At 40.3% G+C, this 72089-nt stretch overlaps 1 protein-coding gene across 2 annotated transcripts; it reads right to left on the bottom strand.

Annotated features, from left to right (window-relative positions):
* Positions 1-15919: 15919 nt before the first annotated feature.
* Positions 15920-47338, bottom strand: CD28 (CD28 molecule). 2 transcript variants are annotated; one of them, XM_078071223.1, is made up of 5 exons: positions 47251-47338; positions 43026-43036; positions 26921-27269; positions 26555-26679; positions 15920-20725 (listed from the first exon to the last, which is right to left on the bottom strand). In XM_078071223.1, the coding sequence occupies exons 1-5, from the start codon at positions 47336-47338 to the stop codon at positions 20597-20599; spliced, it is 702 nt and encodes a 233-aa protein (XP_077927349.1). In that variant the 3' UTR covers positions 15920-20596. The 2 variants fall into 2 exon arrangements, with proteins under 2 accessions (XP_077927349.1, XP_035929757.1); XM_036073864.2 differs by lacking the exons at positions 43026-43036; positions 47251-47338 and adding an exon at positions 47117-47245 and having other exon boundaries at positions 26921-27277.
* Positions 47339-72089: the final 24751 nt, after the last annotated feature.

The following is a 72089-nucleotide window of genomic DNA, read 5'->3' as shown; positions in this document are numbered from 1 at the left end:
AGCGCAACTTTATCTTTTGTCCATTCTCTTCCATTTCTGCACTTGTATTTTTTGTTACCTAACTCTTAGGACACACACTCTAATTTTTTTTATGTTGGAAATCTGTTAATAGGCAGAGAGTAATAGATTTTCCAAAACACTGTTTTGTTGGAGCAAAAACTACATGGGTAAGCCCATTCTATATAATATAGTATAGCATATAAGCATGCAAAGGAGGGGTGCCTGGGTGGCTCAGTCAGTTGAGCATCTGCCTTTGGCTTGGGTCGTGATCCCGGGGTCCTGGGATTGAGCCCCACGTTGGACTCCCTGCTCAGCAGAGAGCCTGCTTCTCCCTCTCTCTCTGTTGCTCCCCCTGTTTGTGCTCTCTCTCTCTCAAATAAATAAACAAAACAAAACAAAAATCTTAAAGAAAAAAAAGAGAATGCAAGGGAACAGGGGTGCCTGGGTGGCTCACTCGGTTAAGCTTCCAACCTTGGTTTCAGCTCAGGTCATGATCTCAGGGTCTGAGATAGAATCCTGAGTCGGGCTCCGTACTCAGTGCAGAGTCTGATTGAGATTCTCTTGCTCCCTCTCCCTCTGCACCTACCCTCACTTGCATGCGTGCTCTAAACAAACAAATAAATAAAATCTTTTTTTAAAAAAGGAACATAAGGGAACAAAGTATTAAAAGGAACCAAAACAACAAAAACATGAGTTATACTGTAGTTATACTTCCTGACCTACAAAACAGCTTTTCATAAAGGAAATGATCAATCATCATAATTTATATTTAATTATTCTTTCTTGTGAAATACTACTATGATATGAAGTCTTAATTGTAGGTCCCTTTAGTGTAGATTTTCAAGACCCACCATCTCAGTTTTTCAAGTTTTGAGTTACATGGTAGTTTAGGTGCCTGCACAAATGACATGGGGTTAAATAGGCATTGGTTTGCATGCTAGTATGAAGACAGAATGCATAGTATGTTTTTTCATTTAGCACATTTTAAGCCAGAGCACAACTTAAGTGGCACTCCAGTTCCTTATTTGGGGCATGAAAAAGTTCCAGCACACTCTCAAAGTCACAAATTTGCTGTCCTATATGTGTGCATTCATATCTGCCTAAATAGCACACATCTTCCCCTTCTCTCAAATGTTTTCATGCTTCTATGAGTCAGATCATAAGTTCTTGGGCCAGACCCAACTCCCCTGCCCCTCTTTTTTTTTCCTTTTGTATTATATGTAGTACTTGTAATCCTTCCCAAACACCCAGAGGCCACCCAGGTGTAACATATTTGTGACTGTGGTAGTTGTCTTTCAACTCACCTCCCCCAGCATGACCCCCACACTCCCACAGACCCTCATGGCTCATTCTCTCCACTCCAGCTAGGGCAAACAGGCACAAGCTCTACCTAATTTATAAATGACTACCTTCTGCAAAGACCCATCTACAGTCAGAAAACAACCTTGGGTTTGATTTGAGTGTGAAAACCACGTATTCACTTGTTTGTTAAAAGAATTATGAAGATGTATTAATCACTTCAATTTCTGGACTACTCCCCCCCCCCCCAGAAAAATGAAGAAAAGAAAAACAAGTGGGAAGGAAACCTCATACAGTATTATTTCATGCCTTGACACCAAAGCTCATAGACTTGTAGAATCTCTGAATTAGAAGAGATCTGAAGGTCACGATGGTTTAAGCGCCTAGCCCACAGTGAGACAGACATGAGCTCTAGTGAAAAGAGAGGATGCTTTGAAGTTGGATGAAATGGTTGGCTTTGGCACTTCTTGAAACATGGCCTTAGTTAAGTTACTTAACTTCCCTGGGTCTCAGTTCCCTCAACTGAAAAATGCTGAAAATAGACAGTGTTCAGGTTTATCATGAACACAGGAGGTTATATATTTAAGATGTTTAACATTGTGCCTAACACCAAACAAATGGTAGCTATGATCTTATTTATTTACTTATTTAGTTCTTATATATTTGACAAATGATCTTCACTTTAGAGATGAGAAACTCCTTGCTTGCCTAGTCAGCCCTTTCCATCTTTGGAAAATTGTCTAGGAGTTAGTTACAAATTATGTCCTTAATGTTGGGGTTGCCAACTGCCCAAGGAGGAAGACACTGGGGCTGGATAGACTATATTAAGGACTAATAGAGGAGACTATGGATTCAGATAAATAGGAAAAGAATATAAAAAGTCAGGCTCAGTCAGGTCAGCATGTGCTCATTAGCCCTCCTACACATGCATACCCTACCCTCAAGTCTCCTAGGCTTATTCACAGAAGGTTGGAAGAATTTGACTATGTAGTCGCTAACAAAAATGTGAAGGGGCTGGCTATGGTAAGCACTTTGGAACCTGCAATATCCTAGCAATTCCTAGCACAACTCATTCTCTTAGGTAAGTGACTTGCCTCCAGAGGTGAACCTCGTGGGGAAAAAGTTTCAGATTCACATCTAAGAAATTACCACAGGTCATAGGCACCGATGACTTGCAACAAGTTGAAAGGGACGACATAAAGCAAAATGATGAAGAATGTGGTCCTGGAAATAAATTCCCTGAGTCTGAATCCTTGACAACCCACTTAAAATTTCTAAGCCTTAGTTTCATTGTGTCTAAAAGGAACAAAATAATAAAGCCAATCACATAGAAAAGCTGTGAAGATTGGATAAAACCGTGTATATAATGCAAGTGCTACAGTGCTTGGTGCTTGTAAGCATTCTCTAAACATTAGCCATACATTACTATTGAAGATTCAAATATTAACTTCTTGAATGCCAGTATATGGAAAGCTACACATATATACATGGCATTTGGAAGGAATTTAGAGGTAATACAGGCTACAGAGATACTGAATGCAGATGCAGGATTCCCAGCAAACACTGATATTGTATTTTGATACCTTCATCAGCAAGCTTAAGAGAATATAGTGTTAAGTGATCTTACATAGCAAACTGTCCACCAAGTCAAGTCTCCTGATTCCAAATGTTATACCCTTTTGCCTTTGCCACTCTCTGTTTCACTGCCCCTCCTCCCACCTTGAGATAGAATTTAATTCTCTTTCCTTTGAAAATGGGTTGGTCCCAGTGACTCACTTCTAACCTCTAAGGCAAATTGCTTCTGCTCAATCTCTCAAGGGATTCTTGCCCTTGGCCTCCAGCTGCCATACTATTAGGAATCCTAGGTCATATGGAGAGGGTCCATGTAGGCCAACAGCCTCCAGCTAATAGCTTCCCCCGAAATCCTAGCCAGACACCATCATCAGCTGCCAGACTATATGAGGAAACCTTCAAGATGGAAAGCTTTGGGAAACTTTGGAAAGTCTGGAAGCTTTCAAGCTTTTAAGAAGCTCCAGAGGCCCAAATGAGGATCACCAAGTTGATTCCAGTCAACCCTCAAACTATAAGAAATAATAATAATATATTATTGTTGTTGTGTGCCATTAAGTTTGGGATGGTTTGTTACATACCAGTAGATAACAGAATGAAAACAGGGGTACAGAGCGAGGAAAGAGCACTCACACCTTTTGGTACTATTTGTAAGTGTAGGCAACAACCCTCAAAAGACCAGTTGATCCTATGTAGGAAATAGCTCTATCCACACATAAAAGGAATACAGTGCAAGCTCTGATGATTTGTCTTTGCCCCTCTGATATGAAGTCATCCTGTGCATTTTGCACCAAGAGAAGAATCGAAGAGCTTGCTTTGCAGAAAACAAATCCTGTTTAGTGCATTCCTTTCTATTCAGCACATAGTGCAGCAAAAAGGTCAGGATTGGATGGTTGAAATGACCTTCCCCATACTCTAAAAATAATGAATGCTCAGGGCACTCTGTACACATCCGTATGTGTGAAAGGCGACCAGAATCACTCTCCAGGCCAAGATTCACTGCTCTACCCAGCCCTAGATCCCCTTCCCCAGCACTACCATCCCACCTCATTGCTTAAGGATCTTTCACCATCTATGACATTCTCTTATTCCTTCAGCTTCCATTTCTCCCTTTCTACTAGTTGCCCTGTTGTCTTAAACAGCTTAAATCTCTGCCTTCTTACAAGAACAACAACAACCAAACTTTCCTTTATCTAGTTATTTTCCTCTTGTTCACCAATCAACAAACGTTTGAGGGTCTGCCATGAACCAGTTAGTACATAGTGTGCTGAACTTTGGAGATACCATCAAGGAGCTCCCAGACCAATAAAGGAGCTCAGGTGTCAAAATGCTGCTCTTCAGAAGGAAATTTCTTGCCAGAAGTTCCACTCTCTTGATTTCCCATTTTTCCCTGTCTGATCACAATTTTTCTTGCTAGGATTTCACTTCCAGCCCCACTGTTTCACTGTAAGTAGTCTTACCAAGGCCCCAGTTGCTAAATCCAAAGAGCTGATCCCATCCCTCATCTTACCTAATGAACACTGCTGACCACACTGTCAGACTTAGAACTTCCTTCTCCTTTAGAATAAATGTAATCCTTTCTCTTCTTTACACTGAAATGTATGAAGTAACTGTATTTTTAGCTCAAAAAATAGTCAAATAGCCAAGAAAGAAAAGGATGATAGTAGAATGCAGGGAATTATTTTAGCACAGTGAAACTATTCTGTATATTATAATGATGAATACACGTCACTATATATTTGTCAAAACCCATGGAATGTACAACACCAAGAGTGAATCCTCATGTGAACTATGGATTTGATTGACAATGATGCATCAATGGTGATTCATTGATTGTAATAAATGTGCCAGTCTGGTGGGAGATTTGACTGTGAGGGAGGCTTTTTGGGGTTTGGAACTCTCCCTATGTATATGTATACGGGATCTCTCTCTACTTTTTCACCTCATTTTGCAGTGAGCCTAAAACTACTCTTTCAAAAAATGGTATATTAATCTTTTAAAAATCAAATATCAACAATTTCACATGGTTCAACCTAACAGTTCTACTCTCTTCCTCTCCAGAAGCTCCTTTAGGTCTCTGCAGGTTTTCCTCCCTCGGTCCTTTTCTTAGCTGTTGGCATTCTCCAGGGTCCTGTGTTTTCCTTCTCACTCTGAAAACACCACAGGAAAAAGTCTTCTGTCCTGAGGATCCTGTATATCAGGCTGCAGGAAATGCTTTTCCACATCTCTTGTCCTATGACCACAAAATGCTGGATGAATGCCATGAACGGTTGTAGGTTGCATCTCTGCCCATTTTAGATGCAGACACTGCTTCCAAGTTTTGAGGAGGATTGAATGCCAGAAACTTTTCATCAAAAGAAAAGAAAAGATAATCCTTTAAATTTTTCCTCTCAGTATAAATTCAATAGACCCTTTTACAAAATATCACTTCCCACTACTACTAAACATCCTTTTTCTTGCTTCTCCTTCACTTCCAATTTGTGGTTCCAGAGGTGTTCACAGATTAGCACATATTTGTAGTAAGTTCACATAATATTTTGGAATGATTTTCAATATTAAACAATTTAAAAGACTCCAAAATTTGTATATCTGTAAGCCTAGATAACATGCATGAAGATTTAGGTTGACTCTTCTTGATCATAGGTTAGGTTTCCTGGGATCAAACTCTGAGACTCTGAAATTATTAGAGTTTTTACGGGGGAAAAAAAAATACTCAGTAGGGAAGAGCAATGAAGGAATCAGGATTGAACAGGGAGAAACTGAACTGTGATGTAGTTGTAGTTAAAACAGAAGCCTCAGTCAATATTATTAAAAGTTCTGGAGCAGAGATGGTTGGCCCTTCTGAACTGTTCCAATGGTGGAACCTTCAAATTGACCCCACTAACAAAGGCTGTTCTAGGGGAGAAGGTATAACTTTGGGTAAAGCAATTACCTTCAACAGAGAGCAATTCCTAGAGAGGGCACCATCAGAAGCAAGCACTCCAGTAGCTCAGAAGTGAAGGGTTGGTCCTGCAGACAATCTGGATGGCACATCTTAGCACCCACCACATTTACATGGACAACTAAATGGACATTACATGGTAGAATTGCAAAGTATACAATATTTATAAAAACATCAAACCATTTATTTAAATCTTCAAAAGAAATAAATAAAATAATTTTATTTTAATAATTTTTTTAATTGTCGAAAGCCTAAAAGAATGAGGTCAACATGGTTGGAAAGAAAAATGTATGCAAGCCAGAATTTTGGCCCAAAATACAGAAGTCATATATGACTCATTGTTTGTATTTGGCACTATATGAGATACGACTTCAAATATGCTGTGGGTGATAACTTTCTTTGAAAAAATTGAAAGACTATACAAATATTTTATGGATTTGCCAAAACATAGAAACCTTCATAAAACAGTAAATTTGACTTTACAACTGCTTTTGAGCACATGACGGGAATGCCAACTAGATACTGCTAAAGCAATTAGACTTACCTTAGACCTTAGAATCCATTAGAAGAATGAAGTGAAATAACAGAAGATCCTCGAATAAAAAACAAATTGTGGTCTTGTTAGAAAAATGAAATTACGTCCGTACTTGTTCTGGCTACAGTTATTTGGTATGGACTATTACTTGTTATATATTATAAAAAGAAATAGATCTAAGCGTAGATGTTTTCTTTTTAAAAGAATTTAAAGTATTTCTATTTAGAGTAAATTATTTTCCTAAATGAGAAATAACTACATGTGAAAAACACAACAAAAGTGACATTTTAATAAAATATAAAGAAATGGATATGAAGAAGATCCACCCATAAGTTATCCTGAAACTAATTTCTCTACAGACAATTTTCTGATCATTTGAGATCAAGGCACAGTCTCAATTTAGACAAAGAATTACAATGAATTACAATGACTATAGATAAGTTGTCTCATTGAACATTACAGTCAACGATACACAAATTGTGTTTAAAATCTTGATTATAACACTTATGATTTGTGCTGAAATAAAAACAAGAAGAATAAATTTTATGACATTAGTATACGATAAATTTATAAAACTCTTTGCTAAGGTATAACAATACAGAAAAGTGCACAAATCATACGTGTACAGCTCAATGAAGTTTCAGAGCAAATAATAACCAGCACCCAGTTCAAGAAACAGAACATGATATGTCTCTTAATTTTATTGCTCATCCAGACATCTCAACCCATTAACAGAAGACCCAGCCATGTGTGACAAATTCAGTTGTCATTGACAAATGCTAACTCTTGGTCTTTACACATATTTTTCTATTTTATCATCATGAAGGTATATTTGTCCCAGTAGGGGAATAGAACATATTTATTAACACTTTGTTGTCTTGATTTATGATGTTTAGGTATTTCGTGGGGCTTCCATCAGCTGGTATTTTATCCCGAGCTCCATGAAGATTAGGGCTTGGTCTGCCCATGACTTCTAATTTTAAAGGCCCTCTGTTTAAGACCTCCTTAATGCTCTGCACCCTGCAGGTCCAGGTGTAGAGAAGGTGTAGAGAAGAAATACCCACATATTTCTCCCCCTTCTCCCCCCCGTTTAAATTTGTTTTATGCTGTTATTCTATCTCATAAATTGTATTCTTTTCTTCATAGCACCTACCTCAATCTGTAATTATGCATATTTTTATAAGTTTATGTATTACTGTCTATCTCCCACCTCTCTGAAAGCTCCATGAGGTAAAGAAACTTATCTGCTGTCACCATTTTATACCCAGCATGTAGCTCATAGAAGACAATAAATATATGTTGCAAGAATAAGTGAGAAAATGAATAAACTATAGGTTGATGCCTGACTCAAAAATCTATCTCTGCCAGCCCAGGTCTGACTCCTGAGTGCTACAATTCTGTGTCCAGCTGCCTCAGAAGGCATCTCTACCTGGATTCCCAAAAACATGTCAAACTCAACATATCCAAAGTGAAATTCATCATCTTCCTTCCCTGCTAAAATCGCTGTCTCCTCCTGCATCCCTATCTCAGAGTGTAAGTACCACCTGATGTAGCACCTGTTAGCACCCAAAGAGCACCCACCCTCTCCCTCCCTCTAATAACTCCTAGTCAGCTGCCATCCTAACCTTTCCAAGTACCTTCCACTAACCCCGCCCCCATCCCACCTTCTTGCCCCAATTACTACAACAGCTACCAGAGCACCCTTCACATGTTAGCAAAATTATCTTTCTAAAATTCTAATCTAATTAGGTCCCTCACATGCTTAAAGTTCTCAAAAAAATTGGGAGTGTGGGAGTTAGTGGAAATGAGCTAAATTCTTCATCTTTCACTGTGGAGAGTCCATAAGTACTGTTAAGCTTGATAAATCAAGAAATATGAACATAAATATATTTATTATGAAAATAAATATAAACTGTAAAAACTGAAGACTAGAACTGTAGGGGAGGGGACAAGGAAGTGGAAGACTTTGAGTTTTCATTTTGTGGCTTTCCATAATGTAAAGTTATTCATTATAAATTATAATAATTTAAAGTGAAGATATATAGATAGATAGATAGATAGATATTTTTTTTTTATTAGCTTTCCAGTGCCCTTGAGATAAACTCCAAATTTCTTGGCATGAGTTTGTCATGATATGATGTCAGCCCTGCTGCTACTCTCAGCTCTTACACTCTCTCACTTTTAACCTGCTCTCCAGCCACTCTGAATTCATATGCTGAACTCCTCAAAGACACTGTGCTTGTGTTTTTGTATAAGTTGGTCTCTCTACCTGAATGTAAATCTCCTCTCTGTGTTCTGGCTAAGTCTCCCTTGTCCTCTATGATTCAACTGTGTCATGTGCTCCACAAATACTTTCCTGAGTCTCCCCAACTCTTCCCATGGGTTAAATGGTGCTACACCCTTGAGCTCCAATATCTCCCTATACCTTGTTTATACTAGATCAATAAGACATGGGAAAGATACTGTATCTCCCATAGCCTGGAAGCTTCCTGAAGGCAGGGGCTATATCTAACTCTTGTGCCAAGTGCAGTGCAGGCACCGAATGAGTGTTTCATAGATATTGATGAATGAACAATGAAACAACAGCTTACATCTTTCATCACTAAAATGAAGGAGTTACAAGCAAAGGGCTAGTTTCCTTAAAGGGGTCTTACACTAAAAGACAATAGTACAGCTGAAAGAAATGAACAAAAAATATGAGTTGACAGTTCACAGAAAATGAGATATAAATTACTCTTAACCATATGAAAAGATAATGAATCTGATTCATAAAAAAGGAAATGCAAATTAATTCAGTGATGAGATATCATTTTTAAACTATCAAATTGGCAAAGATCGAAAGTGTTGATAACACTGTATTACTGAGGATAAGTAGGATGATAGCCTCTCTCGAACATCGGTATGACCTCTCTGCAAAGCAAATTGACAATAAAAATTAAAAATGCAAATACTCTTCCTCAAAGCAATTCTACTTCACACGAGTTTGAAAAGATGCATATAAAATAATATTCATTCCAGTCCAGAGCCAGATCTGAAGCTCCAGTCACAATCACCTTTCACTTCTGAATTTGCATTCTATATCACTTAATTGGAGCTTAGTATTTACTGTTTATGACCAGTTATTTCCCCAACCAGATAGTAAATTTCTGAGGTCAGGACAATGTGTTAAACCTCTCTGTCCATCTCAGTGTCTATCACTATAATGAACACATGTGTCTTCAGTTTGCATTCTTTTCACAGGACACAAGACTTCCTCCAGGAAATCCCAAAGCCACTCTAGAAGTTAATGTGTCATCCCAAGGAAGATCAGTCTTACCTGAGTAGCCACTGCCAGAAGCTGAAAGAGACTGAAACAATCAGGGTCAAGCCGAGTAAATCTACTTTGACCTTCTGATAAGATTTCATTAAAAGAAAGAGGGGGTTTTTTCCCCCCTAATTTCAAGCCACTGGTCTAAATTAATAATGTAATTTTTTTCATTTATATTTTTAATAAAGTATATTTTGATTTTTTTAATTTAATATATTTTTTAAATATTTATTGTTTTACACCTACTATGACCTCCCTCTCCTACTGGTCCCTGGAATTTAAGGAGCATTAAGAAGTACAGGAATAGAACAAGACCAGTCAGCTAGAAGAATCTTGAAAGACTGGTGTGCAGTATCCTATACTGCTGTGTAGTATCCTATACTGCAAGGAAGTAAGCCAATGTTCCTGTTCTTCACATATATATTTAATTCAAAAATAACTATAAATTTCCCAGACTCCTTCCAAGAGGGGCTCCTTCTCATCAGTTCATATAATAGAAGGAAGAGAAGGAGTAAGTCTTACTGATCTCTTGTGGGGGTCTTGTATCTTCTGCTATTCTATAATCTATAACACCCCAATAGGCAGTGTGTTCACGGAAGAAAGCTTCCCAAGTTTCACATGTCAGCAGATATAACTACTGTCCTGAGTGTGGTAGTAACATTTAGTTATTCAGAATTATCAGAGACTAATTATTGAGCAGGTCAACAAGATAAATTGAGTCAAGTTCTGGGTATCCCCAAGTAATATAATCTATGAGTATTTATGAACATCAGTAAGCATGAAGATGGAGTTACTTGTTAAATGTTTTAAGCTTCACACAACAGAAAATCCAACTCAAATACCTTAAATAATACAGCTATTTATTGTCTCACATGACAAGAAGTTGAAGAAAGAAGAGCTTCGGTGTTGATTCCATCTGCAGCTTAACAATGTCATCAGAACCCGGGTTCCATCCCTCTTCCTGCTCTGTCTACCTCATCATGTTCTTCTCAGGCTAACTCCTCTCACAGTCTTAAAATGACTGTTCCAGATGCCGCATACAGACACAACACTCTGTAGCAGACAAGAGACTTTTTATTTCCACAGACCTCTTTTTAAGAGCAAGGAAAAACTTTCACGGAGGTCCCTTAGAACATACTACCATGGTTATTGGTCAGAATGTTGTCACGTGTCCCTGCTTATAACAGTCACTAATGAGAAGATAGGACCACTATTACAGCTTAAACCAATCATTATCCATTCCCTGGAACATCCCAAAAGCACTTGGAGGGTGCTTCTGAACGCAATTAGAGTTCTGTTTGTTGCCAAGGAAGGGGAAATGGGTATTGCTTCTGAATGTCTGAACAATGTCTGAAAATGTATATACTAATAGAATACATTTCATCAATTTAAGAAATGCAAAATCTTTATCAGTAGTCTCCAATCTTCCCAAGTCTTTTCACAGTAGCTAGTTCATCTAATCTGTCAAAGACCAAAACAAAAACAAAAACAAAAAAAGACCAAAACAGGTTGCAGATATTTATGAAATGAAAGATGTTCATTCATCCATCCATTTATGCATTCAGTTAAGAGCACTTGAGCACCTATCATATTCAAGATAGAGTTCACCATGGGAGACTAAATAATATAAATTTTATATCATCAAGAAATTTATTATTTCAGGGATGCCTGGGTGGCTCTCTCTGTTAAGCCTCCGACTCCTGATTTTGACTCAGGTCATGGTCTCAGGGTCGTGAGACTAAGCCCTGCAACAAGGCTCCATACTGAGCATGGAGACTGCTTAAGATTCTCTCTCTCCCTCTCCCTTTGCCCCTCCCCACTGCTCACACTTTCAGGAAAAAAAAAAAAAAGAATTTTATTATTTGGAAAATGACAAACTCTAGAAATGATGTAATAGTTTCTTATGTTATAATGTGAAGGTGCTTTTTAAATTAAACTCACACAAAAAGCCCACAAGTCCCAAAAATTTTTCATGATTTCTAGCCTGAACTTATGAATAAAATTCATTATTTTCTTAAGAGAAAGTGATGGAAATTTTTGTGATAAATTGTTGAATTTAAGAGTTATAGGAAATTGTAGGTTTATTCAAATAATCCTTATTGACAAATATCGAACATAAAATATTTATATCTATAAAACAGGAATGTGATGATGGGCAAAAACTCAAAACAATGGCATTTATTTGGGGAAGATTATCCTGGCAGAGTTATAATAAGGAATATGAAAGCTATTATAAGTATCAGACTTGAGGTTATTTAGTCTAAACCCCTCATGTACTGATAACTATAAAATAAGAGTAGATTCTGCCATTAACTAAAAAGTTCCAAGGACATTTTGAGAACTAAATCCAAACCTAGTGTTCTCCAGGTCACAGATTTTTTCTTCAGAAATCTGAGCCAGGAAGTTTCTTCTCACATTACTCCTAAAAAACAATCTCCTCCTCAACCCCACCAAGATGTATTTCAGGAAAAATCAACCAACTGAATTAAACTGTGCAGAAAAGACTAAAGAAGGGGCCCAGGAGAGAAATTTTTATGGTATTAAGAATCATTCCACTTGTTTGGTTGATTTTTAACTCTTGCTCATCCTAGATAATTCCTGTTTTGAGAATGAGGATCTAATTTATTTTATAAAGAGCTCAGTAACCAAATGGCAGAGTAAGCATTCTGTCAGCACCTTGGTAGCCCCTATGTGTGGGCATTAGAGAAAGGTGCCCTCTCCCAGTGGACATAGCTCTTGCAAGTGAGTAGCTTAAGGGGATCCTACTGGATTTCGGCCCCCTCCAGCCCCTTGGCTCGGGGCCCTTGTGCGCAGCATACAACACATAAGTGTACACAGTAGCCCTGCATGATGGAGAAGAAAATTCTTCTTAGAATTCCTGAGGCCGTTCATGCAGACCCAGAACTTGAATGTCATAAAGAAAGTCAGGATAAATTCATTCTGCCAGAATCTTTATTCATTACTGACATCCCACACTGTTGGCAAAATGATCTCAATCATCTGACCTTTTAGAGGCAATTTCCTGATCTTGGCTGGACAGATCAAGCTAAATGCTACATTTGACCCTATTTTTAAATTGCTCAGATGGTGTGAATGGGTGTGTGGCTTGGGGTGCCCACATATGCTGGACTGCTTCCAGGAATTATTTGTACCTTGGGTGTAACCAGCAGCTGTAGACGGGAGTCAGGAGTGGGGATGAGGGAATGGTAAGGGGTGGGTCAGTGCCCTTCTTATCTGAGTAAAACTGATTTCACCAGTTACCTGTGAAAGTCTGGATTCCAGGGAGGTCACCCTTGGTCACCCATAAAATGGCAGCCAAGTGCAGACTGAAAGCACAGGTGATGGGCAGAAAGTAGGAGGCTAATTCTGAGACAGCTGTTTCTGACCTCTGCCGCACCCAGCCCATGTTGGATTTGACTGTGCTATGTCTGGAAGGGTTCGCAGGGAGAGTAGTCCTGTCCATTACATAAGACGAGGCCATGTTTTTTGCTGCCTGCTGTGACTCAAAATTCACTTTGTCTCCTTGGAGATGAGGAGGATTTGATGCTTAGAAAAGAGCAGAAAAGCAAACATGACTTGAGAGAAGAGTAACCACAATTCCCAAGATTTGTAGGCTTTTAGCAATAATGTGCAAGGGACTCCATCATTCTGAAACAGCTTCTCCTCCTCTTTTCTTATAATCTCCCGTTCCTTCCACCTAAAATGCCTTTCCCTCCGATGAAGTTTCTTCTTCCTTCTTCTTGAATGATCCATGCCCTTCTTTCAAAACAGATATTTAACATTCACCACTCCCAAGAAGCCTTTACACACATCCAAACTGATGGCTTCCAGCCCTAAAAATGCAGATGGTGGCTGGAATTCAAAGACACTCTTGTAGCTAAAATGGTGGCTTGGGTCTAAGTCAGCAAACTGCAGCCTGCAGACCAAATCCAGCCCACAGGCTGCCTTTGAACAGCCCGTGAGCTCAGAATGGATTTTACGTGATAAATGGCTGTGGGGGGGCGGGGAATAATAAGAATACTCATATTGTGTGACCTATGAAAGTTATATGAAACCCAGATATCAATGTCTACAAATAAAAGTTTACAGGAAGGCAGACGTGCTCATTTGTTTACGTATTGTCTATGGCAGCTTTCACACTCCAGTGGCAGGAGTTCAGTAGCTGCACAAGACTGTGTGTTTGCAAAGCCTAAGCTAGTTCCTCTCTGGCCCTCTCCAGAAAAAGCTTGTCAATCCCTGATCTAAGACATTAACTGTGCTAGCAAGGTTAAATAAGAACATCTCAAAGAAATAAATTTCAGGCAAACCGACCAACCAGAGGCTATCAAACAGTCACATGAAGGTGTGAGCCCATAATTAAGAGTAAGTGGTCATCCAGAGGAGGAGCAGGGTGTTTAAAGAGAAGAAGGAGAAGGAGAAGGGCTAGACAAAGTTTACGTTTTACACTTGGCAAAGGAGGAGATAATAATGCCGTGTTGCTCGCTGTCACGTCCCCAGGACCTCGCCTACTTCTTGGAGCTGAGCAGGTGCTCATGAAGGAGTTACTGAGTGAATGAAGAGGAAGAGAGGAGGAAGCAGCATTAAGCAAGTGAAACAAGAGTTGCATGGGGTTGGGAGTGGAAAAGGGTCCCCAACAGCAAGCTCAAGTGTGTCTACCCTTGTATAATATGCCACAGGTTCTCAAGAGTGCGGAGCTAACACACTATTTGGAAGCTAACGTATCAAATGTTAGGTATGCGCCCAGGAGACATGAAAGAAATGACTTCACTATAGTAACGGCCATGATGCCCATTCGAGTCCACCTTTTCCACCCCTTCCTCCATCACCAGACACTTACATATTTAGTCCGGAGACTAAATTGAGACTTGGAGATTAACAAGGGAAGGAAATCGAATATAAAGCTCATGAAATAAACAGCACCACTTGTTGATCTTTGATTAACTGGCTCTTCTTTCCGAAACAGGGCCTCTTTTTTTTTCTCTCTTTGCTTGCAGGTGACACCCACACATATCCTTCAGTGTTGGCAGAGATGCTCACTCAGATAACAACTGGAGTTCATGCTGCACATTTTCATCTTCATGTGTCATCATCACCAAGTAAAACCACAACTATAGGAAAACAAAGCTGTTTGCTGCTCTTTTGTCTCAACTGACATTTCCAGCCAGCTCTCACAACTTGTTCTCTGGAGCCAGAGAAGCGTTTAAGTCTGTCATTGAGATAGCACTGTCAGATGCAGTGTGAGGAGAAGGCAGGCCACCCCTGCTCTGGGATAAATTCCCCCTTCTGTGACTTTTTGTCCCCTCGAATTCCTGGCACCCCAAAACCTTTCACAGTTTCAGCCGGCAAAAAGGGTAGGAAACGGGGCTTGGAAAGCATACAGTCTGGCCTTCAGAGTGGCCTCAATAACGGGGTCAGCTTAGAAAAGAGAAAATATTCTTGGATCACCCATATTTCATCCCAAGCATTTTTCGATTATGGAGCCCAAGTGTCCACACACCCTGAAAAGAACAAAAGAAGCGCCGAGAAAGTGTACTCTGGGCAGTGGTCTGGGTTTCTAAGTGCTGAGAGCCTGTGAATCTTCGAAGGGAAAGCACAGACTCCTTTGGGATGCCAAGTCAGAGAAAGTTGTGAGATCCACCCACTCAGATTTGGTCCTGAAGAACCAAACTTCTTTTGAGGACCAGGAAAACTGACGAAAAGTCAAGAGTTAGGCAGTGCCTCAGTTTAGGAGACACAGAGAAGTTACCAAACAAGGGTCTGTTATGACTCCCAGACCATCCTTTTTGCTGCTGCTTAGTGAGATAGTTAAGCATCCATTATGATGGATCCAGAAGTTTCTTTGATTTTTCTCCCTCACCTATTATCTTGGTTACAGGCAAGATGAGAGAGCAGAAAAGGTACTGCTTTAAAAGAAATCCCTATGTTTTATCAGACTGGAGAAAAAAAGTTAATTCAGGGCTATGAGTGATTACACCATTCACATAGTTATATAGCTAGAACATGGTGGGAGGTCTGTTAGGTGAAGTTATGAAGTTTGCATTTTATTTCTCTTTGAACTTGGGTTTCAAGGTACTAGAACTTTTTTGCAGAACTAGGTTACACTATTTTTATTAGCCCAACAAAGGAGTGCTTATTGAGCAAATGGATTTAATGGCTAATTTTGATCAATCTTGTCCCTTTCCGATTGAATTGTTTTGTCCAGTTGAATTCATGTGTGACTAGCTAAGTTCAGTCTTTCTTGGAGTAGAATGACACATACAAGCTCATCTTTTTCAAGTTTACCTTTATTTAACTTAATGAGCTCCATTTAACAAAGAAGAGTCGCTTTGGAGAAGTCTTCATGGCACACTTATTTGACTTCAGGCCACCTTCCAAGCACAGTTTGCAATGAAATAAATAGGAGCTGCTATGTAAATTATCAGACCAGCTCTGTGTCTCTTACTCAAGGGCCTTCCCCTACCCACAAGCTCTGTGTATGTGTGTCTGTCTGTGTGTGGTGATTAACATGTCTGATTTGAATTTTCAACTTACTCCAAGTGCCACAATTTTGTTCACTGTTGTTCTTTTATTTTTAAATTATTGCAAGCCATTGGAGTGTTCAGTTATGAGCATGACAGATAAAGAAGCTGAAATTGTCTGTCCCCAGCATTCTCATCTTTGAACTCTTTTTGAATCACAGCCAGGCAAGGCATTTATAGAATTTGTTGGGGCCAAAAAAAAGAGAGAGAGAGAAATGAGTAGCAGTTCAATTGTAAGATGGGATTTAAACTACAAAGGCAACATTTTTAGAAATCTTAGTCCAAAGTAATGTTTAAAACATAGTCAATATTCCATTAAGAGTAGATTTGGGGACTTCAGTGGAAAATCAACTTAGTCTTGACTGTGGCTTATTTAGCATGACTTTTCAAGATGTTTCTTTCTAACAGTATTGGTTTTCCTCACTGCACAAAAATTTCTAAAATGTGAATGAACTTCCATCCGTCAGTTTTCTTTCATCAATTTTGGCTGTATATATATGTATTACCTCCCGTTTCACTGATAAAATGGATTTTGGTACTTATTAATAGGAAAGTAGAAAACAGAACTGTCTCTCTCCTTCTCAGAGTGTGATTAGTACATTTAAACTGACCATTAATCCATATGGTATATGAAATTCATTCATTCAATCAATAAATATTTATTTCATGCCAGGTACTATTCTAGGCACTGGGGATATGGCAATCAACAAAGCAGACAAAGTTCCATCTGTCATGGAGCTTACACTCTAGTTTGGGGAAACAAATAATAAACAAATAAATAAGTAAAAAATCTAGTGTAAGAGAGGGTGAAATGCTATGGAAAAAAGGCAAGCCAGGAAAGCATATAGGGTTTGGTGGGGCGGGGCAGGGCAGGGAGGTGGTTAACTAAGGTAGACGATGACATTTGAGCAAGGGCCTAAAGGAAATGAGGGAGCAAGCCAGGTAGATATCTGGGGGAGAACATTCCAGACAGAGGAAACAGTATGTGCAAAAGCCCTGAAGTGGGAACATGCCTGTGATGTTTGAGGAGGAATATGTCAGAAAGTATGCATATACCTATAACAGAGATTTCCTGAGCCTCAAATCTCAAGAAGTCACTCAGTCTAGGACTTGAGAAAGTCCTTGCCACGGTCCTTGACTTGGGTTAATAACAGATCTAAGGCAGTGATGACCCTGGTTCTGGGTCCATCACTGCCACCATCTCCAACCTCCAGCATGTACCTGAATTTAACACTTTGGCATCAATCCCTGGATAGGCTGTGGTTCCTATCCAGCATTGCAAAAAAACTGGAATGAGGGATCTGACATCCATTTAACCATCAACATCCCCATTAAATTAGCCATGAGAACTAGTGGTTCGGTTAGTGAACCCAAGGGAGTGATGGGGTCAAGACTGAAGTCTGATCTCTCTCATAGAGCATTCACATCACACAGAATGCACACGTCCTAGAGATATAAACCGTTGGTTTGATGAGAAACTGTGACTAAAAGAAAGTAAACAAACCAGGAGTGTACCTTGCTTGAAATAAAACTAATATATGAAAGTTTGGTTTCTTTTTAAAAAGCTAAACTGGAGATTTATGAAAAAAAAAAAAGATTTATCCCACACCATTTTTAAATAGCAAGTTTTCTACAGATTCATGACCAAAAGTCAAGCATACCTGCTCTGAAAGACAAATACTAAAGTACAAATTAAAAACAGGCACATGGTAGTTCAGTAATTTTACCACTGAATACACAGAATATAATGTACACTTGGTCTCTTTAACTTGGCATGCTCAGCCCAAAATAAGTGAGCTCACAATCAAAAATTATAGAAATACTATTAATTATCAGACTCTTACAATAATAGCAGCAAATGACATTGTTTTCTTCAAAATTATCATATCTGAAACTGTAAAAGCATTGCTCCAACCACTGTTTTTAAACCATTGCCTTGGTTTTTAAACCATTGGCTCATACTAATAGTGAAAATGGACTTCCCTATTAACATTTCTACTTTGGCTCTGTTCAGAGTGAGTAAGAGAAATCTAAAGTGTGATTCATCTTTAGTAAACTTATTTTTCCCATCAGAAAATAAAACCATTTTTTTACCAAAGATCAAATTTTTCCATTTTTTAAATTTATGTTTCGCCATTGCTCTTCATAAAATTCTCTAGCTCTATCATTTTCAAATCCAATCTAGTAACTTGGATTAAAGAACTCTGCGTGCCAAGAGGCTGGTGAGGCAGCACGTGAGCCAGTATAAATTCAAGAGTTCTTTGTCACCCAAGTTCTAATGACTTTGACCTTCTTTGGATTAATTATATTCATGGAATGGAAGCCCATTTCAAAGTCAACCGAAGTACAATATTTTCTGTCTGGAATCATAGGATTCCCCTTCCCATATCACAAAAAAATTAAAAAAGACCTCTTTCTACACATAAAAGTGGGAGGCAGAACACCGTACATTTCATTACAAGCTAAAATATTCCAGGACAGGAAAATGGTGGAAGTTAGGAGGCTCTCAAATTTTATAGCACCTTATGCCTGGGTAGTGGGTTTAAATTTGTGCTACAGTATTCTCTCCCTTCTTGGGGCATTGCCCAGTTTATCTTTTTTTTTTTTTAATTTACTTGAGAGAGGGCGAGAGAGAGCGTGAGCACAGAGGGAGAGGGAGAAGCAGACTCCCCACTGAGCAGAAAGCCCAATGTGGGACTTGATCCCAGGACCCTGAGATCATGACCTGAGTTGAAAGCAGATGCTTAACCCACTGAGCCACCCAGGCACCCCCCAGTTTAATCTTTATACATTATTTATAAGGCAATAATAATAGTAGCTGACATTATTTGTCAGGTATGGTACTAGTGCCAGGGACAAGCAGAAAAAACAAAAGACACACTTGGGCCATGCCCTGATGGAGATTATACTATAGGGATAAACAATTATGATCATTACCTACATTTCATAGTTGAAGAGTAGTCTTAGAAAGTTAGTGATTTGCCTAAGGCCAACTAGAAATGGGACTTGAACCAGAAATATTTTATCTGCTTCTAAAACCTAGACTCCTCTAACATCTCAGTAAATCGAAGCACTGAACAAATTGTAAAGGCAGCAGTAAAGCTGTTCTTTAAGGTCCCCAGGCATACGCCAGTTGACCCCAACTGGAGGCAGAAAAATATCCATGCTCATGACAAGATCAGGTCTTACACGGTCAGGCTTTGCAGGGATCTTGAGAACTTTGATGCTGTCTTAAAAGACACACTCCAAAATACTTTTCCATGTCAGTGGACCTCCAGGGTAAACACCCAGCTGAACCCACAGAGTTCTGGAGCTCTGAGCCCTAAAGTATATAAAGTCGCTGTAAAGGAACTCTCGCCATGTCTCCTTCTGTCTTCTGGAAATCTTCCACCAAATGTTGGCCCCCGCCTCAGTACATTGGCAAGAGTCGCATGTTTCCCTTCTATTCTCCTCCTCCAGAAGAAGTTTCTTGGGACTCATCCCCATGCCCTCATGAACACCCACACCCCATTTTCACAGTATCATCAGTGCTCTGGATGCACTTTCAGTGTCCACACGGACAACAAAGAGACCAACCAGCCAAACCTGAAATAGAGGGAACAGAGAAGCCCCCTATATGATTTGACTGGAATGATCTGCCAAAGAAGTAACCCTTCATTTCCTGACACATCCTTGGTATGGGAGGACTATTTTATTCTTTTCAAATTATACTGTGAATACTACATTGAATTCCCATCATAAGGAGTAAGGAGAGCGAGACTGTTTGCCTCAAAATGCTTCAAAGGAATTCCATTGGTCAAAATGACTAAATATGACCAGAGTTCATTAAAAAAAAAAAAAAATGTCTATATCTTTCTAAACTAAAACAGTATTAAATAGGAACTAAGTGGCTCATTTCATGAATGAGAGACAGTGTTTTAATGATTTTTCAAATGTGTAAGTCTCCCTCCCCTCTCCCCCACTCTAACCTATTCCTACCCTAACCCCCATTTAACCAAAAGGAATGAGTTTCTAGCCCTTCTTCTCCATCTAAAGAGTCCTTCCATATCACACTTCACTTGACCACAATGTTCAGGTGAGTGAGAAAGGAGTGAAATAGAAAGCAGATTTCAAGGTTAACAGAATCCACAGCTTTTTTGTTTTCTACTGCAACCTCTTAAGTCAATAAATACACGGCAAGTTGGAATTTGGGTCATGGCACGACAAGATAGAGCCTGCCACAGTAATATTCTTTAACTGCACTTCAGAGTCTCAAATAATGTTATTTGGCCTAGTCATTCAAGAAAAATTGGCATCAGGAGCTTAGTAAGAGCCCATAAAAGGAGCCCGTGGCCGGCTGAAGACGAGGCGGGTTTTTCCTATCCAGAGCAGTTGTGTTGGGCAGGTGAAGAGCTGCCAGCCGGCTCGCATCTGGATAGGCGTCCGTGTCAGGAGCGGTATGCTGCAAAGTCGCGAGCTGGGGCATAGGGCTGGTAGTGCCTTCGGGCGGGCCCGGGCCTCCTCGGGGTCATGTTCATGTAGTCACTCTGAAGGATCCTGCTCCTCTTATTCTTCATCTGCAGAAAAGAGAAGTGTCACTGTGAAGGGGGTCAGGGAACAGAGGGACATATAGTGGGAGGAGTTCTAAGACTTGGGGGAGCAACTACTCAGAACATAGACTGTCAAATGAAGCTGAATACACCTGAATTCATTGAGTACCTTGGACCTGGCTAGTGCCTAATCAAACCTAACTACTTGGAACTCTTCTAAATTAACATGCAAAATCTGAATCAAAGAAAATATTTTAGATAATGTACCCATATTACCCTCAATGCAGTCATTTGAATTCTGAAAGCGTTATCTAATTAACATATCCACTGTTGATATGTAAATACTCTTGAAGGCCCTTCCTCCTTTGAAAAGGTTAAGCATCCCCACTGCAATCTTCTTACATCTGTCATTTGCTTAACAAGCCATTTTTCCATCATTAATCCAAGAGGACTTTCACCCCTCTAGAGTCTGAAATAATCGTAAATTCCTAGCTCTGGAGTCCAAATTAGTGGAGAGGTAGAGTTCAAGACAACTAGTTACGTTCGTATTCTCTGACGTGTATGTACGTTTCCATAAAGACAATAGTGTCACTCAATCTCTGTTCCTGAGATTCAGCTCCTTCTGGATGAATTTCTATCAGGGGTGAGGGAAGTAGGGACAATACTAAACCCAGAGCAAGAGTTACACGCACCATGAATCTTAGCATAGTTTTGACTGGAGTTTAGGAGCATCTTTCCTGAACCAATGTGATGGTAAATTTTACATGTTTGATAAAAGACCCATAAAAATTCTAAAAAATAGCTACCCAGGTTTCTGAATTCAGAATTCCCTTTATGAAGGAAAAAAATGTCTATTTCTTGACACTTGGCCTGATGCATAAGTAGATACATGCCACGTGAATGACATGAACCCTTGAACAGGTAAGTGAGCAGGTGACTTTTGCCCTGGCCTTATTTTCATGCACTCCTCCCTGAGCCCTTCACACCTTCCTTGTCAAATGAACATGAGCAAGTGTTAAAGAAAGGCTTGAAAAACACTGGTCTCCACATTACTAAATCCAACTAACATGTTTTCAGTCCTCATCTTTTGAATTCTCGGCAACATTCTCTATTAATGATTACTCTCGCCTTTTTGAGACACTGTTCCACTTTGCCTTCCGTGAGATGGTACCATACTGGTTTTCATCCTACCTTTCTGGCTACTCCTTCACTGCCTCATTTGCAAGCTCACCCTTCTCTAAGTAGCCGTTCAGTGTTAGAGCTCCTCGCAGGACTTCTCCTCTATTCACTCCATTCTCTCTAGGCAAACTCATCCCCATTTGCAGCTTCAATTACCACCTATTCACCCAAATTTATACCTCTGGATGAGACCTCAAAGGTACTTCAAACTCAACATGTCCAAAACGAAACTCAGATCCTCCCCTGAAGTCTGGTCCTCTCCCGGTGTTTCTATTTCAGTGAGTGCCACGGCCATATATACAGTTGCCCAAGACTTCCTAAGTCTCCTCCTTGACCCCACCAGCTCCCTTTCCCTTGTCCCAGGGGACATTTGACAATGTCTGAAGGCATTTTGTGTTGTCACAACTGGGAAGAATGTTATGGCATCTAGTGGGTAGAGGCCAGAGATGCTGCTAAACACCCTATGGTGCACAGGGCAGTCCCCATCAACAAAGACCTACCCAGCCCAAAATGTCAATAGTGCCAAGACTGAGAAATCCTGATCTAAGAAGTCTGATCATGAAAAGGAATGGAATGAAAAGGAAGTAATGGATAAAAAATATGGGACCAAATTTAGAATGAATATTGTTGGATTGCTTGACCCTCCCTTCTTGCTCATCCCCAGAGATGACCGATAATTTGAGCCTGGGAGACTGGAAGGAGGCTGTTCCATCCATAGATATAAGGCAGGACAGTAGGAGAAGTAGATTTGTAAGAGAAGTTTACAAATTCAGCTTTGGTCATTTGGGATTTGAATGATGGATGGATAATCCAGCTGAAACTAAGAAGAGGACAGCATTAAACAGACATAACTGGGAGATTGATTCAAGAGAGGTAGCCATGGAAACACAGTGGGTGAGGGAAGTTTCTCTTCAAACATCGTGGCTCTACATCCTTTCTATAAATAAGGACTAGAGTTCTCTTGGGCACAGGGTTATGCCAGGGCAGGAGAAACTTCTGCCCCCAAATAAATGTGGAAAGCTGCTGCTGATACCCTGGCAAGCATTTTAGTACTTACTCCAGCTCTGAGGACTTCCCTTGCCAGACTCCCAAATGGCAGTCTTTGCCTCTGGACACCGAAATACAACTATAGCTGGTAGAGAAGCCCCAATAATGAAGATGTCTTGGGTCTGAGGCTCCCCGGGTTGCCCAAAGACTCTGAAAGATCTGCTCATTCAGCTCCCATGCTTCCCCTCATGCTGTTTTCAGATGGTGGATTTAGTCCACTAAGCTGTAAACCCAACAGTGGGATGGAAATGACACATGTACGGCTGGGAACATGATCCAGAACCCACAGTGTCCGTGTGCACCTGCCTATGTGTGTGGAGAGGACTCGCCTTATGTGTCTGTGTGACTGGGTCCTCTATTCTGCCCCTTCCCCATTCTGCTATGTCTGCTAAAGATGTGGGATTTCAGGACCACTCCTCTTTCACCCTTCCTCCACCCCCACCCTCACCCGCCTGTTTCCTGGAAGCAGCAACAAGACACAATTCACTTCAAGGCACAGTCTTCAAGAGCACACTGAATTTAAAGGCAGATACCACCTATCCACACACTGTCCACGTTCCCCACATTGTGACTGATAGTGGAGAAGATCGTGTTTTTGAAAAGGCTCCTTTAGACTAAGAAAGAGAATAGGTTTACCAGCTCAGCTGAGTGAGTGGAGGATTGAGTGACAGTAACAGGTGCTGTTCGGCAGCAGCCTGGCACAGGGGAGCACTTTATTTATTCAAATGCCAGCAACAGGTCAAAAGCTGGGCTAGAATGTGCAGCTGCTCCCAGGAACACACTCAGCCTACAACCGCCTGTGGTAGCTCATCATAAGCCCTCAGGGAGTTCCGGAGAACAACCGCTCACACCAAGGCATAGTGCTGACCAGCCAAAAATAGGCTCCCGGAATAGGACCCAGGAAATGGCTAACCTCTAGGGATCCCTGATGGCCTGGCTGCCTTGCTCAACAAGGTGTTGGTGGCTTAAACAGTAATAGCAGCAAGAAAAGATGAGCCAAGGGGAAAAATGCGATGTTATCTTATGAAATATAGACATATATTTATTTCACACCCTTTTGGGCAGAGAGTACAAAGACCTAGGTTGAGATGCAAACCAAAGGGTTCTTACTGGACAACCTAATTGACTATAAGAGGCCACAGAAGATAAGATCATGCCAACCACTGGCTCTTCCTAATTCACAGGGAACTTATGAAACAGAGTAAGACCAAAGTTAAGTTTTCTCAAGACAAAGCAAGTAGTACTACCAAAGAAAAACCCATGGTATCTATGATGTTTCCAAGTTGAAAGTGAACTGTTTAAATTCACTGAAAATGAGAAGTGGCTTTTGTTCCTCTGGGTGATTCCCGTCACTGAGCAAATTAGTGCCTGATTATAGTAACTGATATTCTAATGTGTATTTACAATAAGTTTTAAATGATGAGCAGTACCCTTCTGGCCACTGAAAGTTAAAGTACTTTTCCCAAAATGAATTCCTGGAAAGCTGGTAAATTACACTGCCCTAGGTCAGCATATTACAAGGGAGCCCCTGTCCTGGAAGTGGACCCATAAAGCCACCACACCTATATTTTAGATTAAGAAGTTGAAATTCCCAAGGGACAAAAATAAGGACTAAGATTCTAAATTCTAAAATAACTGGCAAACACCACAGAGGTTCAAAGTGGGAAGGTATCTTGTATGAAGACCCCAAGATCCAGAAAGATGAGGGACTCAACTGACATCAGAGGAAGAATTTAAGCAATATTTCTCTACATAAAAGGCTCCCAGGGTTGAGCAACTTGGAAGAGGCAAGACAGGTAAATATCAAGTTGCTATCTAGTATAAAAGATTTCCAGGAATAAACAGCCACTTTGTTCCCTACCCTACAGAAGGGACAGATTAGGCAACAGGCAGCCTAACAAATGTCTATCTGCCCCTAGAGTCTTCCAAAATGTTAGAAGCATGTGGGGAAAGATCGAGAGGCAAACTTTGGAAATAGGCCAACAGAGTTTAAAAGGATCTCAGGCAGGACACCTGGATGCCTCAGTCAGTTAAGCATCGGACTCTTGGTGTCAGTTCAGGTCATGATCTCATGGGTCATGAGATCGAGCCCCATCTCCGGTGCTCAGCAGGGAGTCTGCTTGAGAATTCTCTCCCTCTGCTCCTCCCCGCACTCGCACACTCACGCTCTTTCTCTCTCAAATAAATAAATCTTTTAAAAAAGTAAAATAAAAGAATCCCAGGCTGGATCTATCATTTACATGACTGTGAACCCAAGGCTGCCCTCCTCACCTCTACCCCCGCCCTCCCAGCACCAGGTCTTTAGTAAATAGGACAGTTTCACCTGGTGTGGGTTCCAGAAATCACTGACCCATATATGGCTTAGTTAAATGTGTAGAATATGCCTTAAAGGGCGCCTGGGTGGCTCAGTCAGTTAAGCGGCTGCCTTCGGCTCAAGTCATGATCCCAGGGTCCTGGGATCGAGTCCCACGTCGGGCTCCCTGCTCAGCGGAGAGCCTGCTTCTCCCTCTCCCACTCCCCCTGCTTGTGTTCCTGCTCTCGCTGTCTCTCTCTGTCAAATAAATAAAATCTTTAAGAAAAAAAAAAAAGAATATGCCTTAAAGATATGTTCATTTAAGTCCTTAGTTTGGCCTTTATGAGGGTTATCAATTCATCAATTTGATAAGCACTCATTAAGAATTAAATATGCTTAATACCAGATGGATGGTGAATATCAAGAGAAATGGTCCTTTATCCTTGAGGAGCATACATTTCTTATTGAAGAAATGACTCATACATGCATCTAACTTATAGTAAAAAATTCAAAGACAATGTGGAATCAATGCAGGAGATATTCTGTCTCACACTGTGTACATGAGAAAGGGAGATTTCTGAGTAAGGGAAAGATCGTTGGCAAGGGAGTACCATCTTAACGGTGGATATGGTCATCAAGATGGTTTCAAAATTTCAACTTTGAAGAAGGTAAAGAAAAATACGCCAGGTTCATGACATGAACATTTGCACAAATTGGTAAACTCTAATTCAGTGCTGAGAGCTCAGAAAAGTCTAACTCCCATTATGGTTTCATAATGACAGCAACCATACTTGGCCTCACAAAATTCAACTGCTTCAGAGGAGATAAAAATATGACTCAGATAAACAGACCTAGTTTCTTTGCTAGGTTTGAATGCATAATTTCAGTAGCCAAATTTCTCACAATTTTTGACCCTGAACCAAAATTGTTCATTGGTTTCAGTGCCTAGATTCCCAAGTTGCTTAGATTTTTATACATATGTATATATTAAAACTATTGTATACATCATTATGATATTGCAAAACGGGAAGAAGAAAAGTAACTGGCCCTAAGACTCCCACCCCCCACCCCACCCCCAATTTACCCATTTAGCTTCTTATTCTGCCTGGCCACCTAATTAGTGCCATCTGGAAAATTGAATTCACATTAGATTTTCATCTCAGATAAAGTCGAACAGGCTAAAAGAGAACCTACCCAAACCTAGCAGGGAAATAACAGCAATAATAATAACAACCACATGTTAAACAGAAAATGAACCACATGGGCAAAATTCTTGAACATGTTCAGATTACACGTGCAGTGGAAAAGTTACACAAAAGCAGTGTTGCTTCTCTTACCCAGCAAGCACAAAGAGCCACTGTTACTAGCAAGCTATAGAAAACTAGGACTCCACCAACCACCACCAGTACCCAAAATGGCTTAGAAGATTCAGGAGTCGGCTGCGCTGGACAAAGATGTTTCTCTGAAAAATAGAACAGAGCGGGTTAAACAACATGGAAGTGGCACTTGAGTACATTTCTTTCCTTCTGAACATTATAGAAGAATGGGAAAGGGATCAAAATATGCAAAATATCACTAGTGTAGAACGTGTAGACTTCCTCTCTGGGATTTATCCAACCCCACCACTGATCATGACCTAGTTTTCAAGACTGCCATTGAAAGCCATTACTTTAGAGCAGTGCACTGGTAGAGTTGTGTGTTACCTTTCACATGGATAATGGTCCCATTGCTCTTCTCATTGTCTATGTAAGGAGGTGGATACATGACCTCAATTTTGCAGAAGTAAATATCCGTTTGGTTAACAAACAACTTCCGGAGGTAGAATGTCACTGTTTCGTTGCCCAATTTCCCATCACAATCGAATCCTGTACTTGAGTAGAACTGAGGCTGATGAGAGTAATTTCCATTCACAACACAGACTTCCACAGCACTATCTACTCCCTTATAAAGGGATGCCCGGAACTCCTTTGAGAAGAGGTTGTGGGTATACTTGCAGCTCAGGTTGACCTCATTGTTGTATACCACAAGCCTGGGCAACTGCTTCACCAAAATCTTGTTTTCTGAAGAAGGAAAAATCATTTGCTTAGAACAAGGGCGTGAGAACTTTTTTTTTCCTGAAATCAAGACAAATTAATTAACAAAATAAACAGATCTCCAGCAAAGGCTTTCTCTTGGCAGATGAAGATGCAGGAGCTCTTTGGAAGATAATTATACTGAGAGTTTAAAAGTTTGCATTTTGATATTATTTTCATCCTCCTTTGAATGGAACGATGGAGCATGTTTTCACTTGGAGGGCAGAATGTGGCCTTCTGTTGGCACTGAGCACCATAGCTATGCATCTGGAATTTTTGAATCTGTGCTAAGATTCCAAAGATGTTAATCGTGCATAATTGTGTATCTTCTTGATTGAGTGGGATCCTTGGAAATGGCTTTTTAACACCTGACATGGATACACAAATAGATCTGGCTTTAAGTTGTGATACAGGCTTTGTGAAGGAATTAAAATGTTTTGAAACATTTGGACTTTGTTTGTCGACGATTCCAAGAGTAGGATAAAAAGTAAGAGAAGACATAACCCAAAGAGTTGAACTTACCTTCCATAGCAAATTCTGACAGGAGCCTTCTCAAGAACTTCACATAATCATTCCCTTAAATCACAGGAGATGGAAGAGGTGTACAAGAGCTCTGCCTCTATTCCATTTCTCTACCTCTATGCTATTCCAGTAAATGATCAAAGAATCTGGAGACCACCTAGTTCAGTCTCTTCACTTTTAAAGCAAAGAACCTGAAGCTAGGTATTATAAGCTACACGAGGAAGAGAACACATCTATTCCATCTTGTTTACCACTGTATCCCCATTGCCTGGCACATGACAATATATTCCTTTTTTTAAAATGACTGTATGAGGCCCAGAAATATTAGATGATTTGTCTAAAATCGCTGAATAGATGGTGAGCAAAACTACGACTAAAAACCCAAGTAAACTACAACCACCTGAGAAATAGACCACTTAACCACTAAGAATCAACTTCGCAAATTTCTCTAAATTTTCCTTTACTCTAAAACAATGAATTTCTTGAAAACAGTGAATGGCTTTGTGTCTCTGACTCAAAATTTAATACAGACCAAAAAAAAAAAATTGCTGTTATTTTGGGTTATGCTAATAATTGTCTACCTATTTGCATTTTTTTAAAAAAGGTTTTTTGAAGCAACACCCATACTGAAGAGCCAAATAAAATAAAAATCTATTAAAATAAAACCTCCAATTTAACCTGGATTTACATTCACGTGTCAGGTGTTTTGTTTTTGCTTTGGGAAAAAGGAAGATGCATAGAACTAAGTTACTAGCAGTTTTTCGTCACCTGCATTGTTCTCAACTCTGGCTGTACATCAAGAACTTAAAAAAAAAAAAAAAACCTATGTCCAGGTCCCATTTCCAGAAATTCTGATTTAATTAGTCTATGCTGGATTGGAGAAGGGATTTGTATTGTTTCTTCTCATTTTTTTACACAACTTATTGAAATATAATTCATGTACCATAAAGCCACTCTTTCTTTTTAAGTTCACCCTTTTAAAGTATACAATTCAGTGGTTGGGTTTTATTTTGTTCTCTTTGAGTATAGTTGACACACAATGCACCACATAGGGAGTCAACAACTTTATAGTTACGCTATGCTCACCACTGTGTAGCTACCATCTGTCACCACACAACCATGTTACAATACCATTGAGTGTATTCTCTATGCCGTACCATTCATTCCCATGTCTTACTCATTTCACAAGTGGAAGCCGTATCTCCCACCCCCTTTCACCCATTTTGCCCATCCCCCCCACCTTCCTTCCCTCTGGCAGTAGTTTTTTATTAAATTCACAAATTGCAAATGGATGGCCACTCTCCAATTCCAGAATATTGTATTTTTATTGCCCCCAAACAGAAATCCCATACCCATTAGCAACCACTCCTCATTCCTCCTTCCCTCTAGCTCCTGGCAACCACTGAACTATTTTCTGTCTCTGTGGATTTGTCTATTCTGGGCATTTCATATAAATGGGCTCATACAATATATGGCCTTTTTTGTCTGGCTTCTTTCACTTAGCATCATGATTTCAAGGTTCATCTCTGTTGTGAAATGTATCAGAACTTCATTCCTTTTCATGGCCAAATAATACCTTGTTGTATGTATATACACATTTTGTTTTTCCATTCATCACTTGCTTTCACTTTTTTGCTATTATGAATACTGCTGCTATGAACATTGATGTGCACATTTTTGTGTGGACATATGTTTTCAGTTCTCTTGGGTGTATATACCTGGAGTGGAATTGCAGGTTATATGGTAACTCAGTTTAACTTTTTGAGGAGCTGACAAACTGTTTTCCAAAGCAACTGCACTATTTTACATTCCTACCAGCAGTGTCTGAGGATTCTGATTTCTCCACCTCCTTGCCAACACTTGTTATTGTTCACTTTTGTTACTATAGCCATTCCGGTGGATATGAAACAGTATCTTATTGTTGTTTGATACGCATTTCTCATTTCTCGAATGACTGATGATGTGGAGCATTTTCTACGTGCTTTTTAAGCATTTGTCTATCCTTTTTAGAGAAATGTGTATTCAGATCATTTGCCCACTTAACTGGGTTGCCTTTTTATTGTTGAATTATCAGAGTTCTTTACATATTTTTGATGCAAGTTCCTTAACAGATATATGATTTGCATATATTTTTCCCATTCTGTGGGTCATCTTTAGTATTGTCATAAAAATTCCCCCCTTTGATTCTAATATTTAGTGAGGGTTGAAAATCACGATCATGTAACAGATTTCTCAAGCTGACAGCATATTAGAATCAGCTGCAGTTTTTAAAAACCTTTGATTCCTGAGCCAATTTAATCAGAATCTCTGTGTATAGGACCCAGACATCAATATTTTTAGTTTCTCAGGAGATTCTAATTTGCAGTCAAGTTTGAGAACCAGTGATTTAACAATTGAAAACTCATTTCTTATCCTCAATTCCTAGGGCCTCCACAGGTTTTTCCAGCCTCATCTCCTCAAACCCAATCTCCCCAATTAGCCGGACTGTTTTAAGTTAACATCCCAGCAAAGTACTGTGTGCGCATTCCTCTTTCCATACTTTGTCAACTAAGTTCATGGCCTAGAGTGTCTCTCCCTTCTCAGGTCTCAAAATTATTACTATCTGTATCACTCATTTGCCATTTGGTCAGGTTCTACATGTGGAACACCTCTTGTTTCATATGCTTCGAGCTCTTGATTTGTGTGTATTTATTTCCTCTAGACTTCCAGTTTCCAGGTCTTCTTTGAGCAAGGACAATCTGTTATGTTTCTTTGTATACTACAGTGTGAACGACAGGATCTCATTAAATAATCAATAAGTGAGAGGTGGTAATCTGACTGTGTCATTGTTATCAGCAGCTAGGTCTGATTACCATCTCATTAAATCCTTATTCAAAATTTGTGTCTCAATAACATTAGCTTCATTTATCATTCATTCAAACACCCCCTAAAAGCACTGAAAAACACATGTAAGGAACCAAAATTTCAACCTGTCATGATAGGGAAATTCAACTTGTTTTTTGTTGTATTTCATTTTGCTTGATTTTATTCTTTGTTTACTTAGAAAGAATCACTGGTCCAGTTCTGATTAAAAGAACCAAACCCAGCAAGAAATGCCAACATCTCCCCCTGCTTTTCAAGGAGTCCAGGTCAGGCGTTGGTGTTTCTGCTTACTGAGCCCTCCGGGGATTGTTTTTGTTCCTAATTATTGGGATTCTGTGTTAAGGGGCAGTCACATTCTTCCTGCTCTGCTTTTGAGAGCTGACATAAGGAAAAAAATGAGCATAGGACTTCTTTGCTAGAGCAATAAAAGGGAGCATAAACAGGAAAACCAAGGAAAGCTGGAGAGAAACCCTGGATGGTGACCAGGTTTGGCTTCCTTTTCCCAGCACCCACAGTGAGGTGGAGAGAGGGGAAAGAGACGGAAGAAGGAAAAGAAGCTCTAGCATCTATAGTCCAGTAGTTTGCTGAATGTCTGATATCACTCAGAATGTGACACCCTCCCAAGATGCACACAGAAGAGAAAAAATCTATTTCCCAAAGATGAACAGGGCTCAGTTTCTATCCTTGGGCAGCTTACAGTTTGGTGGGAAAGAAAGATACATAAACAGCTGCTTTTAAAATAGTGGCACAGTGATCTGCACAGCATTTCTGCAGGCAACTGGAGAACCAGCTAAGGATTTCTGAAAGTGACTGTGGACCTGAGTGTGGAAGTATGCATACATGTATTCAACAAGTTTATTAAGTAAAAGCCTAGCAAGATGAGTCTTTGTGTCAGGGGGTGAAGTGAAGTAGGAGAGTGTGTGGTGGAGAAGAGGGTGTGAGGTAGTGGCCTACGGGGAACACAAGACAAAGAGAGAAAAAGAAGATTCTATGCAGAGGAGATAAGGAGGTAAAAAAGTATGGCAGATGTGGGGAATTACAGCTGTCTCCGTTTTGCTGGTACATGACTTGTAAAAGACAAGACTGGCAAAACAAGCATGGTTCACAGCTTGGGCTCTCCTGCTGGTGATGAGCACCTATTGAAGTATCTTAAGCAGACAGGTGATTTCATTTTATATATACCACTTTAGTAAAAAGGTGGAGGGTAAATTTAAAGGGCACGAGGATGTAAACAGGGAGACCAGTTAGGATCCAGTCGTACTAGCCTAGGCAAGAGGTGATAAGGGTCTGAACTAGGATTACAGAGAAGTAGATGAGCTCAAGAAATATTTACAGGTTAAAACTGGCAGAACTCAGCATTGGCTTAGATGTGGTGAGGGAGGGAGAAGGAGGAGTTAAAAATGATTATCCTCAGGCCATACACACCAACCAGTAAGTAATCCTGTTTTTCTTTTGCCTACTTCTCTTCTTCACTCATTATGAGAAACTGAGGTGACGTTTAGACATCTGGGCTATGAAAAAGACATTCTTCCAGCCTAAGAGACCACTGCAAAGAGTATACGAGTTACCTCAAAAGTTCCTGGGAACACAGTTGACTCCTTGGAGCTTAGTTCACTGTTTTCTGTTCTCACAGGGGAGAAGTGGTGGTCTTTCTCTCCCGAATCTGTTTTTCCTTCACAAAGCATAATATAGTGAGATAACTAGAAGATAGACTTTCCTTCTGTTCATCCATGGGGCCTCCAAATTCAAACCTCAGCCTGGTTAAGGGGATTTCTCTGAACCCATTCTACCTCAGCACTACAAATTGGGCAATCTCTCAGAGAGGAGCAATCCAAGATCTCAGGGTCGTGACTGGCTGTTACATATTCAGTATTCTCCTGGTTGATGGCACATCCAACAACTGCAAAGGGGAAAGAAAAGTCCTTTTTTGTGTGACTCCTTTTACTAAAATTTGTTGGGAAAGAGCTTGAAAAATATTGATTACATGACCATTTGATGAAAAGAGACGTCCAATGTATTTGTCAATGTTTACTTTTTTCTGTCTTCCATGTCAACACATAATTTTAAAGCTAGGTGCTATGCTTGAAGTGGTTTGCCAAATATGTGCTAGTGTGTGGCAATGGTCTCCTTGGGTTCAACCCAAGTTAAGGACTGGCTGGTAGAACTTCTTGTTTTCAACATTTATATCCTGATAGCCCTTGGTCCCACCTTGGTTCATGTCAATCATGTAGAGAAGCCTAAGTGAGAAACCATCTCATAGGACTTCAAAATCTACATCTGCTTTGAAGACACACTAAATGAAAGAAATTCACTTTTGGTGGCAGAAAAAGATTACCAATTTCTCTAAATGATATTGAATATATGTGGTCATTATAACTTATGGTAGACACAATACTTATTTTTTTCTTAAAATGGAGCATTGTGAAATTGCACACTTTACTCTATTGGAGTGGAGTATTAACGTTGATAAGTCACAGCTACCAGTAACGGAAAAATCAAATGATATTTGGCTTTGAAATGTATTTTTGGTTCTCTGAGTTTCAGGGAATCCACAGGACTTCAAATAATTTAAGAACACATTGTAAAATTTAAGAATATACCCAGACTCAGAAGACACTAGAGAAATATTTAGCTTCCCTATACTAACTTGTACTTGAGTCCTTTCATACTAGGACTGAAGAGCACCCTTCTCAGGTTAATTTGGTCTTAGCAGACCTAGCCTTTCCCTGTGGATATTTGGTTTTCCTTCTTGTAAGTAGTCAGGCAAGTCCACCTAGGTCAAACCTACAGCATTCAAAGAGAAACATTGTCAGTCCATCACTTGTATTTGCTTCTGGTATCAAAAGATTCGCTTGACTGACATTTCTCTAACTGAATTAACAAGTTGTTTTGATGATGAATTTAGTGCTTCGCTTTCAAAGCCTTTCCTAGCAGCTAAATCAGCTAAAGGTGTGGAGACAGGAAGCTGTAACCTCAAACCTCTTTCCCTCACAACTCCTTAACAACAGGCAACATGAAGAGTAAGATTTGAGGTGAAAAGGTACTTATCTGCTCCCTATAAGTAAGGCAGTGAGAGCTAAAAGATTTCCCACAGATAATCTGTGAATCTTGTGATACAGTTGACTTTTAGAAAATTGGAAGTTACTTGTACTTCCATGATATTTGGTTACAAAAAAACTTTCCCTTTTTGCCTGTTGTAAATGGGTCAATTACTATTTTAATAATCAACTCTCTGCACAGGTGGAATGGATAACCATCTCTCAGGTGTGGTTCCAAGCACCAGAGAAGGAACCCTGCCCCTGAAAGGACCCTCCTCACCAACTCTATTAATGCTTGGATTTCAAAAGAAGATGAAGCCTAAAAGGTAATGTGGAAAAAACATTAACTTAAGTTAGTAATTGTGGCCTACCTTAATAGGGCTACAAAGTGTTTTTCCTATTTTATGTCATATGAACTCCATATTAACCTGTGAAGTAAATAAATAGGACAGTCATCTTTATGCCCATTTCACAGATGGGGAAACTGAGGTTAAAGAGGTTAAACAAGTTGCCCAAGTTTATAGGACAAGTGACCTTTACAGCTTGGCTCATGCTTCATTTCTAATCTATTATTCTTTCCCTCTGTTAGGTTGCATCAAAATTTCAACACAATCTCAGTGATTGATTGTAGATCTTCTCAAAGTTGGACAGATAATTGGATGGTATTAGAAGAGAGAGTTAGGAAAATACCATTGAGTAGGGGAGTAAATGGAGTGGAATCAGGACAAAACTAAGTTAAAATTCGATTTTCTCCACCATTTTGCTGGAGTACCATCCTACAAAAAGTGTTCAGCTGGAAGGAACCTTGGAGGTGACCTAAGCCAAAACCTTATTTTATAGCAGAGACAGCAGAAAACAAAAAAAGTAATTTTTTTTAAGCAAGGCCACACAAATAATGGAAGAGCTAAGGTTATTTATTTATGTTTCTAGGAATAATGTTTGAAATCTTGAATGTTCTATTCAGAAAACCAACTTTGTGTAGTCAGCAGATACACTTGATTTCATGGTCGTATTTACAAAAACTATGTTTCCAAAATTTCTTTGGCTGTAATGCATGTGTACAAAACTTTTGCTTATGATTTCAGAGACTTCCTGAAGGTTATAAATGGATCCCAGATAAGGCCTACAGACAATATCATCACATGAAATGCCTCTTATAAATTATTTCAGATCCACAACCAGCAATTATGCCATCTCAGCTCTTCTATTTCAGCTTGCCCAAGTGTGTACAGAACACTTTGAACATGAACATTAGTCAGTACATAGTCACTTTTCAGTCTAAACCTCATTGGGCAAATTCTTAACCTCAGGACCTTTGTGAATCACGTATATTTATCACATTTAATTTATGATATGCCATCTTTCCTTTTCTCTATCATAGCACCATAGAGAAACAGAAAGGCACCTAGAGGTTAGTGAACCAGAGAGTGGAGTAGACAACACTCAAGACTGACATTTGCATTGAGACGTTAAGGAAGCAGTAAAAGGAGATATGATAGGTCTTTAATTAGCAATGTGACTTTCTTTCGGAACCTCTTAAGAACTTTACTGGGTTCCATCTCTGCATCACAATCAGTTCCTTTTGCAGCTTAAAAATCGGATTGTAAGATCCTAATCACGTCGTTTCCTTTTTTAAAATTCTGACTGAACAGAATTTAACATGTCAGGCAGTAACCAGAGAAAATGAAAGCTTTCTATTTTCAACCATCTTGCCCTGCAGTGTTTGCGAACACACTGTGAAGGTGACGCTGGTTTCCTTGGCATAGAGCACCTCCCTCCTGACCACAGAGCTGGTGAAGTTACTGTAACTTTCCTCTGAGTACATTTCCTGTTCAAGCCTAGGATACCCTTCAACACGTGGCCATCTGACCACTTGCTCCTTTCTGGGCTCCATAAAGGGCAGGCTTGCTCACAGGCCAATCCAGTGTTTGCTCAGGAACCTGTGAGACCAATTGTGTTTCTGGGAGGAAAGTGGCTCTTTCCTCTGTCTGTGGCTCTGGTAACTCTGGCTGGTGGCTCGGCCTCATACAGATGTGAGAAAGAGGAGTACAAAACACTCATCAGACTTTCACCATCTTCTTTGAGCTAATAGGAAGATAAAAACAAAGCTATGAATGGCCTAGCATACCTTAAATGGCTCCAGACTCTCTGAAATTAATGATAAAATGGGGAGGGGGGGAAGTAACACACATTACATTTTCAAAATAACTTTGTGGTCATTCCATCTAGTTTTCTAATGGCTGTCATCTTGAAACTCTCCCCAATTTCACAAGGAATAAAGATTTAAGGAAAGCACCCCTCCCAAAAAAGGGCTTTGAAAAAGCATGTGGTATATACATATATGTGGTCTCATTCAGGATCCCAGCAGAAAACAAATGGCACACTCAAAATTGGGCAATAGGAGGAAGGTGTATTTATAAAAGGACTGTTGGCAAGGGTGTGGAACCACAAGGCAAATGCTAGAAACTGTAGCTCATGGCAGCAGAGTTATGACCACCCTTAGGTCTAAAAGGGCATGAGCAGGATGAGGTTACCAGAGCCAGAAGGAAAGGGAATCGTGTAGAGGAGGCCACCACAACAGATGCAATGACTTTGTTCAGAGAAATAGACCATGGGACCAAACCTGCCCAAGACTGTGTACAACTATCAGTTCGAACAAGCACATTTATTCTTATCGAAAGGGTGATTTTTATTCAAAATCTAGAGACCTTAGTTCAAACAAATGCAAATGATTATAGATAGCAATAAAAATAGAAATGGAAACTTAATTAATATATTTACTCAACAAGCACCATTCTGAGCTCCATGTTTCGTCCTCATCTATGTTTGTCCAGAGGAAGATACTGTAGTGTAGAGGACATCTGTTCTTGTCCTTTTAAAAAACTATTGTGCTTCATGCAACTGTCAGAAAGTAACTCAGAGATCAAGTAGTTCAGTACCCAAAGTCCCAATTGAGTACCTAGTCATTAATTATGGATAGAAAAATTACCAGAATGATCAATGAATACTTTCTGAAAAGAAATTTCCATGTGTTGGAAAATTCTTTGGTATTCTGACTTCTGCCATGACAAAGTCATGCATTTATCCAGTAAATAAATAATAGAACCAAATGTACTAGGTTCTTGGGAGATGGAAGATGTAAAAGACACAGCCTCTTTCTTCTAGGTGAAATCCTAAGGTAAGTACACAATTAGCTATACTCCAAAGCCATGTATGGTCCATGAGCCTTGTCACAACAGTCATATAAAAGAGGCCTTGTTTCCAGACAAGATGATTTTGGAGGCTTTTATGCAGACAAATTGGCCTTTAGCTGGGCCATGCAGTCGGGGGCAAATTTAGACAGGCTAAGATGAAGGAAATAGCTTTTATTTTTTTTTTTAAGATTTTATTTATTTATTTGAGAGAGAGAGAATGAGAGACAGAGAGCACGAGAGGGAAGAGGATCAGAGGGAGAAGCAAACCCCCCGCCGAGCAGGGAGCCCAGTGTGGGACTCGATCCCGGGACTCCAGGATCATGACCTGAGCTGAAGACAGTTGCTTAACCAACTGAGCCACCCAGGCGCCCCGGAAATAGCTTTTAGTATAAAAGTTTATTGGGGACAAGCAGAGCATTCCATTTACATAAAGGGGAAATAGGTAAAGACAGCTGATACCAATCATGAAGAGCTTTTAATGCCGAGAAAAGGCACATGGATTTTACTAGGAAGGCAACAGGAGACATTGAAGACACCTGAGTTGAGAATAGGGTGGTAAGTGCCCCTTCGGGAAGGTTAGCACAGTAGTGCAGAGTGCACTCACTAGAGAGAGGGTAGAGCGGAGGCAGAGACCAATGGGGAGGCTGTTGCAATAGCTTTGATGTGAGCTCACAGTGCCTGAGGTGCAGAGGAGGTAGCTGGGATGGAAAGGACAGACGAGGAATGGGTACTTGGTTGTGCTCACTGATGGTGAACAAGAATCAGAAATGACAGTTTGTGGGCTGGGTGAGGATGAAAGCAGAGGCATTGTTGACAAAATTAAGCAAGTAGAGAGAGAACATTTGTTTGGAGAAAAGCTGTTGGGTTCAGTTTTTGACACACTGGGTTTGAGGGGTGTGTAAGGCATCCCGAAGGAAAGGTCCAGGAGTTAGGTGTGTTGGACTAGAGCTCAAAAAAGTCAAAGATAGATGTGTATTTCAGAACGTCATCTGTATTAGGATGACAGTTAATATTAAACCTGCCTAAAGCCATTGCCTGTATTCTCATCCATCCCTAATGCTCAGAGACACTGTCCAGCAATGCAGGGTGTAAGCACTCTAGAACTGAAACTTCCTAAACACAGAGCAATGTCAATGGGTGTGATGTGACCCAGCCCCTACAATTCAAAGGTCTACAATTGTCCTCTCAGCCCCTAATGCTAGAAGGATAATCTAAGAGACCAACAAGGCAGAGCACCTTATATGAAAGCTGCCAAACCACTCCCAAATATCCAATTTTATTACCCTAAAAGGTCACCTGTAATCCAAATAGTAAGTAACTGGGGCTTTATAGCTTTCTACATAAACAGTATGACAATAATTCAATCTTACATCTCCAAAGAGCCTGCTCAGGGCCACCTTGACACATACAGAATCTTCTAGGCAAATGTCATGACTTGGAAGTTTGAAAACTTGAGACAACTTGAATTGTCTTGTTAAAACTGATAAAAGTCAGCATTTTTATTCCACATAAGAAGCATTTTTAAACCATAAACAGACCTGAGATGTCTTCAAATCCAACCCCCTCACATATCAGACGAGGAAAAGAAGGCCTAGAAAAGTTTTGTCACATTTCAACAGACTAAAACTCCTAATCACATCCCCCCTACCTTGAGAAATCAGTGACTTTAGCTTTTAAGTTGGGGAAAAAAGGGGGGGGAGGGAATTGGGGGTAGAAAAACAGACATGGCCTCTCCAAAGCCAAGGGCAAGCAGCAATACCCTTGATCCAAAAAACACAGGGAGATCCTGAGATTAGCTTTCCTGACTGGAAACTAGAGCCCTGCCCATGATTTTGGGCAGGATTGATCTGAACCTGTGACCCTCTTGTTTCAGCCATGAGCTGAGGCCAAGCCAAGCCATATTGTACATTTTTGAAGGCTCAAGCAAATTTAAAATAGAGATGGGCTAAGTCTTCAAAGTCAAGGTACGTATTATCCAGTGGCCCTTGTTGATATAGGTTTAATACTAAAGCCTGTTCTGAGAGAATGAAATATATATAACTTTAAATAAAACTTTTTAATATCAGATGCCAGCATGTAATCACTCATCTACCCCTGCTCCATCCTAACATTATATCTCTGCCCCTATAAATCTCTTCTCTTCCTTCCCATTCTTCTTAGAGATTTGTCCTCCTCTCTCTAATACTCCCATCCTCTGTGCTCCAAATCTCTCTCCCCATCTCCTGGTGAAAACTGCCTCTGTTCTTTATTTTTCTCCCTCCTCCTCTTTTATTTCCTAATGGCCCTCTCTCCCCTCCACCCCTTCAACACTAGACACACACACACACACACACACACACACACACTCACTCAAGAACAGCACTTGGAATTCCTCCCACATCTCAAACATAATAAAGTCACTCAGTTTGTAAATACTTATTACATACAAGAAATGGTGAACATTATAGGTGATAGAAGTTCCTAACTATCTTCACTTTACCTAGCAATTTCCTCTCTTTCTGCTGTCTCTATTCTGTTCTCCACTTTTTCTTGACCTTTTGAAGTCTTATCTTCTTTCCCCACCATTCTGTCTAAGCTCAAAAGTCTCAACTGGCCTGCTTTGAGTCAAAACCAATAGCCTTCCCAGGCCACTAATCACTTCTTCCCTTATATAATTAATGCCATTAAGCACTGTCTCTTTTTGAAATTCTTTCCTCCTTTGGCTTTAGTGATGTTCTATCAAGGCTCTTTCTCCTCTTATCTCTCTAAACACATTCTGTCTCCTTCACTGGTTCATCATCTCTTTAGCTGACTCCTAACCAGAGCAATTTTCCAGATTCAGTTCAACTCTCTGCTTTTCTACAGTTATACTCTCTCATTTCTACTAGCCATCCATTTCCATGACATCAGCCTTACTCCTAAGATGAGGATTCCTAGATATTTTCTTCTACCCAGATCCCATAGCTTCAGGTTTATACTGGACATTTTTCTGCCATTTCAAGCCTTTACTTCAAATTCAATGTGTCTAAAACTAAACATTATTTTGCCCCAAAACTCAGTTGCACAACATCTTGATTTCAGGTGGTAATACCACCATTCCTCTATTAAGCCAAAAACCTTGACATCATTCTTGATCCCTCTCTTTCACAAACCAAGCACTACATCCTGGAATTTTACTTTTCAAGCATCCTTCAAAATAGTTACTTCTTGCTGTTCCCACATTTGCTACCCAAATTCTAATCTACTACCCCTCCTCCTGGCAAAGTGGCAGAGTGTTACAACGTGATCTCCTTGCCATTAGTCTCTATACATTCTAGACCATCCTGCTTCCAACAGCTTCCAGCTGCATCACAATGCCTTGAAAATGAAGTCCGAACTTGGGGTATCAGTGTTCAGTCCTTGGTTTGACCTGATTCTACCCTACCTTTCCACGCCTCCACACATTCAGTTCTGGCCAAGAACACAGAACAATATTCCTGGTTTAATTTCTTTACTTGTATTGCTTCTCCCTCCTGAAGTAACATGGAATTGGTAAGAATATGAATCCTGGAGCAGGTGTCTGGATTTACTCACTTACTAGCTGTGTGACCCTAGGCAAGTTGCTCTATTTGCTCCACCGTTCAGTTTCCTCTTACAGATAAGATAATCATAGCAACCATTTCAAAGGATTTCAGAGAAGAATACGTGATTTAATATAGGGAAAGCCAGGGAGAACAGTGCCTGGCACATTGTAAGTGCAAAATATGTATTAGCTAGCAATTATTATTAATAACATCATCCATTCAAATCATATCTAGCTTTAATGTCCAGTTCAATTCCCATAAATGCTTACTATTCCATATTAATCTTACCAGAATATTGATGTTATGCTTCCTCATTTTAGTACTAACTCATTCATTTCCTTCTTCAACAAATATTTGTTAAACACCTATAGTGCTTCCAGCACTGTGCTGGAATAAGTTATAACTTCACTGTGCTGTGAAGTCCTAATGATGACTAAGACATAATCCTGCCTGCAAAGAGCTCACAGTCTGGGGGGAAAAACAGATGCATCAATGCACAATAACAATTTTGGGAACCCTGAAAAGGAAGGAAGTCCCTCACTTTGCCATTTAGGGTCTTGGAGAAGGCTTCTTCAAGTGAGAAGTGTAGGGGACATTTCAGATTACAAGCATAATGTATGCAAAGTCATTAAGCCATGAAAGAGCAAGGGAAGTAGCCAAGAGTTAGTTATCTGTTTCCCGCTGCTATATCGTGTCATGTATGGTCTTCTCAACTGGATCAAAAAGTCTGTGGAAGCAGAGATAACTTGGTTAATTACACAAGTCAGTCCTTATACTTCTTTTCCTCTTTTTATATTCCTTCAGACTCCAATTGAGATTAAAATATAACAGAGGTTTAACAGATCTTCGTTAGATTGAGTTATACTCCCATTGGAACTCCTCTTACAAATCCATAATAAAGACTGAATACCCAGGGAGAGCTTCCTCAAAAGAGGTGAGTCTTGTACTGTAGTCATAAAGTGAAAGATGAGTAGGATTTGGATAGGTGAAAAGGGGGAGAGAGGGAATTCCAGGAGGGCTATAACATCAGAAAGGTCATAAACGCAGAGGGCAGGGAGGTGAGACTGTGAAGAAAGCTGCAATTTGGGGTTTGAGGATCTTATATTAGGGTGTGAAAGAAGGTTGATTGGGTAAGCAAGAGGGGTTCAGCCTTAGATCATCCAAAACATGCCGGGAAACATTGCAAAATCACCTTTCTATTAGCATCCTCAAGGAGCTGTCAACACAACCTCCTTTTCAATAGCTTGAGAGATACCTAAGTTCTTGCCCATCTCTAAATGTCTGTGGTTGAACTCACCAGTTCTAGGGATGCTGCTGCTTATAACTGTTTGCCATAAAATAAATTACTACAGAGAATCATTCACAATGATGCTAAACTGAAAGAAAAAAATTCTAGAAAGATCTCACAATTCTCGTTTTTACTTCTTTGAAGCTCAAATTGGGTTTTTGTATCAGTCATAGAACCTAGAATAGCACCTAGAAGATGTTAATAAATACCTATCAAATGAGCACATGAATGAAGACCTGTCTTGCTAAAGTGTAAGAAGAAGGAGGCAATTTATAAAACAGGAACCCAGTATTTTAGAGAACAGTAACCTAGTAACACCCTGTTTTAGTCCCCCTGGGAAGCTTCAGTAAAAGGAAACATTCTTCTCATGTGTGCCCATTTTCACCCAATGTCTATGGGACAGAGTCTGTGGATCAGAAATGGAACCCTCCTGGACCCAATATTCCTAAAGATGGTCTGAAATTACGTAGCCTTAGTAGTAGTAGTGTTAGTGTTCAATATCAAAGAAAGTCATCAGGTTACATGGAAGCTGCAGACACAGCCACAGCAATGTTCCGACACTTCATCATCTGTAAAGTATCCCTAAGCAATGAAAAGCACAACCCTCTACCTTCTCAGCAAGTGTAAACAAACAAACAAACAAACAAACAAACACCCACCTACATTCCTAACAAGGAGATCTATGTCACTGTTACAATGTAAGACATGTCAATAATGCAGATTCTTGTATGAATGAGTGGGTGATGAACAGGAATTCCTGCCATAATCAATACATTACGTGGTGAATTGTGAGCCACGAAGTTCACTTAGTTACTGCAGAAAAGGGCCCCTGATTAGATCAGAGGTCAGAGTGAACTATGAGTGGGTGACATTTCTGACACCATCAGGAACCATTAACACAGTTACCTTGGCAACCAGAGTCCCACAGATAATGAAGATGATGACAAATGAAAAAGATGATGGTAATGGTGATGCAGAGATAAAGTTGCAGCTCAAAGTTAAGAAATTCTCCACCACAGTGCAGGTTTTCATCCAGCACCGAAAACATAAACACACGTAACCCGCATGGTGACACACAGACTCAGTCAAGATACCTATGACCTTAATATTGAAATACCTAGGCCAAAGAAGTCTAAACTCTCTTGTTCACATCCTTTAACAAATGACCAAGTAGCCCTTGACCCCATCCAGTGCTCCTCTCTTCTGATGTTCAGTGTCATCAAAATGAGAGTAACAAGCAAGAAGTTAGACAGCTGCTTTGCAAACACTTCTCCATGGAGCCTGGGTTACCTTCCCTCCAGCTTCAGGGACCCATTCTCATGCAACAGTTCTCAGTCTGAAAGCACTGGGTACCATTTTTTTTTTTATGACTACGCCATGTTAAGACCAAAAGAGGCAAGAAATCACCATAAAAGAGACACAGATTCCTTAACACGGCTTCAAAAACCAGAGACCCCGTCAGTCAGTCACAAAACCACCCAGATGTCATTTTTTCCAGAAGTTCAGCTAAACCATCTACTGAGAAGAACAGTACCGGCCTCTTTAAAGTTCCATAAGTAACAAATTTCTTGAAGAAAAAGGCAAGCAAAAATTTAACCACGATGAAAGGGAAAAATGAAAGATTTTATCCTTTTCAGTGACCTGCTGCAAAATAATGTGCTTTGAAATATGGCTTGCCCTCTGATTTGTAGACAAGAAAGTTTGCAATCGTGTCTCCTTATCGATGCCTATACTAGTTAATAAAGAGCTATTGTTTTAGAGATGATAAACCACAAACAGAATTTTCTTCTAGGGTATTGGTGGCCTAAAACTTTTCATTTTGTAAATGTCAGCACCCTGCCTACGGGAAATACTTGAAGGAAAATATCCACACATGGTAAAAGCTGAATGGTAGTCATGTGGCGTGTGGCATTTGTCCACTCATGAAAATAGAATGAAGACATTAAAAGGGAGGACAGGGGGCGCCTGGGGGGCTCAGATGGTTAAGCGTCAGCCTTTGGCTCAGGTCGTGGTCCCAGGGTCCTGGGATCGAGCCCCTCATCGGGCTCCTGGCTCACCAGGGGGCCTGCTTCTCCCTCTCCCCCGCTCCTGCTCTCTCTCTCTCTCTCTATCTATCTCTGTGTCTCAAATAAATAAATAAAATCTTTAAAAAAAGTAAAAATAATAAAAGGGAGGACAGTCTAAGTCTTAAGAAAAGACAATGAGACTCCCACCCCCCACCCATAAAAAAGTTTTAATGTGAGAGCTTCAGAGTTACGATCACAGATTCATTTCTCTTTCTAATCAGTCTGTGAAAATGACTCATTCTATTTCTTGATATTGATATATTGATATTGATTTTACGGTCCTTGCTATAAAAGTTCTTGCCTTTAAAAAAAATAGAAAGTAATATCCTGTCTTAAACCATGTCTATACATTTGAAATGCCCATCGAATTTACTTCAGATAACAAAACATCCAGCCGATTTTTTAACAGTCAAAAAAACCGACCAGTCTCCCGTGCAGTGGATGTCATTGCAGCAGATACGGCAATCTGCTGATTATATTGCCTTTTCAATGCTCATCTCTCTCTCTCTCTCTTACTTTCCTAAGCCCAAACTCACGGCAACGCTCCCCTGTAAGAGGTCAATTACTTGCCGTTATGAACAACTACCTCAAAGGGGGCGTTTGCTGAACTAAAAATGAAGTCTTTAATTACCTTGCTTTGCTGATGAGTTTTTATTAAATGCCAACCATCTTCCTGCTTTCTGTGCCTCTCTCAGAAAAAGAAGTGCACGCCAAGGGAAATGCAGAGCATTGGAGAAATCAATCACGCTCGAACTGGCCATTTTGACAGTTTATTTGCTGAGGTTTGGGGAGAAATGAAAAATCCTCTCGTGGAAAAATAAGTGGCATTGTCCTGATTTTTATCTTCATACTGGATGATTAGCCTTGCTGAAAAATAACCAATATGGGCTGAAAAATCTATGAACAATGCTGTCCATTATATGCACACTCCTTCTATTATCAATCACAAACTGGTTCCCTTTCAAAGAACTACAGTTCTAAGCTGGACTCATATCTGAAAATCCAACAAAATCCTCTCAATTTGTGGATCTCAACTGCACAATTACTCAAATCTCGTAGGAAACATGTAACTTTAGTAAAGGAATTGTCTAAGTGAACATTTCCTCATGCTTCCTAAATTATACCTGTCTAAATTAGCCATAAAAATCTTTCTACAGCATCATTAAAATCATGAAGACTCAGGTTAGGTTGAAACTTCATAGAATAAGCATTATTTTAAGCTTTGTTGCAAGCCAGTGAGTTAGAATTTTTAAATTAGTGGGAAAAAGGACTGTTCTTCCTTTTTATTTTTCTTTTTCAAAAAAGTTTTTATTTAAATTCCAGTTAGTTAACATACAGTGTAACACTGTTCTTCCTATACACACACACACACACACACACACACCTCAACACAGACATACCAGAAATCTCTCTTAATGCTAGGAAGGACAATTACACTGTGACCAGAGAATTTTACCTTATCTATAATTTCTTCATGGAGGGCAAATACAGAGAGACAAAGAGCATATGGCAGGTTTTACACCATTGATTAGAATGGATCATGCATTTTTTGTATGTTGTAGTTATTTTATCTCAAGTTTTCTTACTGAGAGAAGCATTTCAAAATTGCCTTCTTTACCCCTTTCCTACTTCATTAGATGGCCACTCAGCACCAAATCTTAAAAGTTGTTATGGGGGTGAGTTGGCATTCACAATATAGATGTATCTCAAAATAGAAAACAAAGGTCCCACATGTGTGTATCCTTAGCAGGGTTTTTAGCTACCTCCCTTTCAATAAATGTTCTAAAGGAAAAATATAAAACTTTGCGTCTTACAAAAACATCTTCAAAAGAGATTCAGTGAGCTAATGACAGGTGGATGTCCACAGAGCACATCAGGAAAGTATTCTGTGTACAAATACTTAAATAGTTTCTGTGAGAATGAGCTTCTCTTTCTTTTCTGCCTACTCTGTCTATCCTTTACTGTGTAATCAATTAAGAAATTTAAATATCTTTAAAAATAAATTACTGGGGCATAACCTAGCTCACCAGCTTATGTCTTTCATTGAATGGGTACTTTTTATAAATACACGCAGTTTGTGAATGTGCTCACTGGCACAGAAGGCAAGAAAATAGATGGGTGTATATGTAACGATTTCACTTGTGCAGGTTGGGAAATTACATCCTTTGGAGCCCATGCACATGATGTTAAGAATAATAGCAAATAATGCAGTCTCCACACACCCCAAAATAAATGAGAAAGAAAATTGAAGATTTTCTTATTATTCTTATTTAAATGTGCTCATTAATCAGTACAAATCTTGAGTCAAGTGAGACACTTCTCTAACTCTGAGAACAAGTTAAACAAACACTGTCTCCAGCCCACCAAAGCACCAAGGTCTTTCTGTTTGGAATGGTGATTTTCCAAAGATGGTTTAACCCTGGATGTATCTGGAGCTATGAAATTATAAACCATATCACATTAGGTGGAATAATGTCATGGTCAAGGGCATAGGCTGAAGAGTCAGATTAAGGTGGTTCAGACCCTGCCTCCCATAACTAATATCTGTATATCCTTGGACAAATTAACATCCCTACCCCTTGGTCTCTTCATCTGAAATGGAGTTCCTTTATAATGGTGTTAGGTGTGTCCTCCTCATCATCATTTAGAACTTAAGGGATTTTAACCTAAGATAACAGATTTCAGCCAATTGAAAAAGAAAGTAATTTATTGGCATTTGTATTGTGCCGCCTTCTGTAATTACTCCAAAATTCATTTTGACACACTCAATTCAATTTGAGTAGACATCGTAACTACAACTAACATTCATCTTGCAAGCCAAGCTCTGACTGTACTAAGCATTTCACACAGATTATTTCATTTTATCCCCCCAATGACCTTGAGATAAGGTTATTACCATCTCCAATTTATAGAGAAGAAAACTGAGGCTTAGAAAGCTCACATACTAGTCTAAGCTTAGCTAGTAAGAAATGGATTGGCGATATGAATCCTGTCAGTCTAAATCCAGAACTTTCAGAACCAACCTACTTATAGCTGTTGTCTTAAAGTTTTTTAAAAAGCATAATTTTTATAGCTTCCTGGGACACTATCAATTAATAGCTAAATAAATCTTATTTAATTCCAAAGAATATTTGTTAAAATATTATACTGTAGACTGAGAATCAGTGAATTTCTTAATAACAGGCTGCCATGTTAGAGCAAAACTACATTTCAAATTTCCACATTTCATAAGTCATCTGAAATTTAAGATGAGCTAAGCCAACCGAAGACTTGGAAAGAAAAACCGAGAGGAGGAAAGAAATCAAAAATGTTTACCTGTTACTTGAATTGAGGGGAAGAAGTTGAGAGCCAGAAGCAGCCTGAGGATCATTGTGCTAATGGTGGGCCAGGGCTCCAGCCCCTCCTCCCCGAGGAGCCCAAAGTGTGAGGGAAATTGAAGATGCACCTGCCAAAGCCCCGAGCGTCTCCGTCATCCACAGCCACCACCAACTTATTTCCCTCAGGGCACATGATCAAGGGACTCAAACCACAAGGCATCATGACTGCAACATTTCACACAGGATATTACATTGTTTTGATGACTTTAGACTTTTCCTCTTCTTTTAAAGACAAGCTTTTCTTGTCACTGAAAAAGAATGTCAGTTCTCTATGATGGGCTCATGAGAATTATTCTCCATACACACGTATCAGAGCTGTGAAAATAGGGGCTTAAAACTGAGCAGGAATTTAAGGGCAGACAAATGAAGTATTCTAAAGGAGGAAGAAAGCCAGTCACAGGAGAGAGATTTTCATAGCATGGGGAGAGATTGTGTCAAAAAGACAACAAGAATTACATTGAGGATTTGGGAAGCATCCACATCAATGTGGGAGGCGTTATAAATATTAGGAATTGAGACACAGGTGTGAGACATAGGTAGCCCTATGGAGCTTTCAGCACACGCTGCTTAGTTTATACCGAGCCTCCCCTAACTCACTTCCAGGAACTTTGAGGAACACACCCCACCTGCAAGCGCCAACCCAGTGAGCATCTGGAGGGGGTTTCCTGAGCAAAGGGAGAGTCCAAAAGCATGACAAGGAAGTGTTCAAGGTTAAGTAAGAGGCATGAATGCAGGCTCAATAGCAGGCTCCCCAAGGCCAGCAACCACACCTCTGCCACCCTCTTTGGTGGGCCAGGCCTTCTGCGTGGAGTCATCCCACTGGTGGGACCAACCCTGCTCTCCTCATCTGGCATCTGGGTCAAGATCTTGTACTCAATGGCTTCTTCAAAACCTTCTAGGAATTTTTTTCTCCTTCCCTGATAATCTAAGCTTTATATGACTACCCTAATTTGGGGTGTTCTGTATTTTTTTAAGATAACTTGCATGGTTTTTTATTCTGACTGTTAAGGTAGGATATATTTCACATAGAAAATTTATTAGAAGATACATTTTACCTTTTTAAATGTTAAAAATAATTATTAAAACAAAGCTCACCCATAATTTTACCACCCTGATATAAACCTTGTTAATATTCTGGCCCATTGCCTTCCATTTGTTTTTCTATCAAGATTTTTACAGATTTAATATCATGTTTTATTTGTATTTTTCAATAGATATATACTATTATCTGTTACACCTTAAACATTTTCTGATGATATTTAAATATTCTTTATAAACGTCATTTTTAATTGATATATAATATTCCATCCTATAATTATATCATAAATTAACAATCCTTAGAGTTGTTACCAGTTTTTTTGCTATTTTAAAATGCTACTGTGAACATCTCTGATGATCTGGCTAAAAGTGGAAGAAGTCCTCATGTCTCTTCCTCTTCATCTGATAAATGACAGATCAGAAGTATTTTGTCTGCTGACAGACCCTCTTTGTCCTCATTTCAATTTTCTCAAAAAACAGATCTTGGTGACCCTTTTGTACTGACATATCTCTCTGCCCTTTGGAGCAATTTGTCCTTGGAAATGGTTCACTTATACTTCTGAATTAAAGGTAAATGATAAAGTCCTGTTCCCAGTCCTGGGGAAGATTCACTTCTCAAATTTGACCCAGTATTCCTGGCTCTGACCCTCTATATCTTACCCAGGGCCTGATGTCTTTCCAGGGACAACTTATAGAAGGCAAGGTGCCCTTCTCTAAAAGATAATCCCTATTATGGAGCCACCAGACTACCCACATCCACAATTTGAGGCTCTGAAACTCATTACACAGATTAAGAATATGTACAGTAGAAACAAAGACTCCCCAAACTTTCCTATGATTGATAACAAAGGCTAAGGCATGAGTTAATAACTATCTTCAAGTATATTAAAGATGATTGTATAGCATCTAGTTAATATTATATCTATGGCAGTGCTTAACAGAATCAAATTAGGTGGAAAGAAATCATGCAATTATATAAATCTGCACCTGTACTTTTCTGAAGAAATTCCAGATTGCTTAAATCCACACATGGTCTTGAAATGCAAGGACATATGCATCATGATGAAACAAATGATCTTAATCAATCAACAAGTATACTGAAGTCCCCACTACATGGCTTGTCAGAAAAAAAAATATAATACAAGTGACCAAATTCTATAGGCTATTTTAAACATAATAGGAACTAAGGCTGGGGTAAGAGCCTTGGGGGGGGGGGGGCGGCGGCGCAGAGAGTCTCAGAACATATAGGATTGTGATATAAGACATATTTTGGTCTTTGTCCTTGGCTCCTACCAATAGCTCATAAACCATTTGTAACTTCCTAATCAATAAAGGTGCTAGGAACATCTTCTGTTTTACTATTTGAGTCTTGACCCTAGTTTCTGACACACAGCTCCTAAATCCCTTGGAATTTCCTGAGTGATAGGAGCATCTTATATTCTAAGAAGGCAACTTTGATGGGTTCCTGGATAGCTTTAGGATAGGAGCTGGTCACCAGAAAGATCAAGCCATAATCAAAAGCTTGGAACTTTCAGCCCCAGCCCCTATCCTCTGGGGAGGGGAGAACAGTTAGAGATTGAGTTGATAATTGATTATGCCTACATGATGAATCCTTCATAAATATCCCTGAACTACAGGGTTCAAAGAGCTTCTGGATTGGTAAACCTATCATAAGCTAGGAGGGGGGTGGCCCCCAACTCCACAGGGACAGAAGCCCCAGCACTTAGAATCCAGACCTCACTCTATATATCTCTTCATCTGGCTGTACATTTGCATCCACTATCATATTCTTTATTATATAACAAACCGGTAAGTAAGTGTTCTCATGAGTTCTGTGGGCTGTTCAAGGCAATTTATTGAACCTGAGCAAGGAGTGGTAGAAACCCAGTTCATAGGCAAGTCAGATGGAAGTACAAGTGACAACTTGAGACTTGGAATTGGCATCTGAAGTGAAGACAGTCTCCTGGGACTGAGTCCTTAATTTGTAGGATCTGACACGAACTAAACAGTGTCAGAACCGAATTGAATTGTAGGACATCCAGCTGGTGTTGGAGAAATGGTAGATATGGGGAGAAAATCACACATCGGGAATTCCAGTGGCTAAAAGCACAGGATTTGAGGTCCTGTGCTTGGGAGTCAAATCCGAGTTGGGCCACTTTATAGCTATATGATCCTAGAAATTGGTAGCCTGAACTCTTCATGTGTAAAATGGAGATGAAAATACCTTACGCAACAAGTTGTTCATATCTCACAAAATGTGTGAATTTTCCACCTTAGGATAGAAATAAGATTTAATGGATCTCCATTTCATACTCATTTACAATGGGCTGAATAAATGTTTGTTGGATCAACCAAAAAGGATCATTGAATATATGTTCAACATATTTATGTAGATTGGTTTTTCTTCATAGCATGAGTACCACCAGAACTCTGTTTTAGAAATTAGCACAGTATTCCTCCTTGGTGCTCAATGCTTTAATAATAACATATACCAGTAAAAACTAAAGTATCATTGAAGAGCATAAAGAATTCTAGCTGTCAAGCCAGTCAACCATGCGAAGCCCTATGGCTATCTCTAACTCATACAGAGCAAGCCTACCAGGATAATATCTTCTTTGATCTAAATTCCAGAAACTTGCCCTTCATTTTAGTTTCTAATTCTCCCCAAAGCTCTGACTTACAGAGGTTCAAATGCTCACATGGTGATTGTAGGAAAATAATGAAGCCTGAGATTCTCTCTATGAGCTGTATGGTATCACCCCAGCTGTTGGTATGAAAAACTTATTCAAAAAATAGACAAAGATGACATGAAGAAAGTCATGCATATTACCACAAGCCAGCAGGACCAAAGCCTGAAAAAAATTACGCCTAAAAGAAACAAAAACAAGAAACAACTGCCATACTTGCTGACTACTCCCACTGAGTAAACAGCTTTACAAAAAGATCTTTCTGTATGAACAATCTAGAAGGTTTTATCAAGGATTACATGAAAAATATGCTAAAAAAAAAAAAAAAAGTAGCCTAAAACAATTACTTAGAAAGGCAGGCCTACCACTCCAAGTGGTCAAAACTGGAGCTAACATTTCCTGTAGGCTTTCTGCTAGGAGCTGTTGTAGCTAAGCATTACACATACAATGTCTCATCTAATCTCCACAACAAGCCTAGAAGATGGGTACTATTAGTATCTCCATTTTATAGATAAGGAACAGAAACTTAGAGAGGTTAAGTAATTTACCCACAATCACACAGTAAGTGGCAAATCAGGGATTTGAGCTTGACTTGGTCTAGAACCACGTGTCATGGTAGAAGCAGATGAAATCCTGGTCAACCAACTTGGATATGTAATTGATAGTGCAGTGGTTAGGAGCAAGGTTCTTAGAGAGAAATGTATCTTTTTTATAGGCTCATCTGACCTTTAGCACCAACTTCATAAAGAAGCAAAGAAACAAACAAAAAAATAGACTCTTTTTTCAGATTTTTTACTATTATGTTCAATTAGCCAACAACAACAAAAAAACAGACTCTTAAACACGAAGAACAAACTGGTGGCTGCCAGAGGGGAGGTGGGTGGGAGATGAATGAATAGATAAAAGAGATTAAGAGGTACAAATTTCCAGTTATAAAATAAATAAGTCACAGAAATTAAAAGTACCACATAAGGAATATAGTCAATACTATTATAATGATGTTATATGGTGACAGATGATGACTACACTTATCTTGGTAGCACTGAGTAATGCATAGAATTGTTGAATCAGTATGTTGTACACCTGAAACTAATATGACATGTTAATTATATGTAAAAAGAAGAAAAGATTCAGCAAGAATTCTATGTGACTTGCAAAGTCTTCCTGCGGTGAGGAGTATGTCGTTCTCATTACTTCCCTGCTGACCCAGCCAAGAGGAAGAAACAAAATGTGTGTAGTTTTGACGTCATCAGTAAAGGAATCCACCGTGAGGAGACCAGGAATCTGTGTACCACCAGCAAAGACACATTGTGAACCTAGGCAATGTTAACCTGAGCTTTAGGTCCATTTCATGACAATAGGTTCATTCACTTGGTAATCTGGGAAAAAAAAAAAAAAGCAAAAGGGGAGTGGCAAGTCCAGAAAATATCAGCCACCATCATGAAAGATTGAGAAAGACCACTACCAATCAGATTCTGGCTAAACCATTATGACCATGTAAATTGATAGGTTTTAGGACCCCGAGGTATTGTTATGAGGGAAGCCTACTATGCTGTTCTCCAATCTCATTATTCAGAAAATCAAATGGTCTCGTGGAGCCATGTTCTTTCAGTCTCCTAGAAGACCAGCTACCTGCATTATACAAAGGTACCAAGGGCCCGGAGTCAGCCTAGATTTTTGATTTCTTGAAACCACTGGGACATTTGGATATTTTCTAGTAACAGGAATGTTAATTAAATATGACTGGGGTTGGGAGGGCAAGGTAAGGAATGTATTTCACTCCACATCTTGTATTAAACCTGATTTGACCCTCTTCTATTCCCTACTGTGCAATCAGCAGAATGGTAAGGAGGAAACCTTTGACCTCTCCAGGAAGTGCAATCTTGTCCTGGCCTTGGGAAAACTGTGACGCCTGGTTTTCCTCATTTTAGAAAAAAAGTTAAGGGCCTTCATCCCCTCACATGTTTTTAAGCACAGAACCTCCAGGAAATTGAACTGTTCACTTCAACACTATTTTCAGTGATCTCTCATGTTACTGGGCCCCAGGGGAACTTTCCCACCCGCCCCTCTGTGGCATCTCCCTTCCCCCTACCCCTTCCCACTGGTTCCCACACTCACTGAATAAGGAAGGTCAATCTGAATACATCTGTCCACATCTCTGGAATGCCACAGAGGAGTAACAGCTGTTGACCTCTGTTCCAAACACATGATCCTGTTTGTCCCAAAAGTAGCTTGGATGAACTCCAGCTAATATATACAATCTCCGCTTCCTATGGAGAATGTAGGCCCAAGAGAGTATATTCCCCACACGTGCTTTGGTATAAAAACAACCTGCTTTCAGGTACTGGATCCTATTATACTAATAATAATATTAAAAATTATAAGAGCAATTGTAGCAAAAATTTATTAAGCATTTCTTATGTACCAGATGTAGCACTAAGCTAAAAGCACCCCAAGTTTTTTAACTTCTAATTTTTCCTTTAAGTTTTAGAAAAAGCAGGATTTTCCTCTAAGTCACTACACTTCCACATCTTCATACACACACACACACACACACCTTAACTAACCTTCCATGTGTACAGGTGATAAATTGAAGATTTTATATTTTCTCCTAGAAATGTTGGCGGGGGTGGAGGGGCAGTGAAGAAAGGTAAAGAGGAAAAAAAAAAACTATAACTGAGATGGTACAAGAAGCCCAACAGTAAGGGAGCAAGAATGCTATATGGCGACAGATGGTGACTACACTTCTCTTGGTAGCACTGAGTAATGCATAGAACTGTGGGGAGCAAGGCTACGGTCTGAGGCAAGGTCCAGACAAATCTAGTATTTAAGACTCCATCCAGAAAAATCCATTAACACCACAGTGTGTATGATGTCTTTCATACATGGTCTGGAGGAAAATTTCAGACTAAACTTGTTTAGTTTAGTTTCTGTTATATGAGAGGCCATATATATATATGATATACATATCATATATATATATGTGTGTGTGTGTTTGTATATATATATATATGTATATGTGTATATATATATATATATAGGCTGCTCAGATGTGAAGTGACTAAAAGCTAACTCATCGTTCTCTTCATTGCGGGGACAGAATCTACATTGGAAACACAGGGAAATCTCATCCATGTCAAGAAATCTAATCTACTCTGATTTCTCATGCTATTGTTCATTGTGTGACATTTATCCAGCTTTGCTATGCCAAATTGTTATAGGAATTTTCTAGATAAATGGGAATTATTTAGTGGGCTTCAAAGCAGAACAAACAGGAGTAGGAAATCTATAGTGACCTTGAAAAGGCACTCATTCACCCAATAAACCCATGCTCGGTGCCCGTGATAGAGAAGGCCTTGTTCTACGCCCTGAGGGTCCAGGGGAGACTCAAGTCTGGAAGAAATCCTGAGGAAGAAGCTCCTAAGTTGCTTAGAGAAACTTTTCAGGGCAGGGATGCTACAGTTAGGAGGATAAACAAAATGGGCCCAATCAGCAACGGGGAAGAATGAGAACTTCCTTCTGGGCAAAGTATACGCTACTATTTGCAAAACCCCAAAAGTGCATGGCTTATTTAAGGAACCATAAGAAGCTCATTGTGGCCGGAGCAGGAAGAACCCTGAGGAAAGGCAACGGAGGTGACAGGAACTCGGGGCAGTCATGCCACGGTAAGAAGTTTGCCCTTTACTGGGTGTTATACACAAACAATGAATCATGGAACACTACACCAAAAACTAATGATGTAATGTATGGTGATTAACATAACGTAATAAAATAAATAAATAAAAAAATAAAAAGACCACCCCCAAAAAAAAAAGTTTGCAACTGCCACGGTAAGAAGTTTGCTCTTTGTCCTGAGAACAGTCTGGGTCAGCATGCATGTCTGGGCTGCCGACACAGATTTAGGAGCATCAGCATGCTGGGTCCAGGCTTTCAGATAGGTTTACTCTCTCACATCAATGCCAGTTGATTGATATCCGTTGCCCGAATCACAGTGGTGAGCAGGATTTCTGAGACCGTATTCGGGTTCAGTAGGAGCATGGGAAAAGCCAGGGGAAGGATAGAAACGGCTCTCTGTGGCTTCCTGACCAGGATTATAATAAAGCCATAAACACAGATCAGATTGCAGTCGACTCTTCCCCACCTGTCCCTTAAATCTTGGCATTTCTCCATGGTTGGGGTTTGAGGAGGCTAACAAATTATTCCCTTCTACTTACTAAGTCAGTTCTAAATCAAGTATGACTGAAGAAGACCAGTGGAGACACAAATATTGCTGCTAGAGTACTACCCGAGAACGTGCCTACATCGGGCAGCCCCAACAAGCACCCCAGAATCAGGCACTCTTCCCCACTGGCTGGGACACTGCTAGAAAACCACAGGCCCCACGTCCAGGCGCAGAGTCTTGACCACTAAGCTACCACTGGGGCCAGAGCAGAACATCGCTCTCTGCAGACAGATGAGTCCTGATCATGGGGACAGGAGGCAACAGGAATCAGAGGGAGATGTGAGGTCAGGAGGAGTGTCTGGCTAAGGTAGAAAATACAGGGATGCAAGCTTGTTTTCACACTCAGGCGAGGAAGACCCTGCAGGAGGAAAGACTGAAGAGGTAAGACAGGATCATTTGTAGGAGGTAAAGGAAGAGAGTGGTAGGAAATAGGCCTAGGTCATAATCTAATACCTTAGCATTAATTAAAAAGGAGGACACTTCTTTGAGACTAGCACATCTGTCTAGGAAAACAGAAGTTCCAGCAATCCAGATGAATGAACGCTGACGGGGCACTTTTCAGTTCACACACATTACCTCCTAGAAACCCTGTGTAGGAGCCGTTATTGTTGGTTCATTTTATAGATGAGAAGACCACTAAGTAGCAGAAAAGGACTGGAACACAGTGATCTGGCTCTGAAACTGATCTTGGGGAAGTTGAATTCTCTGATTCCTTGTTCTATGCCATTAAACCATCATTCCATTAAGCCATCTCTTTAGAAAGCGCTTCCACCAGGCCATAAATTAACAGGAGAGGCATTTTCAGAAGCCATCCTTCAGGGGCGCCTGGGTGGCTCAGTCGTTAAGCGTCTGCCTTCAGCTCAGGTCATGATCTCAGGGTCCTGGGATCGAGCCCCACATCGGGCTCCCTGCTCGGCGGGAAACCTGCTTCTCCCTCTCCCACTCCCCTTGCTTGTGTTCCCTCTCTCGCTGTGCCTCTCTCTGTCAAAATAAATAAATAAAATCTTTAAAAAAAAAAAAAAAAAAGAAGCCATCCTTCAGTTTGTGTGGTGGAGAGTGGAGGATAGGAGCAAGTGAATGGCCTCTTAAGCTTTAAATTCAATTTCTAAAATCTCAGAAAAAGTAAACATTTCCTTTTCCCTCACGTCTCTCTCTCTTTCAAGATGCAGAAATAGAGGGACACCTGGGCGGCTCGTCAGTTAAGCATCTGACTCTTGATCTCAGCTCAGGTCTAGATCTCCAGGGTTGTGAGTTCAAGCACTGCATTGGGCTCCATGCAGGGCATGGAGCCTACTTTAAAAAAAAAAAAAGATGCAGAAATAGAACTATTTTAATTTCAACAAAGGGGCATAAAAGGATTTCTTATCTCTGGGTGCCACCTCAGACTCTTGGGAAACCAGGCTGACTTCTCAGGGCTTGCTATCAGTGCTTTGTCTCTGCTGAGAAATTAGACTTCCTAAAAATTGCACCTATCAGGTGGCTGAACTGTGGGAGGGGGCAGACTGGCTAATAATTTGCATTGTGAGTGTTTGCAGTGTCACCTCTGAGGACCCTGACGCTACAACCCAAGGAAATAGGGAAGGCTCAGGCTGACTGAGTGGGCTTTTCCCAGGAAGTCAGAGTTGTAAGATTATGTCTGCCCTTTTCTGGCTCTCTACTTAGGAAAGGGTTGTGAAAATGCACTCTTTGTACTCAAGATTATGGGCGTATTCCCTCCTCTCTGTCTTAAGTCTACCTAGATCAGTCCCTCTCTTTTTATTTCTCAGAAACTCAGTCTGCACAAACATGGAGTTGATGAGTACTTATTGCCTCAGTCAGAAGACAAAAACATTTCATATGAAAGTGAATATGTGGACATTCGGTCCCTAACATTCCTATTACATCCAACCAGCAAGACTGTGTCCATGAAGTCTGGCAGTTCTTAGCTTTTTTGTGTGTCAGGGACCCATTGGCGATCTGGAAGCCTAAAACCCCTCTCACAATCACGTTTGAAATGCAAAACAAATAAATACATAGGCTAGCAAAGAAAACCAGAAGTACTGAAATGCAGTTTTCGAATATTTTTAAAACATGATATAGTAATAAATGTGCTTTATTAACACATTAGATAACAAGACCTAGCTATGGCATGATAACTGCAGTAATGTTCAAGTAGTGATACGTGTAAGTGATATTTTGAGATATCCGCAACAACTATGGGATATGAAAATATCTGTGATTTCAACTGATGACAAAGTCACAAGTACTGCTGAAATTACTGCGATTTGTTGTCTAAGCATATTGTTGCAATGCTAAATCTCAGCTAGAGGGGTTAGTGAAAACAAAGATGTAATTTTTTTCCTGCCCGAGATTACATCAGACCCCTGGTTAAGAACCCCAGGATAAGCCAGTGCATCTGGCTGCCGTCAGCAGCTCATCTACCAACCTGTGGGTCACACACACATACACACACACACACCCCCCCAAGCACTACATGTCCTGCAGTCTCAACTGGAATCTGACAGCATCTTAATGATATTCAAAGGAGACTTCCCAGATGTCTCATAGCCTGAAAGATCAAGGAAACAGAAAGTGCAAATAACATTAGAGACCTCGATGTCAGCATTCTCTTTAGTCCCCAATTCCCAGTGCTGACCGGGCATGGATGGCCACTCCTAACCACGGTTTTCTCGTGTGGGCCTGATACTGGGCCAGAACCATCAGCTCTACAGCTCCACCTGTGCTTGTTCTCCTGCATTGTAGATGAATTCCAACTTTCCATTCTGCCCACTCTTCCTCAGCAGGGTGAGACATACAGCGCTCAGACTTTCAACACACAGTGGAAGGACCGCGCTCAGGCTCAGACCTCTTTCTCTGTAGGATAACGTCAAGCCCCCTGAGCACTCTGCAAGCACCCCACATCTTCCATCTGATATTGTCCTTGACGGTAGATCAAAAAATCCTTGGAGGACTTCTGCCGGTTAGAGCACATTCCTCCCCCCAACCCCCCACTCTGCTGCAGACCCATTTCTGCTGAAACACCCATTTCTTTCAGACAGCAGGTTGTTCGCGTGAGCTTTTTCCTCTGCCTGGAATGTTCTTCCCCTTCTCTCTTCTCCAGGTTTGCTTCTCCTCCTGACAGTCATTTCTGGCCACTTTAGACAAATCAGGTATTTCTTTCCTTCCCTACCTCAGTATCCAGTTTATTTTTTAAAATGCCCACAACGTATAATTATTTTATGTATCTGTGCTTTTGTCTATCTCTTCCATTAGAGGCTAAACTTCTTCAGGGCGAGGACCACATTTGGCTTGTTCACCTTTATATCTCAACACCAGTGCAATGCCTGGCACATAATAAGCGCTCAATGAAAACACTGGTGAGTGCATTCATCAGTAATGAGCACTCCCTTTTATGACATACGGCTCTGTCATCTGTAAGGTACACACTGAGCTCCTAGAGCGGAGCAGTAATGGAAGGCGGGGCAGCGTCAAGTGTCAGATGGGATCAATTCAACAGCACTCCTCTGCTTTATGGGGCAGAAGTGGTATCCCATTTGGCCTGGTTTGTCTGTCACCTGTTGATCCAGTTGCCACAGTTCGCTGTACTTGCTACGCCAATACCGAACTGGTGTGGATAATTCCGTGCCTTACTTCTCTGATCCCAGGGAAGATGGTAGGAGGAAGTAGAGTTGTTTAATCTCTGGAACCATAGTGTTTGGCGCCTCAGGGATGCTCCAATCCTAGCTGGCCGGGCACTCCTTCGGAATAGTAGTCCCTTCCCTGAAACTTTCTTTACAAGCCACATCTTCACGCACAGATGACTAGTGAGCATTGTACTCAGTGATGGACCTGTTAGTGTGGGCTGGAAAAGACAAAGGCAAATGAAGCATGCCCTCAAGTGGCTCAAGACAGACAAGTAAACCATTAGCAACTGGTACAAAGTAAGCTTCTGCTTTTACATTGAAAGGACCAGAGAGCATTATCTTGGTTCACATAGACATTCTTTTTCCAAAACTGTCTATAACACTACTTAAATGAACCAACATAAGGGCACCAGAGATATGTTCATGGGTATGTGTGTGTGTGTGTTTACTTTTGCTATCTCTCACAAGATTCTGAAAGCGAATCTGCCTCCAAGGGGCATAGGAACCAGACTTGACCATTCCACATGATTACTGTTGCTTTAAGGGAATGTCTGGAGCTGCCCAGCCCAGTAAGCACAATGGAACATTTTCCTTGGAATTACCTCACTCCCAATGACCCACACAGGAAATAATTATTTTGGTAGTCGCCAGTAAACAGTGAAACACACTTACTTGAAAAATAAGCTCTTTTTGACCCTACAAGACAGTGGCTTCAAGCTTAGTTTCTACCCAAATGCAATAATTTTGTACGTAAATGGTGCCTTATTCTTGGATTGTGGGTTCCCAGATCCAGGCCACGCTTCAGAGTTCTGCCAAAACACTACAGCAAACAGTGGTTGCCTTGTGTTTCTGGCTAAAGAAGAATGTAGCATCAAAGAAAAATTAGATTTCTTTCTTGGGAGAGAATATGGAAATTCCATGGATGTCCTAGCAACAAATTCAAACACTATAGTGTCTGAGAAAGTACTCCTGCTCTTATAGACATCAATCATGGGGAGTGCCAGAGAAATATGGCAACGTTTGGAGTAGTGACAGTTCTGGGCAGGATTTTTGAGTCTAAGTGAGAAGTCCAGATCTCCACTCTCTATTCTAGCTGAGGCCTAATTTCATAGGCCTTTCTTTTTCTATGTAGCCCCCCCCCAAGAGGCAGCACCCGACATGAATGCTACAGAGCTCTGAGAAGAATCACGCTACCTGTTAAAACAGATGAATTGCAATAACGAAGCGGTGTTCTCAACTAAAACTGACTCTAGTCTACTAAAATCCAAAGTCACTGATTTAGGATAGAGTCTTGACTGCTTCGACAGAGATGTAAAATCACAGTGGTTTAAACACAATTGATGGTTTTTCCTCTCTCAGCTAACTGTCTGGGAGTAAGCAGTCCAGGACGGGTATGACAGCTCAAAGCTCAAGGTCCAGATGCCTTCTGTCGTGTAGTTCCGCAATCCTTGGACCCACATTGTCCAGGATGGATCACCCTCACCAACATCATAGGCAACCAGAAAGTATGATGAAGAAAGGGGGAGGGGGGCCTGCCCTTTCCCTTTAAAGGCACAAACCAGAAATAACACCACTTCTGCTTATATCCCATTGGCCAAAACTTAGTCATATGACCAACAGAGCTTCAAGGCTGTTCCCAGCTACATGTTAGGGATTCTGTTACTATGGGGGAAAAAGGGAGAATCAATACCAAGAGGCAGCCAGTGGTTTTCTACAATTGTCAATTTTCATGTCAATCCTTTGATGATGGATAAGTCATCAGAAGACACAGCCTCTTTTCCTGCAAAGCTATTGCACTGTGCCACCCTCCAAAATGAGCCCATTTGTCAGACCACCCATGCCAGTACGGTACACCAGTAGGCCTAAGTAAGGAAAGGCCACGAGAGTAGAATCCACCACAGGTGTACTTTGTGTGGTGGTATCTGGCCAGATCAGTAAGCAGGGCTGTATCTCCTCCTGGGAAACTCCTCTGCTCATGGCTCTGGTTGGTTCTGAGTATTGTCATCATTTATTCTATAAACCAAAGACACGACTTTGGTTGCCTTAAGACGCAGAGGTTATCCCGTGGTTGTGAGGATCACCTTATCTCATTCTGGCTTCTCTACAGCCCTAGTAGGAAAATAATGTAGTCATGAGTCAGGGGCACAAAGTCTCAGGCAATTTCAGCTCTGGACAGGAGGGAGGATTTCTCCAACCTTGAAACCCTGAAAGAGTAACCTAGAACAAGAGAGGGCTACATGCTAACCTGGACTTTTTTCCATGAGCTTCTGCGGTCACGCCAAGAAATAGGTTGTGAGTAAAGGAGGTGAGGGATTATTGATCCAGCCCTCTTCCTGAGTCATTTTGGAGTGAGACTCATGGACTTCAAAAGGTATAGAGAATTCCTGAGCAGGGACTTCCCCGAGATTTTCATTCATCAAGGAGGAAAGAGTGAGCTGAATGGATTAGAATCCCACCTGGTGTTTATACCAAACTGCAGGATATGCTTAATATCCTGACATGAATGGGCCATCACTTGGCAGCAGACAACAGCACCTGCTTACAGTATGCGGTCTGGTCATATAAACTTAATGATATTTACTCTAGTATCAAGGGATATAAAAACCAAAGATATGGATGCTCAATATCTTAAAGATAAGCTGTGAAGTGACTCATTAAACGGGGCCAAATTGAAATAATGCCTACCTAGAGGGATGATATCGAAAAGTGAATTTGTTGTGTCTTATTAGCAGAAAATGTGATATATTACTACTAAACTATGATAAAGTCATAGCCAACAAAAAAGTCTTTGAGCTGAGAAAATCCCACATTAAAAGAGAAAATCATCATCATTTGACATAAGACTTATAAAGTATGAAAGTATAGCCAATTACAGTGGATTTTTTAAAGATTTTATTTATTTATTTGAGAGAGAGAGAGAGAGAACAGCAGGGGGAGGGGCAGAGGGAGAGGCAGATTCCCAGCTGAGCGCAGAGCCTGACTGGGGGCTCGATTCCAGGACCCTGAAATCATGACCTGAGCCAAAGTAGATGCTTAACTGACTGAGCCACCAGGCACCCCTACAGTGGATTTTAGTGATTTTATATAGCACACGTATCATCGCTGATTATATAATATAGTTGATACACACGTATGTATAGTATAGGATTATAGAATCCTAACATCAACAATTTTAATCACAAAACTATTCCAACTTCCAACTGAGATCTCTAGTCAGGGAACATTAGGACATCCTCTTCCTGTTTCTGCCTTTTCCAAAAGCTGGAACAGAACTCTTGGAAGGGATCCAAGATGTCAGGAAGAAATTATTTTAAGTGCTGTTATGCTTGGGAGAGGCAGCGGGACAACATAAATTGAGCTCTATATCTGAATCTGTGTTTAGTAATAATAAAGCATGCCCTAAAAAGACTCCACTATGTTAATTTCTGGCAGCGGACAAGGGAAATTGCACAAATGTCATGCACCCAGGCCTGTTCAGTCACTCCTTCCTCTGCTCCCTTAGCACACGGCACATCCCTCCAGGAGCACTTACCTCATCCATTACACTGTGATGACTTGTTCACAGGCCTGTCTCCAGCACTGGCCTGTGACATGGGAAGGGGTTAAGAAGACTAGCTCTGGGGCCAAACCCCCTAGATTTGAATCCCAGCTCTGCCACTAATTTCTGTAACTTGGAGCAAGTCCCTGAAACTTGCCAAGCCTCAACTTCTTCATCTATAAAATAAATTTAGAAATGGAATCTGTTTAAAACGGTGGCTGTCAATATTTCATGATGAATGAATGATAAAAATATATCCCACCTTAAGGTATATCTTCAATAACTACTAGCTGTTCTTCTGATTACCTGACTGCCATCCAGGGATAAATCACATCCTATTCATCCTTGCATTCCCAGCATCTGTAGGGTGTCCAACTCCTGAAAGTCTGTAAGTTGAATGAATCAATTAATGAGAAAATGTGGTCAAGAAAAGGCAGTCGCCTCTAATATTCTTAACTCAATCTGTTCCCAGGCAGTACGGAGGATTCTCTGCCTGGTAAATCTGGGAAGAAGAACTAGGCAAGTGCGGCCCAGTCTCACCCCTCTTCTTCTTGAGAAAGAGCTGCCGTCAAGGGTTACATGCTGGACTTTAAGCTTCCAGCTGGTAAATAGACCTGACTCTTCCCTCCTTAGCCTGCTTTGGGGAGAAGAGGCAAATTGCCCACAGGAAGCAGGCATTCTCTACTTTCCTCCGGAAAAAGGCTCTCCCCCACATGGTTTGGTGCCAGAGAAGACTGATGAATTCTGGGCTCAGAGGCCCTCACACTAAGTCATTCCCTCCAACCTAACTTGGCCAATCACAAACATGCTATTTTGGCTCCCACCTGCCATTCATTTGGATTATTTCCTAGTATATTCTATTTACTGAGCCCTCTTCAAAACCCTACCATTGGCTTAATAACAGAAAGAATTTTTTCAGAGTTTTCATTTTTCAGAATCTTAAGGAAGAGCTGCTCTTGGCAGGAACTGAAAGCACATGAAACTGGGGAGAATTGAAGAGTTGAAAGAGTAAAGTGCCAGTTGTTCTTTTTCGTCCTCTCCAGATCTCGTCTTGGTTTTTCTCTTCTTTGCTGGACCTCGAGAGGCTGGCCACTTTGGCTGCATCATCTGGACTCTCTTGCCTTCCAGCTGAGTTCCAGCTACTGGAGAAGCCTGAGGGTGGAGAGACAATGAGTCTGAGTGTTGATTCTGTCTGCCCTTCCCTGACTGGTGAGGTTTGGGCAGGGGCTGCGTTCCCCTACTTATGGCCACAGCTCCTGTTGGCTGCCCTTCCCGTGGCTACACTCGTGCTGGGTTCTCTAACACCATTTGCTCTCCATGTCCCTTCAGGCCTAGGAGCAGTGCCAGCACCCCAACATTGCTAGCTCCCTGGGTGCTTCATCGTCTTTGTTAGTACCCTTAACCCTGCCTGCACCCCTGTAAAGAGTCCCTTTGTTAAAGTCTCTTCAATGAGGGGCGCCTGGGTTGCTCAGTCGTTAAGCGTCTGCCTTCGGCTCAGGTCATGATCCCAGGGTCCTGGGATCGAGCCCCGCATCGGGCTCCCTGCTCAGCGGGAAGCCTGCTTCTCCCTCTTCCACTCCCCCTGCTTGTGTTCCCTCTCTCACTGTGTCTCTCTCTGTCAAATAAATAAATAAAATCTTAAAAAAAAAAAGTCTCTTCAGTGAAACCTTTGAGTATGCCATCTCTTTGCCCCCAGGACCCTGACTGGAATAAGTGATGAAGGGGGCACCCGGGTGGCTCAGTCAGTTAAATGTCTGCCTTTGGCTCAGGTCAGGATCCCAGGGTCCTGGGATAGCTCCATGTACTGGTTCCCTGCTCAGCAGGGAGTCTGCTTCTCCTTCTCCCTCTGCGTCTCCCCACTGCTCGTGCATACTCTCTCTCTGTCTCAAATAAATAAATAAAATCTTAAAAAAAAAAAAAGTAACAGAAAGACCCTTTTGGAGATGGACACATTGAGCATGCAGGGCCTGATGTCACTAAACAAAAAAATTACCCTTCTTCCGATTACACCTCACCTAGAAACTTTCTGATAACTTGGCTTTCCATGTTGTTCTAGCTAAAGAAATAGAAGACCCTGGTCAGGCTGTCTCTACCTACAGGTTCTCTGGATGGTACAATATCTCCTCTCAAATCAGAAGATTGTTATTGTGCTTTATAAAAATAGTGACTGGAAAGTCAAAGGGAAGTGGAGGTGGTAGAATTAACTTAGTTTACTTTTAGTTCTATGGAAAAAAAAAAAATCACGGAAGTGAAGGAGTGACATCATAAGATAAAGAACTCTAAGATCAGTGTTCAAAGATAAAGAATCTGAGGTTTACCAGGCACAAGCTTCTGTAAATATAGCCTCTACATGAACTTGGGCATAGACTCAATTTTTGTTTTCTAACTAACTTATTTCCATCTGCCCTTTTATATTTCAATGTGTTTGCCTATTTACCAGTGTTTACAAGTATAGTCAATTTCTCCCCGCCTTAAACTTCAATGCAAGAATGAATTCTGGCTCACAAGATAGCATCAGTAAAGATCAGCACTCTGAGAGAAAGCAATAGCCAAACAATAGTTACTTTTCTGCAAAAAAACATGAAAAGCACAAAAACAAAAATCCTCAGTCCAGCATTTTAAAGCTTTCACAATCCAAGGCCAACACACCCACTAAACTCACCGACCTCAGAAATACACCACGCTCCTTTGTGCCATTTGTCCTTTGCTCATTCTATGACCCACACCTAAAACACCTTCCCCATCCCCTCTGTCTATCCTGACCTGACTCTTCAACCTTCGACACCCCGGCATAACCCCATTGCTCCACAACGCTTTTCCCAGCATGGCAGACCATAGTGTTCTCTGTTTTCTGAGCACCTCGGGCACTTACTAACTTGCCACTCACCAAATCGCATGTCACTTCTTTATTCCTTGAGCCATTTCACTGTCTCCCTCCAACCTTATTCCTGGAGTAATTCTTGGTGATTTCAATATCCTTCCGATATAATATGATCTCTCATAACCTTTTAATTCAGTCCTATTAAGTTGTCCTCTACAATACTTTGGCCACCCCATCCTAATTTCTCATTACCATTGACTGTACCCCTTCCATAATCGCAATTTCAAGCATTCATTCTCTAATCAATCAATATTTCAGATGATTCCAGTACCTCAAACCCCTCCAGTCAACCATGCCTACCATCCTTTCTCTCCTGCCCCTTGTGTTCTCATGTTCCTCCTTATCCAGTTTAAAGACAAGATCCGTTACTATACTCTCTAACTCACATACACCTTAACTCCCTAGACCTTCTCTCCCTCCTTCATATTCCTCTGGCAAAACCCCAAGCCTGGTTAAATTCAAAGCCCTACCTTTTCTGTACCTGTATTTGAGGATGGCTGGGTATAAGCACACAAGCCCTTTGACTGTTCTCAATTTAAATTTGAGACTCTCTTTATTGACTCTTTCTAAAATATTCAACTTGGTGTTTGTGGAAACAATAATCCTCTTTCTTTTTGCTTTCATAGGCTTACCTGCTATTTCATTAAATAAAAACTAAATATAGGAAAAAATGCAAGTGGTATTAACAGGTTTGGGAATGAACCAAGCTGTCTCTTAGTAAGCATATAATCAGCTGGGGAGAACAGAAGTGTGGGTTATAATAGTGAGTAGCCTACCACTCTGGAGTGTTCAATGTGCCATGGATCTCAGCCACGGAATATTACAGAGAGTATGGAGAACCTCTGTTAATCTGGCAAGTAAGTTTATTGGGGGTCAGTTAAGAGAATGTCTACTGTACATGTACACGTGAAAACTATAGATCCTGTCAATAAGATTCTGTAAATAAGCAAAAGAGGATTTACTTCCTACGCCTTTATTATTGCCAATATAGAGTCTATTTGAGCCCAGGCTTGTTAGGTTTATAGTGAGGCTATTGAGAAGCCTATCAATTTGCCTCAGGCTCTTCTGACATTTATTAACCATGCTACCATTTGGGCTTCATCCCATCATGGTCATTTCCTAGTTACTGCTATAACATGAATATCAAATTCTTTAAGAGAAAGTAGTTTCACATAGTAGATTATCTCCTCTGCACAGCATGAGGATAACATGAAGGGCACTGTTTCTAAACTATTTACTTTCATTATCGCCCCCAACCCAGGAACATTTTTAGACATTTTTTCTACTTACTCCCCACCCCATGAAAATTAATATCATAGATATACTTTGTATCTGTTTATACAAGCACATATGCTTGTACATTAAAAAGGAATATTTTACACACATACACCCAAGAACCAGTTGTCACCTCCTTGGGAAGGTTATCACACTGTTGAAAATACATGATTTAGGGCATATGAAGTACAACCTATATATGATTTTTTACATAAAAATTGTGTCTATTTAAGGTGTACAACACAATAACTTGATATACATATACATAGTGAAATGATTACTATAGTCAAGCTAATTAACATATCTCATATAGTTACTTTGTGTGTGTGTGTGTGTGTGTGTGTGTGTGTGGTGAGAGCACCTAAGATCTACTCTCATAGCACAATTTCAGTATTCAATACAGTATTACTAACTCTAGTCGTCATGTTGTATATTACCTCTCCAGACTCAGTCATCCCACATGACTGCAACTTTGTACCCTTTGACCAGCATCGCCCCCACATCCCCCATCTCCCCACCTTGGTAACCCCATTCTACTCTCTGCTTCTATGATACAATCCCTACTTAGCTGCTATCTGTGGCTGACAAGGTGAACACAGGACCCATGGATTTGGGGGAGGGGTCTATTTTAATTGTGGCACTCTCAGAAGTGTTTCACACCTTTATTTTTTCATTTCTTTTATTCCATCTTTCTTAATTACCCATCCTTATTCTTACCAATTCCACTCTCATATTTTTATTAAAATGGCAAGCAATTTGATACCAGACTAGGACTAAAGATCATATTTTCATCAAGAAGAGCACGAGATTAAGTAACTATAGCAAATAAGCCTTTCCTTTTCAAATGGTTAGCAGTTTCCTTGACCAGAGAAATACAGTACCTGTGAAAAGTACTGTCCAGTATTACCACACACCACTTCATGTGCCCCCTCTGCTCCAGGCTTGTTTACTGTCAGTAGCATATGTATCCTTAATTTGAAGCAACACAGCCCAGAGGTCCACATGATAGCATTTGGGGGGGGGGGGAGGAGGGGGAAGAAAAGAAAAAAAAGACAAACAAGAGAAAAAATAGAAAAGACAAGAATGCTGGGTTTTTTCCATAATTTATATCCACAATTTTCAAAAGGAGCTATGAAACATCAACTAGTATGTTGTCCTACTATATTAAAGAGGTCACTTTGCTCCTCCAATGTTCACCTTCTAATACTGATGTTATTTTAAGTTATTTTCTCAGATCTGGAGCCGGAAATAAAAATATGCTGTGTCATGTATAATTATTCCATCAGCTTCTAAGAGTAGTCTTCCTGACATTTGGAGAGCAGTGCAAATGATTCCTGTGCTTATTTTCTATGTCTGTAACTATTTATCCTTTCATAAGCTCAATATGCAAGAACGTACACCCTGATTATAGATGTTGGTAATTTTTTGAGCTCCAAAACTTCCATGCAAAACAAGGTTCTGACTCACTAAGTATCAAGACCATTGGGAAACGACTTTAGGGAAAATCAGACTGGTGTTTACCAAAAAGTCGTTTTTGCCATTAGCAACTGAACCAAGCCAAGCAGCTGAAATATCTAGAATAAATATTAATTTTTGCCCTTTTCCCTATAGAAATTATGCATCTTGAGTTTAAAAACTTCATCAAGGCAGGAGTATAGAAGGGGAGAGAGGAAGAAAACATGAATTACATTTCTTACAGATATCTAAAAATCCAATAAAACTTTAAATGTTCCTGCTACTTTGTGCTAAAATCTTTTATTTCAATGTTTTTACCTACATTGTCCCCTTTGGTAGAGTTAGAAATTGGATACCCTGTTGATTATTTATATAAAGTCTGTCCTCCTCCATCAGACTGTCTACTCCATAAGAACCAATGCCATGTCTACTTAGCTCACCATGACATTCCCATGACAAACACAGGACCTGCACATAGTAGATGGTCAGTAAATTAAGGAGTGAATAAATTGGATGGGAGGAAGGACATTTTGATTTTTTTTTTCACTGCAAAATGGTGCTGCAATGACATCAATTTATTTTATTCATCCATCTTGATTTCTATATTTACTCATCACAGAGCTTTTTTGTGCCTGAACAGTCCCTGACCCTAAGAGACTCACAGTTCAGAAGGGGAGGCCAACATATAAAACAATTAATCATAGTATACAGGGATACAAGAAATAATACACATCCATGCAAGGGGGAGAGAGAGAGAGATAGCAATCCAATTGTCTCCTATTGAAATCAGAATTGTGTTTCCATCAGGCAACCAGTGAAGGGTAGAAAAAATAAATTTGAAGTAAAGTTTTGTTTTGTTTCGTTTTGTAACAGGATCATTGAAAATGAAGCCAAACTAAATTGGGGCCTTTTCTAACTAACTCCATTCAGGTCTTGAGAGAAATCTCCTCTGATCCCTCTTCACACACACACACAAACACATTCACACACACACACATACACACACACACACACACACACACACACACACACACACATGCACCGGGGATTCCTCTTCATATGCACACGCTAGGTTAGGTCTCCTGCCATACACAGTGGGAAGTCCATGAAGCCAAAGAACATGTCTGACTATTCACTGACTGTTATATCTCTAGACCTAGAACTATCTCTGGCACATAGTAAGTGCTCAATAAATGTTTGATGAATAAAGTTGCCCTTGCAATATATTTGTCTTTCTCTTTTCAAACCTATTTCTCTCATTTTTCCTTTCTACAAATTGAAAAAAATAATCCCTTTCTCTTAAGAATGTTCTTTGCCTTTTCCCTCAAGATGACTGTTTTTTCTAAATGTTTAAAGACATTATCATTTAATAACTTGAAGCAAATTGCCCTTTATGCATCAACACACAGTAGGGAATTGGACCTGAATTGTATATTCGAGGCTTCTTCCTCCACCACCGCCAGGTACCCCAAGGACCGGGCCTATATACGTAGACTGCTAGAATAGGTTCCCCATGGCGTTTCTTCTTACCTCTTATTCACATAATTTCCAAAGGATTAGGCTGAAGAGGGGAGACTTTCTTCTAGAAAGTAGTTAAAGATTAGTGTTCTCAGGGGAACAATGAAAGTCAGCATTCACTTTCTGTGCCCAAAATTAATTATTACCCTCTGCTTTACTAAAGGGAGGAGGAGAGGATCAAGATGCTGGTTTCAGGCTTGAAGTGCTCCAGATATTGCAACAGACACTTAGGGAGTATCCTGAAAAAGGTTTCAGTCATAAGGCACCAAGTTCTGAGGTCAATGAGGCTTGTGTTTGGTGCTTCCCTAGACCATGTGGCAGCCAGAGAGAGATATTTTAAGTCATGGCAAGGCCATGTGGCAACCTCAAAAACCACACCCTTTGAATGTGAGCCTTCTCCACCAATGTGGGGCAAGTCTGGCAAAGGGCAAGAAATAAGGGCTGTGCTATGGGCAGACAAGCCCCACTGAAATGCTGTTGCCTTTTTTTTTTAAATGTTGTTATTATAATTTCCTTGTTCTTTTATTTACCAAATGTTATGCTGAAAATTGAAAAACTCAGTCAAATTTGGATGTTTCCAATGTCCAGATGTGTCCTAGATACAGCCTAGATGTCAGGAAGAGGCTTGAATTGATTTAAATATGAGGTATTTTTTTCTCACTGTAGAAATATCTCTTCTGAATTATCCACAGTCTATCACATGACCCTTATAGGAAATAGGGAAATATAGTTACCGAGGAGGAATAATGTTGCCCCCATAAATATTGGCTAAAGCAGACATGTGATGAGAGGTATTTTTTTCTCACTGTAGAAATATCTCTTCTGAATTATCCACAGTCTATCACATGACCCTTATAGGAAATAGGGAAATATAGTTACCAAGGAGGAATAATGTTGCCCCCATAAATATTGGCTAAAGCAGACATGTGATGAGAGAAAAAAAGTTTCAAAGTTTCTCTTAATAGTGTCTTTTTCACACACACACACAATTAAATGAGTACTAAAAGAAAATATGAGGATTTTTCAGTACATATATGTATTTTTAAGTATATATATATATATATATATATATATGGTTTTTGCTGTTTCAGTTGTAACATATAAGATGTTATACCATTATATACTAATTTTAACAAGTGATATAACTGAAATTTGCTGGAATTTCCTATCAGTTATTACACCATCTAGAAACAGAGATTTCCCCTAGTTTCCTTAAGTTAAACTAACTCAAACTGAGGGAAGGAGTACCACTTGATTTGTCCTGGGACAGCTGCAGATAGAGCATCTCCGGATGACCTGGGTTTTAGTACCAGCTCTGCCACTTACTACTCACCTGGAAAATAAACCAAAGAATATCTCTAAGATTCCTCCTAATGCTAGCATCCCACAATTCTGCAATCCCCAACAACTTCCCTGGAGACAAATCAGGGGGGCACTTAGTCAAAGATCCAAGCCATGTCTGCCTAGATACACTATGCAGTTATTTCTTCAGTGGACTCTCATCACTTCCTCTTGAGCCTTGTGAGCCTAGAAAAATCTACTACTTTGTATTTTGGATTTTGTTTTTGTTTTTGCAAGGATGAGCAGTAAAACAATGGAGAAATGAAAATACTGAAATACATCAGCTAATATTTCCCAAAAATTGCAATAATAAATTATAAAATATTGTTGAAGTTATAAATTTGAAAGAAATCACCATGGGAAGATAATATATAGTAAAAGAAAGAAGACTGAGAACTGATTCCCCTTGGTAATGGGAAGGAGGTAAGCATAAGAAGAAAAGTCCTACACAGTAATGTATATAATTGTTGAATCATTTTATTGTACACCTGAAACTCATACAACACTGTATGTTAATTATACTTCAATTTAAAAAGAAGAGAAATCCTAGAAGGAGCCTGAAAAGGAGAATCAACATAGGTATAAAGAAAACTGTAGTGCTTTGGAAGAAACTAGGGAAGAGACTGCTTTAAGAAATCAGTGGTCAGAGGCGCCTGGGTGGCTTAGTCGGTTAAGCATCCAACTCTTGATTTCCACTTGGGTCAAAATGTCAAGGTCGGGAGATCAGGCCCCAAGTCGGGCTCCCCACTGCAGGTGGAGCCTGCTTGGGATTTTCTGTCTCCCCCTGCCCCCCACCCCGCCACCCCCACCCTCACCCCCACTGGCCCATGCTCTCCCTCTCTTTCTCTCTCTCTCTCGAAAAAAAAGAAATCAGTGGTCAACAAAGCCAAAGTTTTCCTAACGATATGTAGGATAAGATTACATCATTAAATATAACGTCATGGAGTGTTATTAGCAGTGAAAGTTTCCACAGAGTGAGGATAATAGAAAATAAATGGCAAGTGACTTCACAGCTACATGAGAACTGGAGCTGCAGACTGAGTCAACATTTACCCCCTCTCCATTATGAACACTCAAATACAATGTTGCAAAAATATGCAGTACATAGTGGAGCTTAATCAGAGAAGGAAAGGAGAGACAACTCCAATTGATGCTACTGTTGTCCAAGGGTTCGGAGCTTACCTGCTGGGACTGGGGTCAGCAGAGTGAGAACAGGAGACATGGTCTAGGGCCTGCATAAGGAGAGGAGTTGAAACTGAGACCACCGAATATATCCAAGATCCTCAATGGGCTGCCCAGTCTATATTCATATTGGTCTAGAACCACACTATCT

This window comes from Halichoerus grypus, chromosome 4 (assembly GCF_964656455.1).
Source record: "Halichoerus grypus chromosome 4, mHalGry1.hap1.1, whole genome shotgun sequence".
In the NCBI taxonomy this organism is placed as follows: Eukaryota; Metazoa; Chordata; class Mammalia; order Carnivora; family Phocidae; genus Halichoerus; species Halichoerus grypus.
This window is presented reverse-complemented; position numbering and strand designations above follow the sequence as displayed.

Excerpts from the sequence above, each read along its gene's own strand:
- CD28 (XM_078071223.1), bottom strand. The coding sequence starts at position 47,338 with ATGCCTTGTGGTTTGAGTCCCTTGATCATGTGCCCTGAGGGAAATAAG. Across the intron at positions 26,680-26,920 it reads GACCATTATCCATGTGAAAG|AGAAACATCTTTGTCCAGCG; the intron begins GTAACACACAAC and ends TCTATTTTTCAG. Across the intron at positions 20,726-26,554 it reads TGGCTCTTTGTGCTTGCTGG|ATGAAGAATAAGAGGAGCAG; the intron begins GTAAGAGAAGCA and ends TCTTTTCTGCAG.